Source organism: Coregonus clupeaformis, chromosome 23 (assembly GCF_020615455.1).
Source record: "Coregonus clupeaformis isolate EN_2021a chromosome 23, ASM2061545v1, whole genome shotgun sequence".
Lineage (NCBI taxonomy): Eukaryota > Metazoa > Chordata > Actinopteri > Salmoniformes > Salmonidae > Coregonus > Coregonus clupeaformis.
The window spans coordinates 24,005,685-24,077,773 of NC_059214.1; the positions used below are offsets into that span (position 1 = coordinate 24,005,685).

At 43.6% G+C, this 72,089-nt stretch overlaps 1 protein-coding gene across 3 annotated transcripts; it reads right to left on the reverse strand.

Moving 5' to 3' along the window:
* Window positions 1-22,775: 22,775 nt before the first annotated feature.
* On the reverse strand, window positions 22,776-53,985 carry LOC121536722 (glycophorin-C). 3 transcript variants are annotated; one of them, XM_041844181.2, is made up of 5 exons: window positions 53,702-53,790; window positions 47,528-47,603; window positions 27,661-27,696; window positions 25,297-25,338; window positions 22,776-24,351 (listed from the first exon to the last, which is right to left on the reverse strand). In XM_041844181.2, the coding sequence occupies exons 2-5, from the start codon at window positions 47,547-47,549 to the stop codon at window positions 24,155-24,157; spliced, it is 297 nt and encodes a 98-aa protein (XP_041700115.1). In that variant the 5' UTR covers window positions 47,550-47,603; window positions 53,702-53,790; the 3' UTR covers window positions 22,776-24,154. The 3 variants fall into 3 exon arrangements, with proteins under 3 accessions (XP_041700115.1, XP_041700113.1, XP_041700114.1); XM_041844179.2 differs by lacking the exon at window positions 47,528-47,603 and having other exon boundaries at window positions 53,702-53,985; XM_041844180.2 differs by lacking the exon at window positions 53,702-53,790 and having other exon boundaries at window positions 47,528-47,735.
* Between the last annotated feature and the right edge of the window lie 18,104 nt (window positions 53,986-72,089).

Sequence of the window (72,089 nt, forward strand, 5' to 3'; positions counted from 1 at the left end):
AGGAGAAATGCTCCCTAACAGGGATGTAAACCAATTTGTGCACAACATTTTAGAGACTTAAGCTTTTTGTGCGTATGGAAAATTTCTGGGATCTTTTATTTCAGCTCATGAAACATTGGACCAACACTTTACATGTTGTGTTTATATTGTTGTTCAGTATATTTTAACGCATGTTGATGTCACCATGGAAGGCCAAACAAAATTCCATCCCACCGGAAACAGGAGGAAATACCAGGTGGTCTTTTCAAACAGCTCTTACATTAAAAGGGCATTATCATCATTTTCACAATATTATTCTAACCTTAGTATGGAAATATACAGTGCCTTTACTACTATAGCCCAGAGAAACGCATTGAATAACACATTCATAAATGGAAAAAAAAGACAGCTAAAAAAATATATAATAGGAAATATGGTTTTGAAGTGTCTGTCCTATATCTAGGATATATAACAATGTTCAGGAAATATATGTATATTTTTTTACACATATTTAACCCCTTTTTTGGGTAGGCACAAAACTACCTTCACTGGTTACCTTCAGACGAGTCCCACCATCGTGTTCGTGAGAATCTCCCCTTTCCACAGTGGGGTCATATTAGTTTCTAAGTCAAACCGTTCGGACGCTACAGACGTTTTCGGGATGTCTCATGGTCTGACAAACACCACTCTAGCTCTGCCACCTTTCACTGCATATGCGGAAGTGCGACGTAGGCGGATGCGGTGGCTTGAGGCGCATCCAATGCAAAACAACAGATTGTCCTATCTCTAGCTTAAACTGACCAATTTTGATGGGGATTTTTTTATTATGTTACTTAGATTGATAAACCAGTGAGTCAATCGACTTTAGGGGGTTAATGGCTGTGATAGCAGAAAACTGAAGATGGATCAACAACATTGTAGTTACTCCACAATACTAACATTTACATTTACATTTACGTCATTTAGCAGACGCTCTTATCCAGAGCGACTTACAGTTAGTGAATACATATATATATATTTTTTTATACTGGCCCCCCGTGGGAATCGAACCCACAACCCTGGCGTTGCAAACGCCATGCTCTATCAACTGAGCTACATCCCTGCCGGCCATTCCCTCCCCTACCCTGGGCCAATTGTGCGCCGCCCATGAGTCTCCCGGTCGCGGCCGGCTGCGACAGAGCCTGGATTCGAACCAGGATCTAGTGGCACAGTTAGCACTGCGATGCAGCGCCTTAGACCACTGCGCCACTCAGGAGACTAACCTAATTGACAAAGTGAAAAGAAGGAAGCCTGTTTGCAACAAGGCACTAAAGTAATACTGCCAAACATTAGGCAAAGCAATGAACTTTTTGGCCTGAATACAAAGTGTTATGTTTGGGGCAAATCCAATACAACACATTATTGAGTACCAAGCTCCATTATCTTCAAGCATAGTGGTGGCTGCATCATGTTATGGGTATGCTTGTAATCGTTAAGGACTGGAGTTTCAGGATAAAAAATAAATTGAATGGAGCTAATCACAGGCAAAATCCTAGAGGAAAACCTGGTTCAGTCTCCTTTCCACTAGACAATGGGAGATGCACCTTTCAGCAGGACAATAACCTAAAACAAACCCAAAAAAAATCTAAAAACATGTTTTCATTTTGTCATTATGGGGTATTGTGTGTAGATGGGTGAGGGTAAAAAACGATTTAATACATTTTGAATTCAGGTTGTAACAACAAAATGTGGAATAAGTCAAGGGGTATGAATACTTTCTGAAGGTAGTATATAAAACAGGAAAATCACATTTTTTACTGCACTAAGCCTATACGTTTATTTTTGTCTTCCTGTCCTTATTACAGGAGCAGGTAGCAGGCAGTCTTGACACCTATCCACTGAGCCTGCAGGATATGATTTCACAGACATGAAGGATGTGAAAGTGCCTCTGTCCTTTTGTCAATTTCTTGTCTTTGGTTTCATGTCACCCATTTTTTATAGATAATGTTAAATAAAAGGCAATATGAGTACATGTTCTACTCAATTAAATGGCAGATACGTCCAGAATTCCTCAACATAACAATGTACTCTATCGACCCCATAGGTGGAGGGGCGTGTCTCGTGTGGCAGTGCAAAACCAAGAGTTAGACAAGACAATTCAGTTCTCAAATGGGGATTTAACTCATAAGACTTAACAGGTAGCTTGGGGAATCATGTCCCAAAATAAAGTACTCACTAAAGCATGGCAAACACTCCAAATCAAACACTGGCTCTTTAATGCAGCAACTAAAGTAAACTTAAATACTGGGGAAGATAATATTTTACCCCAGGGCAGAGAGAGCTTAATCCTTATGCATATTGGGGTTCTGTTCTGGGTGGTCCAATGCCCGCAACAGAGCTTTGACAGGTACTCCTCACAGCTCTCTCCTCTCTGTGAATGCTACTGCATGGCCTATGTGCTGCTGCTGTAGCCCTAATTGCAGCCAGGTGTGTAAGGTGTGCAGCTGCAGTCAATTAAGTCTCTGTGGAGCGCTGCCAAACCTTGTATCGAGTAATTTAGCCACCAAATGGGTCCAAAAGCAGGCCTTTCCCACCCCTACACCCCTCGGGTGCTTACAGTAAATCCTAATCTCAGTGTTATACTGGACCTATATCATAGTGTAGCGGGGATACTGCAAGCCTTGGGATGGCTCTCCGTTTTTAGCTCAGTTTTTCTTCAAACTCTAATACCCACTCTCTTTGAGGAAGGAGTCTGATTAGATTTAGCTTTGTCACCCTGTGTGTTTCACTGCCAGCTTTAGCAGAAAAATATCTCATTAATCTAGAATGCCAAATTGCGCCCGTAAAGATGTGTGTGGAAATGCATACACTCTCTCAGCCAGAGTGACGAGCAATTTCTCCAGTCCGTGAAAATATTCAGTCACATCCTTACCAGAGTGGCTTTAAAAAACATATTTGACAATAAATAGTGTTTGCCCATGAACGTTTTGGCAAAGGAGTCGTCTAGACAGCCCGTGAGTGGTGGACTCCACTGAGCCATGTGTGACTCTTCGAAGACATCTTTTGAAATGCAATCATGTCCAACACCATGTCATTTTCCACTTGAGATCTCATTTATTTACCCGTTTGTCTCTCATTTCCCCCTAGATACACACCTCTATTATCGCCCCCTTGAAAATGGCCTCATTTATAAAGAAAAACACAAAAATCCCTCCAAGGCAATGCGTGCCCAGTAAAAAGCCAGGTCATAGAGCCAGCGATTGAGTGATGAATAACTAAAGATGAATGTATAGCAGCCTAGGGTTAGACACCATGTTGGAGATGAAGGTTTAGTTGATTAAGCTTGAAATTGCATGTTGAACCCAAGAACCCATGTGAAAATAAAATATGAATACATTCACAGACAGTTAATTTCAGTGCAGACTGTAATATTCTATTGGAGCACAGTAGTAGGCTAGATTGAAAGATGTGCAGGCTTTCATTTCAGCCATTTCTGTAAACATAGACTCCCGAATCATCCTTGGTTATATGAACTTAACCAATTCAGCATCTATTTCTAGTGTGAAAAGGATTGTATTGGTAAAGGAGAGCTAAAGGTTATTTGACTGGGTCCCTGAAAGGGAGTAATTCTAGGAGGAAAAATAAGTGTGTAATATACATTGTTGTCCATAGTTATCTCTATGTTTGGTGTAAACATAGGCCTGCTAAGCATGGTCGAAACAGTGTTGAAAGGCCGATAAGCATTGATGATATCCAAAATGGCTTTTCACATCACACTACTAATGCACAATCCCTTTTCCTTGAGACATGATCAGTTTACAGCCTCTTCCTAACAGTCGGGATATTCCCCTAGGTCATGTAGCGATGGCTCAGGATGTTATCCACAATAACAAGTCTGCTTTCAACACCAGTGCCACTTGGCGGGAAGTGCATGCATGTGACTCAACAACTCATTGCCACAGAAACAGAACAAAGCTAAGCCAATGGCGACGAGACAGTGCAGGCTGCCAGTTTTAAAGCGGATCATTTTGTTCATAAAGTCAGTCTCGTCAAACCATATATACATTGTAGAAATGCATATACAAATATTGAAAGCATTTCATGAAAACCTAAAACGTGTGCGACATAAAAATATTGTCTCATTTACAGTCGTGGTCAAAGGTTTTGAGAATGACACAAATACTAATTTTCACAAAGTCTGCTGCCTCAGTTTTGATGATGGCAATTTGCATATACTCCAGAATGTCATGAAGAGTGATCAGATGAATTGCAATTAATTGCAAAGTCCCTCTTTGCCATGAAAATGAACTTAATCCCCCCAAAACATGTCCACTGCATTTCAGCCCTGCTACAAAAGGACCAGCTGCCATCATGTCAGTGATTATCTCGTTAACACTGGTGAGAGTGTTGACGAGGACAAGGCTGGAGATCACTCTGTCATGCTGATTGAGTTAGAATAACAGACTGGAAGCTTTAAAAGGAGAGTGGTGCTTGAAATCATTGTTCTTCCTCTGCTAACCATGGTTAACTGCAAGGAAACACGTGCCGTCATCATTGCTTTGCACAAAAAGGGCTTCACAGGCAAGGATATTGCTGCTAGTAAGATTGCACCTAAATCAACCATTTATCGGATCATCAAGAATTTCAAGGAGAGAGGTTCAATTGTTGTGAAGAAGGCGTCAGGGTGCCCAAGAAAGTCCAGCAAGCGCCAGGACCGTCTCCTAAAGTTGATTCAGCTGCGGGATCGGGGCACCACCAGTGCAGAGCTTGCTCAGGAATGGCAGCAGGCAGGTGTGAGTGCATATGCACGCACAGTGAGGCGAAGACTTTTGGAGGATGGCCTGGTGTCAAGAAGGGCAGCAAAGAAGCCACTTCTCTCCAGGAAAAACATCAGGGACAGACTGATATTCTGCAAAAGGTACAGGGATTGGACTGCTGAGGACTGGGGTAAAGTCATTTTCTCTGATGAATCCCCTTTCTGATTATTTGGGGCATCCGAAAAACACCTTGTCCGGAAAAGACAAGGTGAGCACTACCATCAGTCCTGTGTCATGCCAACAGAAAATCATCCTGAGACCATTCATGTGTGGGGTTGCTTCTCAGCCAAGGGAGTGGGCTCACTCACAATTTTGCCTAAGAACACAGCCATGAATAAAGAATGGTACCAACACATCCTCCGAGAGCAACTTCTCCCAACCATCTAAGAACAGTTTGGTGATGACCAATGCCTTTTCCAGCATGATGGAGCACCTTGCCATAAGGCAAAAGTGATAACTAAGTGGCTCAGGGAACAAAACATTGACATTTGTCACGATCGTTGACACATGATGAAGCGGACCAATGCGCAGCGTTGAGAAGGTGAACATATTATTTATTTAGAATGATCACACGATCAAAACAACAACGATAACGTGACGTCTACGGTATAACACAAACCAAATCAGAACAAGAAACCACAAACACAAAGTGAAAGACAGACAGTTAAATATGGCTCCCAATCAGAGACAACCAGCTGACACTCGTTGCCTCTGATTGGGAGTCACTCAGGCCAACATAGAAATACCAACATAGAATTACACACCCTGGCTCAACATAACAGTGTCCCCAGAGCCAGGGCGTGACAGTACCCCCTAAAGGCGCGGACTCCGACCGCGCCAACTAAATACCACAGGGGAGGGACCGGGTGGGCACTCCGCCTTGGCGGCGGATCCGGCTCCGGGCCTGATCCCCACTCCCTCTCCAACCCCCAAAGTACCCCTGGTCCGGTCTGGCCCCGCTGGCCGGAGCTGGACTGCACACTGATGGAGCGGATTGCTCTAGCTCCGCGTAACGCATCTGACCGGTGCCGGACCAGGCACCAGTGGAACAGGCACGGGCCGTGCCGGACCGACTGACGCACACCACTGGCTTGGTGTGGGGAACAGGCACGGGCCGTGCTGGACTGACGACGCACACCACTGGCTTGGTGTGGGGAGCAGGAGCGGACCGGACAGGGCTGACGAAACGCACCACTGACTTGGTGCGGGAGCAGGCCGGGCCGAAGCTGGTGACACGCACCGTAGACTTGGTGCGGGGAGCAGGAACGGGCCGAGCCGGTCTGACGAAACGCACCACAGACTTGGTGCGGGAGCAGGAATGGGCCGGACTGGGCTGGCGACGCGCACCACAGACTTGGTGCGGAGAGCAGGAACGGGCCGGACAGGGCTGACGAAACGCACCACAGACTTGGTGCGGGGAGCAGGAATGGGCCGGGCCGAGCTGGCGATGCGCACCGTAGACTTGGTGCGAGTGGCAGGAACAGGCCGAGCCGGGCTGACGAAACGCACCACAGACTTGGTGCGGGGAGCAGGAATGGGCCGGACTGGGCTGGCGACGCGCACCACAGACTTGGTGCGGAGAGCAGGATCGGGCCGGACAGGGCTGACGAAACGCACCACAGACTTGGTGCGGGGAGCAGGAATGGGCCGGGCCGAGCTGGCGATGCGCACCGTAGACTTGGTGCGAGTGGCAGGAACAGGCCGGACCGTACTGGGAACACACACCACTGGCCCTACGTGGGGATCAGGAACAGGCCGGACCGGACTGGCAACACACGCCAGTACCTCTCGCCGTGCCTCTACATCTTCCACCCCCTCTTCGACCAGTGGCCCCCGTAACCTGGCGGCCTCCTCTGCCAATCCGCTGGGCCGCTCTGCCGCGGTCTCCTGCTGGCCCGTCGTCCATGGCGTTAGCCCCCCCCTAAAAATGTTCTGGGCGTCTCCCCTACCCGTGGACCAGGTCTCCATGTCCCTCGCCAGCCTTTCGCCCTTCTGCCACAAGGTCAAGCCCTTCTCTTCCTCACTCGGCTTGACCCAGTCGAGGAGGCGAAGGAGATCTGTTAGGGATCTCCCTGGCGATGGCTCCTGGACACGCTGCTTGGTCACATCTTGGTGGTTTCTTCTGTCACGATCGTTGACACATGATGAAGCGGACCAAGGCGCAGCGTTGAAGGTGAACATATTATTTATTTAGAATGATCACACGATCAAAACAACAACGATAACGTGACGTCTACGGTATAACACAAACCAAATCAGAACAAGAAACCACAAACACAAAGTGAAAGACAGACAGTTAAATATGGCTCCCAATCAGAGACAACCAGCTGACACTCGTTGCCTCTGATTGGGAGTCACTCAGGCCAACATAGAAATACCAACATAGAATTACACACCCTGGCTCAACATAACAGTGTCCCCAGAGCCAGGGCGTGACAACATTTTGGGTCCATGGCCAGGAAACTCCCCAGACCTTAATCCCATTGAGAACTTGTGGTCGATCCTCAAGAGGCGGGTGGACAAACAAAAACCCACAAATTCTGACAAACTCCAAGCATTGATTATGCAAGAATGGGCTGCCATCAGTCAGGATGTGGCCCAGAAGTTAATTGACAGCATGCCAGGGCGGATTGCAGAGGTCTTGATAAAGAAGGGTCAACACTGCAAATATTGACTCTTTTGCATAAACTTAATGTAATTGTCAATAAAAGCCTCTGACACTTATGGAATGCTTGTAATTATACTTCAGTATACCATAGTAACATCTGACAAAAATATATCATAACACTGAAGCAGCGAACTTTGTGAAGACCAATACTTGTGTCGTTCTCAAAACTTTTGACCACGACTGTACAGTACCAGTCAAAGGTTTGGACACACCTACTCATTCAAGGGTTTTTCTTTATTTTTACTATTTTCTACATTGTAGAATAATAGTGAAGATATCAAAACTATGAAATAATACATATGGAATCATGTAGTAACCAAAAAAGTGTTAAACAAATCTTGGCATTCTCTCAACCAGCTTCACCTGGAATGCTTTTCCAACAGTCTTGAAGGAGTTTCCACATATGCTGAGCACTTGTTGGCTGCTTTTCCTTCACTCTGCCGTCCGACTCATCCCAAACCATCTCAATTGGGTTGAGGTCGGGGGATTGTGGAGGCCAGCTCATCTGATGCAGCACACCATCACTCTCCATCATGGTCAAATAGACCTTACACAGCCTGGAGGTGTGTTGGGTCATTGTCCTGTTGAAAAACAAATGATAGTCCCACTAAGCCCAAACCAGATGGGATGGCGTATTGCTGCAGAATGCTGTGGTAGCCATGCTGGTTAATTGTGCCTTGAATTCTAAATAAATCACAGACAGTGTCACCAGCAAAGCACCCCCACACCATAACACCTCCTCCTCCATGCTTTATGGTGGGAAATACACATGCAGAGATCAACCATTCACCCACACCGCGTCTCACAAAGACACAGCGGTTTGAACCAAAAATCTCAAATTTGGACTCAAGACCAAAGGACAAATTTCCACCGGTCTAATGTCCATTGCTCGTGTTTCTTGGCCCAAGCAGGTCTCTTCTTATTATTGGTGTCCTTTAGTAGTGGTTTCTTTGCAGCAATTCGACCATGAAGGCCTGATTCACATAGTCCCCTCTGAACAGTTGATGTTGAAATGTGTCTGTTACTTGAAGTCTGTGAAGCATTTATTTGGGCTGCAATTTCTGAGGCTGGTAACTCTAATGAACTTCTCCTCTGCAGCAGAGGTAACTCTGGGTCTTCCATTCCTGTGGCGGTCCTCATGAGAGCCAGTTTCATCATAGCGCTTGATGGTTTTTGCGACTGCACTTGAAGAAACTTTCAAAGTTCTTAAAATGTTCCGTATTTACTGACCTTCATGTCTTAAAGTAATGATGGACTGTCATTTCTCTTTGCTTATTTGAGCTGTTCTTGCCATAATATAGAGTTGGTCTTTTACCAAATAGGGCTATCTTCTGTATACCCCTATGTGTGGTTTATTGAATATCTTAAATGTATGCCTACATTCGGATATAGATATCTCTGTTCAATATCACCTACCCTTCCATTGCTTGACCAGTTGTCTGGGACAGGGATGTTGTTCCGATGTGCCAATTTGTAAGCAACTTCTCTGCATTTGAGGCTACTAAGCCCATGAAACTGTTTCGTGACATTCTTGATATGTTTAGCAAGCTCAGACTCCATGTCATAAGATAAGAACTTGTGTGCCTCTGCTATTCTATCATAGCCTCTCTTTCGCACAGGTACATGTTCATTTGTTTGTCTAATGGACTTCTTCTCTTCTCTCACTTCCTTGGCTGCTCTCTAAGAACCTCAAGGGGGCCTAGACCCCTGCTTGTTTCACATTTGTATACACGGGGCATGATGATGTCGGCTCTGTAACAATAAAAACGCATGACACATTGCAAAAATATGCATGACACATAAAACTGACAAAATGTAATCATCATTTGTGTTTGGTGGCCATTGGCTCAATTTCCTGTACTCCAAAGCAAAAATGTGGACTATATTAGCCCACACAGCTACAATGAAACACTTTCATGGTAGGTTTAATACCCCAAAGTGTAGCTTATAGAGACCCCAACTGATGTATAATACAGTCTTTAAACAATCTACTTTGGTTTAGATACAAGCATTATGAAACCTATAACACAATAAATGTATTTAACTTTGTGTAATTTATTGACGGTCCCTAACTAGCCCCGAAATGGGCTATCCAAGGTCAAACCAATTTTGCCACTGTCATACACCAGCCGGCTGAAGCTAATTGGCTAAATAATTTGGCTAACTCTTCCCACCTGTGAACACACGCAAGACACCCACATCAAACCACACCCCAAAAGCATTTCTTAATGAACCAAATCAGGAAGTGCAGTCGCCCTTCAACATCTTCCATTATTTACAAGGCCAGCCGAGTCCTCTGCCCTGGGATGCTTACATAACTTAAGACTTTTAACTCCTCCATTTATAGAGCTGGAGATACTCTGAGCCAATGCAGATTAAGGCGCTCACTCAAGGGTGTAAATTTGGCATCGCCTCAAAACATGATTTGAACCTCCCTCCTGGCCATAATATTAAATCCCAACAACTCCTACACCACCAAGAAAACAGAATTCTTCTGAGAATATACATTGATTTTTTTTAAATGAGCAAAACATGGCCTGGATTTGTTGGATAAGCAGTTGGAGCAAGTTTTAAATATAACTTTTATTCAGATTTCCATATGTACCACACATTGAGGAGGAAAAGCTGGGAGGGGAAAATACTTTAGGGAATCTCTTGAAATCCAGTTAATTTGCTCCCTGGCCAAAATTAAGCCTGCAGCTTTCAAAAATTACCATTTCATTAAGATTCAGAAGCAAAACAGATTTAACTATTCATGTATTCTCTGGCACTCTGGCCCCGTCTCTGATTAGATTTTAATTACATGACTTTGTCTTAAACAAATGAGGGGCGGCAGCATAAAGGCCTATTTGTCTTAGCTGATGATGAGTGCACCTGAAAGGTAGCTCTGCTGAAAGAAGGATATCCTTCATGAGCAGGAACAAAAAGCCCACTTCTGGCTCCTCACTCCTTCCTGTTATTTACCTTCCACAGAAATGAATGTAATGAAACCCGGCTCTCCATAACCGAGACCCAGAGGACACCATTTCACACTTAGTCACAGAGTGTCGGAACCTATCCTGCCTCTTTGTAGAGTCTCTCCTCACCTCTTATCTCCTCCCAGCTCTATGTCCCTGTTTCTTAAATGTCATTACTTTTCACAACCCTTCAGGAAGGCATATTCAACGGCTCATATTCAACACCTGGCTCGGGTGGAGAGCAACAGGAAGAGGTTAGGGTCAATTATTGTTCTTCTGTTGTGAGTAAGTTGGCGTGTTTGAATAAGTGTGTGTGCGTGTCTGCTCGTACATGTGTGCCGTGTGTGTGTGCGTGTGCTTGCAAATTTTTTTTATTTTTATTTTTTTATTTCACCTTTATTTAACCAGGTAAGCCAGTTGAGAACAAGTTCTCATTTACAACTGCGACCTGGCCAAGATAAAGCAAAACAGTGTGATAAAAACAACACAGAGTTACATATGGGGTAAAAAAACATAGTCAAAAATACAACAGAAAATATATATACAGTGGTGCAAATGTAGCAAGTTATGGAGGTAAAGCAATAAATAGGCTATAGTGCAAAATAATTACATTAGTATTAACACTGGAATGCTAGATGTGCAAGAGATTATGTGCAAATAGAGATACTGGGGTGCAAAAGAGCAAAATAAATAACAATATAGGGATGAGGTAGTTGGGTGGGCTAATTTCAGATGGGCTGTGTACAGGTGCAGTGATCGGTAAGGTGCTCTGACAACTGATGCTTAAAGTTAGCGAGGGAGATAAGAGTCTCCAGCTTCAGAGATTTTTGCAATTTGTTCCAGTCATTGGCAGCAGAGAACTGGAAGGAATGGCGGCCAAAGGAGGGTGTTGGCTTTGGGGATGACCAGTGAGATATACCTGCTGGAGCGCAGACTACGGGTGGGTGCTGCTATAATAATAATAATAATAATAATATGCCATTTAGCAGACGCTTTTATCCAAAGCGACTTACAGTCATGCATGCATACATTTTTTGTGTATGGGTGGTCCCGGGGATCGAACCCACTACCTTGGCGTTACAAGCGCCGTGCTCTACCAGCTGAGCTACAGAGGACCAATGAGCTAAGATAAGGCGGGGATTTGCCTAGCAGTGATTTATAGATGGCCTGGAGCCAGTGGGTTTGACGACGAACATGTAGTGAGGACCAGCCAACAAGAGCGTACAGGTCACAGTGGTGGGTAGTGTATGTGGCTTTGGAGACAAAACGGATGGCACTGTGATAGACTACATCCAGTTTGCTGAGTAGAGTGTTGGAGGCTATTTTGTAAATGACATCGCCGAAGTCAAGGATCGGTAGGATAGTCAGTTTTACGAGGGCATGCATGTGTGTGCATGCATGCATGTGCATGCATGTGTGTGCGCACCGTGCACGTGTGCATGTCTGTAGCAGAGGAGGCTGGTGGGAGGAGCTATAGGAGGACAGGCTCATTGAAATGGCTAGAATGGAATAAATGGAACAGTGTCAAACACATCAACATACAGTGGGGAAAAAAAGTATTTAGTCAGCCACCAATTGTGCAAGTTCTCCCACTTAAAAAGATGAGAGAGGCCTGTAATTTTGATCATAGGTACACGTCAACTATGACAGACAAAATGAGAAACAAAAATCCAGAAAATCACATTGTAGGATTTTTTATGAATTTATTTGCAAATTATGGTGGAAAATAAGTATTTGGTCAATAACAAAAGTTTCTCAATACTTTGTTATATACCCTTTGTTGGCAATGACACAGGTCAAACGTTTTCTGTAAGTCTTCACAAGGTTTTCACACACTGTTGTTGGTATTTTGGCCCATGCAGATCTCCTCTAGAGCAGTGATGTTTTGGGGCTGTCGCTGGGCAACACAAACTTTCAACTCCCTCCAAAGATTTTCTATGGGGTTGAGATCTGGAGACTGGCTAGGCCACTCCAGGACCTTGAAATGCTTCTTACGAAGCCACTCCTTCGTTGCCCGGGCGGTGTGTTTGGGATCATTGTCATGCTGAAAGACCCAGCCACGTTTCATCTTCAATGCCCTTGCTGATGGAAGGAGGTTTTCACTCAAAATCTCACGATACATGGCCCCATTCATTCTTTCCTTTACACGGATCAGTCGTCCTGGTCCCTTTGCAGAAAAACAGCCCCAAAGCATGATGTTTCCACCCCCATGCTTCACAGTAGGTATGGTGTTCTTTGGAGGCAACTCAGCATTCTTTGTCCTCCAAACACAACGAGTTGAGTTTTTACCAAAAAGTTATATTTTGGTTTCATCTGACATTCTCCCAATCCTCTTCTGGATCATCCAAATGCACTCTAGCAAACTTCAGACGGGCCTGGACATGTACTGGCTTAAGCAAGGGGACACGTCTTGCACTGCAGGATTTGAGTCCTTGGCGGCGTAGTGTGATACTGATGGTAGGCTTTGTTACTTTGGTCCCAGCTCTCTGCAGGTCATTCACTAGGTCCCCCCGTGTGGTTCTGGGATTTTTGCTCACCGTTCTTGTGATCATTTTGACCCCACGGGGTGAGATCTTGCGTGGAGCCCCAGATCGAGGGAGATTATCTGTGGTCTTGTATGTCTTCCATTTCCTAATAATTGCTCCCACAGTTGATTTCTTCAAACCAAGCTGCTTACCTATTGCAGATTCAGTCTTCCCAGCCTGGTGCAGGTCTACAATTTTGTTTCTGGTGTCCTTTGACAGCTCTTTGGTCTTGGCCATAGTGGAGTTTGGAGTGTGACTGTTTGAGGTTGTGGACAGGTGTCTTTTATACTGATAACAAGTTCAAACAGGTGCCATTAATACAGGTAACGAGTGGAGGACAGAGGAGCCTCTTAAAGAAGAAGTTACAGGTCTGTGAGAGCCAGAAATCTTGCTTGTTTGTAAGTGACCAAATACTTATTTTCCAGTATAATATGCAAATAAATTCATTACAAATCCTACAATTTGATTTTTTGGATATTTTTTTCTCAATTTGTCTGTCATAGTTGACGTGTACCTATGATGAAAATTACAGGCCTCTCTCATCTTTTTAAGTGGGAGAACCTGCACAATTGGTGACTGACTAAATACTTTTTTCCCCCACTGTATATGGAAACCACATGTTTGACTATGTTCCATTTATTCTATTCCAGCAGTTACAATGAGCCCATCCTCATATAGCTCCTCCCACCAGCCTCCTCTGGTATGTACTGTAGGTGTGTGCGATTTCTGTAGGTGTGTGTGAGTTTCACTGAGTGGCTACCATACAAGCTTAATGTTATGTAGTCAGATGCAGAACCTTTGCTTTAATTCCTTGGCATGCTTTTCACCAGCTTTCCAGCATTACTGTGTAAATGGTTTTACAATGCCCAGGAACACCTCTCCCACTTTGATACATTTGCTGACTTCCAGGTACAGACACCAGGATAACAAATACAAGGTATCTGAGGGATGGTGATTTCCCCCCCAGCCTAATAAGCTTCCATCTGCCATGTTCGTCTATGCCTGTAACAAGCCCCAGAATCCTATTCCAAAGGCACTGTAGAGGAAAGCAGCCTTGCCCTTATGGTATGGTTGGTAAAGGAATTTGAATAGGCCTCTGCTGTTTGTAAATTGTAAATTTAACCATGTTCTAGAAGTGTAGGTTCTCCTGTCATCTCCAGTCATGCGTTGTATTGTGTTCAAACTGACTACATAACAACACGTGCATCTAAATGAGTTCTCTACACGGCACTTCCTTATATTCACAGGCAGAAATGTATACATGCAATCTATATGAAATCCCATGTCAACCATCTGTGCAATGTTAGTATTCTACACATAGAAATAGAATGAATAGAATAAGCTTGGAACCTCTAACCCTGACCATTTGACTGGTAAACTCATGGGTACACTCGCAATGGCTGCCTGGTATTGTGATGCAATGATTTCCATGGTAATGTAGAGTGTTCACTCAAATGTTGCTAACTGATGTGGCTCATGCAATTAAATGTATTTTGTGTAATGTCAGTTGAAGTTATTCAACAAGTCACAGCACAGATTGATGGGTACACTTCCTGCTTTTACTTCCTGCTTTTACTTCCTGCTTTGCTCTTATTTGTCATGACTTGCCCTCATTGGCTGAGGATCAAAGATTCCTGCTAGGCAAAGGTTTGAACACCCCCTTTCCTGGGGGCCAGTTTTATGACCGGTCGTAAATTCCTTGCAGAGACTTTCTCTTCCTTGCCATGAAGTATTGGGAGAAAGGACCCCTTTGTTAACAAAGGAAGTCTTCCCGCCAAAACTCAAACATCCAAAAGTGGATAATGAAACAACATTCCTACTTAAAAGTCCGTGTTGCCCAGCGACAGCCCCGAAACCTGAAGGATCTGGAGAAGGTCTGTATGGAGGAGTGGGCCAAAATCCCTGCTGCAGTGTGTGCAAACCTGGTCAAGACCTACAGGAAATGTATGATCTCTGTAATTGCAGACAAAGGTTTCTGTACCAAATATTAAGTTCTGCTTTTCTGATGTATCAAATATTTAGGTCATGCAATAAAATGCAAATTAATTACTTGAAAATCATACAATGTAATTTTCTGGATTTTTGTTTTTGATTCCGTCTCTCACAGTTGAAGTGTACCTATGATAAAAATTACAGACCTCTACATGCTTTGTAAGTAGGAAAACCTGCAAAATCGGCAGTGTATCAAATACTTGTTCTCTCCACTGTATGTGTGTTTGTATTGTGTTATTATTTAGTTAGTAAATAAATAATTAAGCCAATTTGTGTATTGCTGATTCATCAATAAGGTTAGGGTTCTTGCAGGTTCAAGGATTATGCAACGTTCAGAATTAGACTGATAAGAGGTAATTATTTAATACGTGACTGTTATCGATTATATATAACATATATCTTCTAAGAGTTTAATTCGGGAGATGGTAACTCGTTAACAACAACTTGTTACATGATTAATTTAATCGAGTGACAATTAAACATAGTTAGGTGATTCGATAAATAACAGTCATACATTAAAGTAAGTCACGTCACGACATATGGGTACACTCAAAATGGCCGCCAGTCCACCCATTATGCCATTATTGACTTGAATGGGGACACCCATTCTATTTATTATATTTTTATGATTCTACATGCGTGGGTAGATTGTGCTAAAAATGGTGAATATGTCATCCTTTACTGGATAGTACCCATAGTCCTCCATAGTACCCTACTACATTATGAGATGTGTTGACTGAAGCTTGAAGACCTCACATTTATCCAGTCAGTGCTCTCTTATGTGAGGAGGGACATCACACATACCATCTCCCTATATGCCTGTGGGAAGGACAGTGTAATGATCCCTGATAATGATCACTGTAAAATCAGGAAGCCAGGCTTCCCCCTGTAAGCAGCATGTGGTCCCTTATGGCCCGGCCACACTAATTCATTTTGGCTAATGGCCACAGAGCTGGGCTCTTCCCTCCCTCTCGCTCTCCCTTCCTTTCCTCCTCTCTTTTACCTCCGTTCCTTCCACCAATTAGAGCCCAGCGATGAATGTTAATGAGACGAGGTGTTTGAAGTGGTTGTCTCAGCCTCAGACATGTCCGGGGCCCTGAGGTCTACATTACATGACTCATAAAGTCTGCCGACTCTATCTATCCGTTTTGTGAGAGTTCTATGGTTCTGTCATCCTTATTTCCGCTTTTCATCTTTATAGATCACTACTAGACTCACTGAATGTGAGTCAAAGGATTCTCAAAGGATTTTGAAATGCTGTGTAGGTGACCTTGTGTTGATGTTGATTGTGAGATCTGGATAATCTATTATGAATCATGATTACTTTCTGGGTTCATGTGTGTATTTTATGACTCTTGGCCTGTAGTGGTGAGGAGTGGACACTGCAGTGCTATATTGCCCTAAGGCAGAAAAGTCCATTTTGATGCACGCAGCTTGGTAGCTAGCTGTCCATTCACACCTCAAGGCTAACAACTGGCTAACAACTCAATGGTAATTGCCAGAGGCTTCACCTGGAGCGAAGCACACTGTTTTTACTGCTGTGGACAGATCTATGTATTCACTTACAAAGCAGTTAACCTTGTGAAGAATACACACTAACTGCAAGGGGAAGTTCCCCTTGGGAAGTTGGAGAATTTAGAGCCATAATCATTATGCCTAATTCTATGTAAAAAAATGTTTTATATTTTTCTGCATAGGTTATTTAAGCATACCTATTTACCTGTTCAATTGGCATTTTAATTAATGATGTACATAGATTTTTAAAGAACTTTTAGGCCTTAAGAGTTAAGTACAACTGCCACACTGGTAAATTCAGTAGGATCATAATGTCACGACTTCCTCCGAAGCTGCCACCTCTCCTTGTTTGGGCAGGCTTCGGCGTTCGTCGTCACCGGCCTTCTAGCCACTGCCGCTCCTCTTCTCATTATTCCATTTGTTTTGTCTTGTTTTTTACACACACCTGGTTCATATCCCCTCATCAGTCCCTGTATAAGTATTCCCTCTGCCCCCATGTCTTTGTGTATGATTGTTTCCATGTGGAGGTGTCGATAGCTCGTTGGAGCTTTATGTACCTTATCGCCGGGATATTCACCTGTGTGTTTTGTTTTCCCCAGTGCGCCACTAAGTCGCACTGTAGTTGTTTTACGCATTGCTGCGAACCACTGTATTGGCCGAATAAACCATTATTCTGTGATTTACACCTCCTGCGCCTGACTCCGTCCAAATCACCCGCTACACATAACCCTAAATATGCTTCTCTGCATCTCTGCTAAAATGTGGATAAAAGATTGAAAGGAATGCGAGTCTTATTCAGTAGGCCTACATTTAGTGCTTGCTTTTCTAAAGTCTACCAACCATGCCAGCCGGCATGCCAGCTAAGATAGTTAGACAAGCTACTCTAACTTGATTGATAGCCTGAAATGGTAGCTAGTTATGAGGTTGGGAGATTGATAACCTATCTAGCTGGCTAGCTAAAGCTAACTTCATAACATTGCTAGGTGGCTAGTATTACAGAGAAACAACAAATATTTTGTTTTATTTATTCATCAAGAAGGAATCAATAGGCTACATAGCTTGATCAAATTCATTTACAAACATACCTTCTGCGAGTCCTTCCCATCACCGGCAGCTAAAATCAAATCGAACACGGTGTGTGTCACTCTACACTCTCTCTCTTCTCCTCCACTGACGATACTGTCTGCACGACCACGAAGATCCATCTGCTAGCCCCGGCCCGCTAGCACGCGCAATCAACAGCCGTGCCTCCTGATCGCCTGTGCATTAGAAGCCTACGATCTGCTCCCAGACTTACTTAGTGCTGTTCACTGGACCTTATGATCACTCAGCTACACAGCTAATGCCTGCTGGACTGTTCCTTTACACGGTACCCCATCCTGTTTATCTGTTTAGCCTCAGCCCAAACTTTCGTCGCCATTACCAGTCTTAGCCCTCTCGAATAACACCTGTGATTGCGTTATGCCTCTCTCCCATGTCAATATGCCTAGCCTATTGCTGTTTGGGTTAGTTCTTATTATACAATTTCACTGTAGAGCCCCAAGTTCAGCTCAACCAGCCTCAGATAGCTCTTTTGTCCCACCCCCCATACACACGGAGACCGGCTCAATCGGTACCTCCAGTGATGCTATCTCTTTCATAGTTACCCAATGCTTAGGTGTACCTCCACTGTACTCATATCCTTCAATATCCTTGTCTGTACATAATGCCCTGAATCTATTCTACAACGCCCAGAAATCTGCCCCTTTTCTCTGTACCCAATGCACTAGAAGACCAGTTCTTAAAGCCTTTAGCCGTATCCTTATTCAATTCCTCCTCTGTTCCTCTGGTGATGTAGAGGTTAACCCAGGCCCTGTAGCCCCCAGTATCACTCCTACCCCCCAGGCGCTATCATTTGTTGACTTCTTTAACCGTAAAAGCCTTGGTTCCTTGCATGTTAACATCAGAAGTCTCCTCCCCAAGTTTGAGTTATTCACTGCGTTAGCACACTACCAACCCTGATGTTCTAGCAGTGTCTGAATCTTGGCTTAGGAAGGCCACCAAAAATTCAGAAATGTCCATTCCAAACTACAACATTTTCCATCTAGATAGAACTGCCAAAGGGGGCGGAGTTGCAATCTACTGTAGAGATAGCCCAAACAGTTTGAGCTTCTACTTCTAAAAATCCACCTTTCCAGAAATAAGTCTCTCACTGTTGCCGCTTGCTACAGACCCCCCTCAGCCCCCAGTTGTGCCCTGGACACCATATGTGAATTGCTTGCCCCCCATCTATCCTCATACAGTGGGGAAAAAAGTATTTAGGCAGCCACCAATTGTGCAAGTTCTCCCACTTAAAAAGATGAGAGAGGCCTGTAATTTTCATCATAGGTACACGTCAACTATGACAGACAAATTGAGAAAAAAAATCCAGAAAATCACATTGTAGGATTTTTAATGAATTTATTTGCAAATTATGGTGGAAAATAAGTATTTGGTCACCTACAAACAAGCAAGATTTCTGGCTCTCACAGACCTGTAACTTCTTCTTTAAGAGGCTCCTCTGTCCTCCACTCGTTACCTGTATTAATGGCACCTGTTTGAACTTGTTATCAGTATAAAAGACACCTGTCCACAACCTCAAACAGTCACACTCCAAACTCCACGATGGCCAAGACCAAAGAGCTGTCAAAGGACACCAGAAACAAAATTGTAGACCTGCACCAGGCTGGGAAGACTGAATCTGCAATAGGTAAGCAGCTTGGTTTGAAGAAATCAACTGTGGGAGCAATTATTAGGAAATGGAAGACATACAAGACCACTGATAATCTCCCTCGATCTCACCCCGCAAGATCTCACCCCGTGGGGTCAAAATGATCACAAGAACGGTGAGAAGAAATCCCAGAACCACACGGGGGGACCTAGTGAATGACCTGCAGAGAGCTGGGACCAAAGTAACAAAGCCTACCATCAGTAACACACTACGCCGCCAGGGACTCAAATCCTGCAGTGCCAGACGTGTCCCCCTGCTTAAGCCAGTACATGTCCAGGCCCGTCTGAAGTTTGCTAGAGTGCATTTGGATCATCCAGAAGAGGATTGGGAGAATGTCATATGGTCAGATGAAACCAAAATAGAACTTTTGGTAAAAACTCAACTCGTCGTGTTTGGAGGACAAAGAATGCTGAGTTGCATCCAAAGAACACCATACCTACTGTGAAGCATGGGGGTGGAAACATCATGCTTTGGGGCTGTTTTTCTGCAAAGGGACCAGGACGACTGATCCGTGTAAAGGAAATAATGAATGGGGCCATGTATCGTGAGATTTTGAGTGAAAACCTCTTTCCATCAGCAAGGGCATTGAAGATTAAACGTGGCTGGGTCTTTCAGCATGACAATGATCCCAAACACACCGCCCGGCAACGAAGGAGTGGCTTCGTAAGAAGCATTTCAAGGTCCTGGAGTGGCCTAGCCAGTCTCCAGATCTCAACCCCATAGAAAATCTTTGGAGGGAGTTGAAAGTCCGTGTTGCCCAGCGACAGCCCCAAAACATCACTGCTCTAGAGGAGATCTGCATGGAGGAATGGGCCAAAATACCAGCAACAGTGTGTGAAAACCTTGTGAAGACTTACAGAAAACGTTTGACCTGTGTCATTGCCAACAAAGGGTATATAACAAAGTATTGAGAAACTTTTGTTATTGACCAAATACTTATTTTCCACCATAATTTGCAAATAAATTCATAAAAAATCCTACAATGTGATTTTCTGGAATTTTTTTTCTCATTTTGTCTGTCATAGTTGACGTGTACCTATGATGAAAATTACAGGCCTCTCTCATCTTTTTAAGTGGGAGAACTTGCACAATTGGTGGCTGTCTAAATACTTTTTTTCCACACTGTATCTGTGTAGTTTGTGTAAATCCCAGCACAAAGATTAATACTTCTGGGACTTGTATTGGGGATGCATAGCTAAATTAACTGTCCTGGCTGCACATGTGGTGGTGTAGAACGACTCAGGCACTCTCATCTCTCTCTGTCTTCTTGGCTTTGGTTCCTGTTTGCTGAGGAGCTTCAAGCTACGGCCACAAATTTTGAAAGTGTGAAGCTTGAAATGAGCGGCAGTTTGAAAAGTGATCTGACAAGAAGTGTCCGACGGCCATGTCTGTTAGACCACACTGTGAATTATTTACGGTGATTCTCTTTTCCCGGAGAGGGGAGATCAATCGAGGCAAGTATCTGGGCCATAACTCCTGTCTGAGACCTGTCGGATCAAACCGGTCTTATTGTGTTTTTCCACTTGAGTGTCTGAGAGAGGGCTCGAATTTGGGGGGGATATAAACCAGGCGCCAAACACGGCTAAAGTATGTTACGGAAAGTACGGTAGCAGTAGGCCTACATATATATATATTTTTTTTTTCTTGTTTGAGTGTGAACGATTGTTACGGAGAGTATATGTGTCAAGATCGTCTAACAGAGTGGACCAATGCGCAGCGTTGAATGCAAACATATTTATTCTCACTGAAGGCAACACGAACAAAACAACGAACGATACGTGACAGTTCACGGTTACCATAAACAGACTCGAAACAAAAACCCACAAACACGAATGAAAACCCGACTGTTTAAATATGGCTCCCAATCAGAGACAACCAGCTGACACTCGTTGCCTCTGATTGGGAGTCACTCAGACCAACATAGAAATAAGTAACCTAGACCCACAACAAAAACATAGAAACTAACACCCTGGCTCAACATACGAGAGTCCCCCGAGCCAGGGCGTGACAATATGGTTGGAAAGAGAATGGATTATTTCAATGAAGCTGTTGCGAGACATTCATATGCTCTAGCCATTAAAAAAATAATAATAATTTATAGAGGCCTGAGGCTTGAGACTGAGTATTTAGTGACCGCAATGTAACCTGAACAGAAAAAATGATGAGGTTCTGTCAGTTTTATACTGTATGGCAGAAATATATTATTTCCCCTGGAATCATGTTGGAGTTTAGAGATTTCAAGAGAGTGGCTTACATGGAAGCAATACTCAGTTCATCGTTTCTCAGCTTGTTTACCGTTCATAACTAAATCTTCTCTGCAAGGACATGCTTGATAAGTTTCACAGCAGTCTTTTGACAGTGGGCTCATCAGAGTTCTTGACAAACAGACTAGCTCTGACTACACTCGGCTGTGTGTTGATCTGGAAGACCAGTCACGGCTCACGAGTCATGGAAAATACTTCTGAACCCGAGCAGCACTTTTCACTTAATAATACTTTTATATATGTCATTTTAGAAAACTTGGAAATAGTACGTTTGAATTGGAATGCCTTTTATTTGCTTTTAGTTGGATTTACCTCTTGGAAATAAATAAAACATTTGAGCTTCAAAATAATGCGTCAACATGAATATTTCAACAGTTAAGAAAACATTGAAGGTGAAGGGGACATAAAGAGTCAATTCCTGCCACTTGAATCAGATAATCCCGCAGTGCAAAAGAAACAGAGAGTTAAATTGTATTTCTTACTGCCGCTGAGGCTAGCTGGGATCTTTCCTCTCTGTTTCTCAATGTCAGTCGTCTCCTGTCAGTTAAGAATGAAAAAAAAATAATGAAATGGAGGGACAGAGAGCTCACAGTTTGAGAGCAGCTATTAATGTATGCAATACACTTATAGTGACAGTCAATGGCATGCACTATTGCAAAGACGGCAAAAAGCAAACAAATGATGGACAATTCTGGGATGAAGGTATCTTCTGTTCTGTAACAGCTTTTGTTATATGCTATGCCTTGGCATAGCCATGCATCCTCTTACTAGAAGTATTTTCATTTTTATCTTGTGTTAGGAAATTACAAGAATTTCATTATCTTCAGCAGAGATTAAATACATTTTGGTGTTAAGTGTCTCCACTTAACATGTGATCTAAAAGAAGTGTACGCCCTCAGGAGAGTGAATAATTATATCGCTGCGTATGTATCTTATACTTGTTTGCAGAGAGTTAATCATACCTGCATCAGCACTAGTTATCAAAGCAGAATTTGCAGAGGAGCCATTTAGCATTGTGCTCTCTAACAAACCTTCTGTTTGAACCAATAAAACTCTTGTTTCTTTTCTTGTAGAACTTGGCAATCATGGAGACAAAGAAAAGTTAGCATTAATCAAAGCCAGCAGAGAAGAGCAAAAGGGGTTGGGGAATTGAAATGAGATTTGGAGCTCGGGGGGCTTATTTTCAGTTGCCATTTCCACCACAATAAAATTAATTGACCCCCCCAAAAAAATCCTTGGTGTTCTCATTTTTGTTTAGTATCATCCTGGTGTAAAGTCACAAACAATATCCAATTATTGCAGTTGTCGGTTCACTGAGTCAGGGCAGTTATAGTTGAGAATGAGTTGTACTTTAATATTTTTCCTTAGCAAGGCAATTTAAAAAGCATCATTACAGTGTTCCAAGAAATAGTCCCACAAATAGTTCTACAAATAGGGTTACAGTCTTGACCAGATCACAACACTTATCCACCCTCAGACATTTATACAGGAACCTCTGGTGCTTACAAAGTCATCATTGAATTCTGCATCAATCCAAAACATGTCCAGTCTATAATGTTCATGCTAAACATTTTATGGACACAAACCGCACAATACTTTTATTAGTTAGTGTAATTTTTATGCCCAAATCAAGATGGAAAGACCACAATATGTTTGGTTTTCTGTGGCTATCCAAATAGCATGTCAATATACTTGGAATTGACTTTAGTCAGTGGACAGGGTGCTAGGGAAAAAATGTCATTAGGAACCTGTTTGAACCCTGGTCCTCCCTGTCCAGGACAGAGCATCACTTTGGTATTCACAACTAACCTCATCAGGCAAGGTCTTCCTGCAGTTTTAGCTTGTTTAGCTCTCTCTTTATCTCTTTGGATCTGTAATTAACTAGTTATTAATCAATGCTAAAGGCATTCCCTTGAACACTCACAAATTGACATTCACAATCCAAACAAAAGTTATTCAAAAGTAGTTCCGGGAGCAACCAGCCATATTCAGGATTTTGGTAAGGGCCCATTGGTGATTCAGTTCGTACAGTAAAAGTTGCTTCCTTCAACATCATTTGTTCCATGTTTTCCTCCGTAGCATTGCACTTGAGAGCAGAGGCACACTTTGAGCTTGCTGACAGATCTGACAATTTGTTGAGAGGTTTCTTCATTCCAAAATGTATTTTGCTTTAGTTTCAATACCATTAGTAAATACAGTTAGTTTTGTGAGCTTGCAGAGAAATTCTGCATCAATTCACTTCCTTGACTTTCATCATAGACATCTTTGAGAAGGGTCTATTAATATTTGTGAATTCCAATTCTGTGTTGCAGGAATACTCTTGCTTTTTCCACAGAAGGCATTGGTGTCTATGGGTGCCTTAGATCCTCATAAGATGCTTTTTTCCTGACAGTTCCCCATGGGAAGATGCTCTGCATGACAAATATAGCCTCCTAAAAGCAAAGTCAGTGTTTTGAAAAGTATATATGCTTGGTGATATGCCAAATATATTGGAGAGAAAAACAGGTAGGGGGGAAGAATACTGAATTGATATTATCGTAAGATTCATCTGATGTTTCTTTGGTAGATTGTCTGATCAGTCACTCTGAGCCTCAATATGGCGAGGGCATTTTCACCCCCTCTCCAAGCTTTCTATCCTCCAACCCCAAAAGACACTTCTTTTGGGAGACTAAAGTGAATTGTAAACAGCAGAGGTTGCCCCTCCTGAGATCAGATGAAGTACTCCTTCTTGCTCTCGTCCATGGCATCCTGCAGAGCCGGGTCGCCTCGAAGTGCCGCATCCTCTGTTTCGGCAAACTCAGTGCCCTTGGCCTCGTTGGTGTGGTAGGTGCCCTTGTGCCGGTACATGTAGCGAATCACTACCACTGCCAAGCAAAGAAGCACCAGGACCACAGCAGCAATGACAGCTGCAAATGGAGATAGATTAGGGTGTTACAGCAAGGACTTTGGTCTCACAATGACAATTCACTATCACAATGACAATGGCAAAATACAATGGGGGATGCTTTTCACAATAGCCCGCGATTCTGCACAGGCAGGACTTCGACATTGAAGTGTCATTGATCTTTGAATGGGCAAAGTCATTGGAATGTACAGTATGTGGATCAGAAAGACGACTGTTCCTTGATGTTTGGTAAACGCCAACCCAAAACCAAAAGGGATATGCATCTCCAAATACTGATCAATCTTAAATCTGCCAACAGAGTGCAGTACAAAACAAGACTTTGTTCAATAATGTAGTGTTCAGAGACAAGTACAGGCCTAAACAGCTGTTTCTCTGTTATTTTCAAATGAGAATAGTTCAATCAAAGTTCATTGTGATGGTTTGCCAACAGTGAATGGTAGCGGTAATGTGGTAGGAGAGACACATTGTCCTACAGTGACCTGTTAAGTTTGAAAAAACTGGCTTGGGCCAAAAATCACAACTTGTGAAGATGTTTTGCAACTTAATTGTCTCTTGATAATAAAAAGTCAGTTTCACACTAGATTCTAATTTGAACACATTAATGGCAGAAGAAGGACAAAGTGTATTTTTAAATGCATATTGTGTGGTCTGTTACAGCTGTTTCCATAAAAATAGCAGTGACATTACATGTAAAATTTGTCCCGTTGGTTGGCTGACTCCAGAAATTAGCTTTAAATAGCTCTGTTCTGGAACATTTAGCAGACCGCTGCTTTGAAAGAAAGGGAAAGAGATATCTTTGTGTTGCATCGTTAAACTAAGGAGGATGTCTGCCTCCAGCATCAAATCCATCAGCCATATCGACTTGGATGAGGTTTGCAGAGGGAAGCAAAGCTGATGGACACCCTTTGAATGTTCTGGGAATGAGAATAACTATATTATAACTCACCTCCTAGTATGGCATCAAAGTATCCATCATTCACGTCATAATCTAAGGAGGCAAAAAGAAAGGGATTTCAGATGTGCTCATATAGGTTTACATAAGTTACATAGATAGCTACAGTACAGTGTGTAGTTATAACGCTGTAAGTACAATTATTTTACCTTCAATTTATCCCATGTATCTTGAACCACATTAATATTTAGTTTCCCCAGACTTTTACTTTGTTATTTTAACAAATGTAAATGTTTTATGAAGGTTTGTTTTTATAGACAGCTGTCTCCCTGGTGTGTGTGCAGAGAGGTACTTTGTATCCGTCACCGGGAGAAAAAACCCTCATTAAAGAAAGTGATTAAAGGTAATCATGAATTATTGCGCAGGCAACATCTGACTGTCTTGAGTTGACTTTCTCTGAAGGACAGAGTCACAGAGTCAGTCAGTCAAAGCCGAAACCGTGTCATTTATAAAAACACAACGTTAAATCCAAAATGGAGATCGATCCCTGCAAGCATGAGAAAGCGCTATAGCTAATGAAGGAAGGAAGAAAGGAAGAACAAAATGGTGCTTAGTTAATGGAGACCCCAAAGTGCACAATTAAAAGGCAGCCTCATTAATGCCTAATCAACCGAAACACATCTAGGTGTTCGCTCAGTCATTAGATCCTCATCACGATGCATTGTTTACGATGTGGACACATTCTCAGCAATTAAAAGGCCTAACAGAACCTGCTCATTTGGGATGGAGGGAGAGCAATTAAACAACATATCCTCAGTGTGTAGTTGTGGGAACAGAGTGTGAAGTGCAGTGAAGCAGCTGTGATGGGACAGGGTCCAGGCTGTGTGGGTCATTCAGTTACTGTGTACTAAATCAATATTTGAATTTCAAAATGTCTTTGACGAATGCTTGCCTGTTCTGGAGGCCTCAATATAATTCAATCTTGATCCAAATATGATCGGCTATTTTAGATGCAGACTCTCTTCTCCCTCAGTTAGACCTGACCAAAGCAACACATACTCCGTTATGAGACTGTTTCTGTTTAGGATTTATGGCTAAATCAACAGGCGTGAGAGTGTGGGTGTTTCTCAAAATGTATACTTCCGTGCTCCAAGCATGCAAATTGGAGCACGGGAGGATCGGCATATGAGTCCAAATCAAAGTATGCGAAACGGAGCACGGAGGGCGTACTCCGTTTGTACATATTTTGAAGCATGCATCGATGCAAGCTTTAACGGAAAGTATGAAAAGAAATATGACGCAACCCTGTAAAAAATACATAACATTTATTGAAATCAATGGCGGCAATTATTTGCGCTGAAGCGAGAGAAAATACACTCCGACTTCGGAATGAAATGTTACCTATTCACATCTCATATATTGCCTGACTACAATATTTTATCTTGATAGGTTAATAAATACATGCTGTGTTAATTTTGGCATGCTTACCTGCCTACGTACCGTAGATCGCAAGCCCATACTAAGTCAATAGGGCTGACTGGCTAGCTACTACTGTTAGCTAGCCAGAAAGTCACAAAGAATTGTTAGCTAGCTACCCACGAAGAATTTACATCTACCTTGCATAACATTAATTTTAGGTCATTTTTACCTGTTAAACTAGCTGGTTAGCTACATTATTACGATTCACATATAGCTAATTGATAGTTATGAAGTAAAATGTTTGCTTTGTGTATATCTTGTTTCGTCTCTATTGCCATTGTCCTGGTAGGAAGAAGGTTCAGTGAATGGGTAACTCCTTAGTAAGTCAATAGGGCTAACTGGCTAGCAAGCTAGCCATGAAGAATGTACATCTACCTTGCATAACATTAGTTTTAGGTCATTTTTGCCTGTTTAACTAGCTGGCTGACTAGATTACTACGATTCACATATATCTAGCTGATAATTATGAAGTTTGCTTTGTGTATATCTTGTTTCGCCTCTGTTGTTGCCATTGTCCTGGTTGGAATAAGGTTCAGTGAATGGGGAGATGCAGTGTGAGGTAATACAGTAGGGGGAGTGCGAGTGCTTCTCAAATATAATGTTTTATGCGTTCTCCACACTCTCGTCCTCACAAGAACATGCTCAAGAGAACATCCTCTGAGAATGCACTCGGAGCATGAGAGTGTGGAGCACGTTAGTATGCATATTGAGAAACACCCTGTGTCTGCTGCCGAGCTGCATGTATTTTGTCTTATCTAAATAAATACCTGACCAATATAACCATTCTTTAGTGTGGTGTATTATCTCTGTTTATCAGATAGAAAACGGGATACCTCAGTGCAATCTCATTCCCTTGTAAAAATCTAGATTGGATTTTGGAATGCCTAACATTATTCAGAACGCAAAAACTTAAGACACTTTATCAAAAAATGAACTCACCAACAGCGGTTATCGTGTCTGCTGCTTCACTCAGACCTGTGAATATACAGAGAAAGCAAGCAGTGCTTGGTTGTAGAATACAGTGCAAGAGTCAGAAGACAATATCACTTTCACTCCAGAAACAAATAATCATAATACATTTTTCTACTCAGTCTTAATATATATGAATAGTCGCTGAAACAATATTTTTACATAATTACACAACAGCTATTATAACGTGTAGGTAGACAATGTTACTCAATATTTTGTTACCGAACTGCACTCTTTTAAGTGCATGCATAATTTCAAATACTTACAAGCAAACCCTGCTGGAAAAAATAGCAACTTTGCTTAAGGCAAGATTCATCATCACAGATGAGGCAGCAAGCAGGTCAATAGTTTAAGCTGCTACTAAGATGCATGGTGAAATTCAGAGGGAGGCAGCCTATCCTATCCAATTTTAAAGCAAAAATATATCCATCCATAATTCAGGGTAGGGGAACGGGTTAAGTTTAATTTCTTTATATGGTCTACACTTAATCAGGCCAGCCAATATCTGAGAGCTGAGGAGAGAGCTCAAATCCCTGATAAATTTGCCAAGCAAACACGGGGGGCCTGTCTTGCCCGGAGGTGTCTCCTCGTTAGCCTCGTTAGCAAGATCCGCTCACTGCCGCGACATGGAGAGTGGGACATCTGCACCGCCCCCGATGGGGACCACTAAGCCTCATCCAAGAGCAGATTTCTCTTCTCGTCACCAGAAGCCAAATTGGCCGACAGGCAGGCAAAGGCGTGAGGAGGGTTGGTGGAGGGTGGTGAGTATTGGATGCCACAGAGCATTAGCCATCATGCATCACCTCCATCTTTCGCTTCTTTCGCCGACACATCCGCCGAAGAGTTTCCCCCGGGAACGAGACACTGCTTTCATCGCATTCCCAGAAGTGGCGTTAATCTTGCCCAAAGCTGGCTGTGAAGCAGGCCTGGTAAATGTCTCCCTATAGGAAGGAAGGGGGAACTGGAAGCCAAATTAATTCCACCCTGCAGATCTGTGGCTGACACTGTGCTGATATGATATTCTCAGGAAATAAATATATGCTAAAGCCTGGTCGCATCTAGCTCTAGTGGCTCTTGGTCCCTAAATGGCGGTTCAATTTAGTGGCCATTGTAAGGAAAAGTAAATAATATCCATTTAAATGTTAGATAGGCTGGCATCTTGCTTCTCACACTATCAAACTGCATGGACCAATCTTAATGAAAATGGTATCACGTAGTGCAGAGTTGGTGCTCTAAAGTAGTTTTCAGTATAGGTGTATTGCAGTTGGACAGTCAATTTCCTGGTTCCCTCTCTGGGCTAGCTGGCACAGGGGATGTCATTAATGGAGTTGTGATAAGTCTTGGGAGGTGAATGCAGCTGCCAGCGACCATGACAATAACACTCTTGTTTTTTTGGCAGCAATCACTTGAGGCCATCCGTGCTGTCACAACACAATGATGTTTCAAATCAAATCAACAGCTGTGGTGTTGTTACTAACTTGTACTTGTTGGGGAGTTGCTGTTCATTTTGTAATCCCACAAATATTTGGGATCATTTAGCTTGTTGGACCAATGCTGCTGCAATTATGAAGTTGCAGAAGGGGATTGAGAATAATCGCCAGCTCAGTCTGAGAAGTAGGGCCTATCAAACAACATGAGAGATTGGGAGACTACCATAAAAATTCAGTGTCAAACATGCAGACGATAGATTTGAATTTTGATAACACGCAAACTCTTCAATACAGTCTTCAAATTTCAAGGATGGAACAGACAGTGTTCAAAGCACAGTTTCACCTCGTCTCGGTGGATTTCAAACGTTTTATTATTGACGGGCTGCAACGGTGGTTTCTCAACTTAATTTCCCACCTGTCATTGTCTGGTGGATATGGCTGACTCCTGATTTCCGTCAGCAAACAGCTCAGCTGTGGCCCGCTGCCTGTGCCTAACTGAGGGTGAAAACATCCACTAAATGCCTGGATAAATACCTCTCTCTTCCCCCATCTCTCTCTCTGCTCTTCTTCTTTCGGTAATGTTCCACAGAGATGGATGCTCGTCTTTGTATTATTTAACATGCTGTGGGCTGCTCATGCAGCTGTCTGAAAAATCTAAATACTGAGTGTCCTTTCAAATGAAATGCACATCTTTGGAGTTCTGGCAGGTGTCTGGTGGAGCAGTTGGAGAGGTTGTGGCTTGGTTAAACGTGATAATATTGCAGTTCCCTTTATTTATTTTCCCCTTATTATACTGTGTACTGTTGAGAAAATGATACACAAGCCTACTGCATGTTCAATATAAAGCATTTGTGTTTGTGGATGAGCTAAGCACCAACCATTAGCAACACTATTATCTATTATTAGGTATATGTTATGTAAGCAACCATGAGAAATCATAACCAATCACTTCAAAAACCTACTCATCTGGTCTTGAGACTGCAAGGTCTCCATAAATGAACAATGAACTTTCTCCCAACGTCAGGGTCTTAGAACGCATTAAGATAACGCTCCTGAGTAAAATGTCAAATATTTCAATTTGCCGGCCAAGGGAACTTCATCCTTGCAGAATAGTTTTAATATGCAGGGTTCGTCTCTTGTCTCTTTCATTCGCCTCAAACTCCCTGCCTGGGCTCCAAACATATTTGACTTCATGACTTTAAAAAAATGTTGGTCTATAATTCATATACATGTGTTCTGAACCCTGCCTCTCCCACACACTGCAGGTACTAAAAAAATCACTTTGGCTTTCTCAATCATTTTCCTCGTCACATCACATAGAGGAGAAAACATATTTCTTATTTATCCCCTTCAGTAAGAGCACTGTCAGAGTAAGACTGGTATGGTGCTGTACAACAAAAATAATATCTAAATGGACTATTCAATGAATGGGCAATAAATGGCTGACTGAAGAATTGCTTTGATTTCGTCACCAGAGTCAGCAGCTCATAGCCATTCTGAGGAACTGAAAGCCTGAGCTTAGTGCTTCCATTAAGTCCAAGAGCGCAACTCCCCGATTAGACTATACAAAAGACAGAATGTACGGGTATGTATGGGTATGTACAATGGACTGCATACCAGTCGTACCCCATTTTCTTGGCTACATGTACATATAGGTCTGAATAAATAATCGTGCTTCGCTAATCAAAATGGCTACTATGTTTGAGCTGGCCAAAGCATAGTTTTCTCTGGCATGTTCCAGACTAATATTTCCTCTCACATACTGTACTCTACTCATGCACTGACCTCCAAGTCATGTCGTGATAAGGATACGGAGGAAAGGATTGGGTAGCGGTGGGAGGCTGGGGAGGGAAGCATCTTATCAGCTCTGAAACCATGCAGACATGCCGTTTTACATTATTCATCTGAGAGGTTTGAGCAGGCACTATGAGTTCATTAGCTAAATACAGATCTCTAATGTGAACCGCCATTTCATATTTTATTTATACTGCCAATTAACACAGTGAATGCTAGTGACTCTGCTCTAGGATAAACACTGACAGCAGACGGTATCTTTACTGATGAACTGTACGTTCAGTATTAGCAGAAAGCATGCCCTTGTGTGTTTAAAGATCTCCTGCAAAACACAGTTCAAGTTGCATGGCAGGCACCAAACTACTCAGCGTTGTTCTATCTAGTGCATTCTGTAGCAGTGATGCAGGTTGATCATCATCTCCAGCGATGGTAATGAAAGTAAATGACCGCCTGAGGGACGACGCAACAGAACGACATCACATTTGAATAAAGTTATCTCTCTGCAAACGGCCTGCCAGGCATAACTAATCAACACATTCTAATGAGTTTCTTTCTTCTGCTACTTTAGACTGTGTTGATTGGGAGGGCAATACTGCAATCTCTTCAACAGCAGTAGAAGCTTTGATGACATGCAAGCAATGCCAGTGCAATCTGCCAATATGGGAACATCAGTAATGAACTTGCAATGAAGTCTTTACAAACAAACACACAGCAAAGTCATCATCAGAATAGTTCTGTCTATATGGGCAGAGAGAGAGAGAGTGTGGTAGTAAAAAAAATGCCTTCAAAGTTTCATTTAATGAAATCTGGCTGGGTATCTCAATCAATACAGACTACACAAAACAAAACTCAATCCATCTCGTAGATACAGAATGCAATTTTCTAAATGTGTGAACAAAACAGTCAGCTTTTATCTTCTCCAAAGGGTCCACTGAATAAACACAATTATCAGTACACTTCATCTAGGCCTACTGAGAAAGTAGATAATACACAGTCTGTGTTTAAGGTAAAATGGGATGTCGTCTGAGGTCTTGTAATTGTGCCAAGGATACTACGTAAAGCAAATTTGTGTAGTGAAATGCTGTGTACAGCAGAAGGCCTGTAGGTAGCCTTGAGTGGAGTGGTGTAAAAGCCCAATATATCATATATATGAGTTGGAGTTTTAAGCTTGTCAGACACCATTTTGTGTTAAACTTGGACAGGCTTTACAAACCTGTATTTTCAGTGTTAAACACTTTTTATTATCAGGCCTCCCATCAAAAGTGGACAGCATATTTCTTCTGGCTGTAGGCATGATTGTACAAGAGATCCTATCAGAAAATTGGTCCTTGAGGGAGCGCTTCTTGGGACCTGAGGTTGTTTATCAAATGTTATGTGTTGTAACAAGTTAAATATGTGGAGCGTTGGTTCTCGGAGACCTACCCATGTGCCATGATCATCCCTCTCCCCTTTCCTTCCACGGCTATTCTGTGCTCGTTGCTCTGACAACCCTTATCCATTTTCTGACAGAGGTTCTAACCGGGACCAGAATTCTCAATGAAAACATTTCAATCACAGCTCTGGAAGCTAGCAAGTGAGAGAGTAGGCCAACAACTTGCAGAAAGCAGGTGTGTGAAGGGTGTGGCGTGCGGGAAAGCAACAGGGACAAAAAAAGAAGAAGATTAAGACAGAGAGAAAAAGCCTGGAATTATATACAAAGACAGGGAGAGGAAGAGGGAAAGGAGAAGAGTGAATAGAGGGGAGAGGATTCTAGACTGAGGCTACAGGGCAGCCACACCTCAGCAGAACCTATTGTTTGTCATCCAGTGGGCAGTACTGTAATAAAACATGTTTTGCCCCTCCAATCCTTTCCACCCACGCCCGGAGTGCCAAGTCTAGGTCCAAAAGACTTCTCAACAGCTTCTACCCCCAAGCCATAAGACTCCTGAACAGCTAATCATGGCTACCCGGACTATTTGCACTGCCCCCCCACCCCATCCTTTTTACGCTGCTGCTACTCTGTTAAGTATTTATGCATAGTCACTTTAACTCTACCCACATGTACATATTACCTCAACTACCTCAACTAGCCGGTGCCCCCGCACATTGACTCTGCAACGGTACCCCCCTGTATATATAGCCTCCCTACTGTCACTTTATTTTACTGTATATATAGCCTCCCTACTGTCACTTTATTTTACTTCTGCTCTTTTTTTCTCAACACTTTTTTTGTTGTTGTTTTATTCTTACTTTTTTTGTTTAAAATAAATGCACTGTTGGTTAAGGGCTGTAAGTAAGCATTTCACTGTAATGTCTGCACCTGTTGTATTCGGCGCATGTGACCAATAAAATTTGATTTGATTTGATTTGATTACACTGAACCATTACACTGTGTCTCAAGTATTTGGCACAACTCTCCATTTTCCCTTATCTTTCCTTGCCTCTCCCCCACATTCTTTCTCTGCTTTCCTCTGGCTGTATCTGGCTGTGTTCAGGCTTTTCTCTCGCTATCTCCCCCACTCAGCCTCTCAGACTCCCTAGTCTCTGTCTGCAAGTTCTGTTGCAAAATCAAAGTTCTCCTACTAGAATGATCGATGACAAAGTTATCATCGGACTGCCATGGAATACTCTAAAAGTAATTAACCTGTTGAGGAAGCCTCTAGATTGGCATCTTACAATTTACCATGCCACCATGAGGACGCTCTCAATAAAACATTGGATCCAATATCGCAGCTCTGATTAAGAAGACAAAATAAATTATCTTTCTCCCCCACTTGCAGTGTCACTTATTTGTCGGGCCCAGAGCTGTCAGAACGATCGATTAGGGTGCGCCCCAGATCCCCTCTCAGAGACTTGTTACCAGGAGCCTTACAACCTATCGAATAACCTTATATTTTAGGTCAAACCTCCAGGGAAGCACAATGGCAACTTCATATCGTTGTGAGAAGGATACAAAAATGTATTGTGATGTCACGAGAGGCTGTGTCCTGGAGGGACGTTACATCCCCCTGAGGTGGCTGCAAACCCAGACAGCTATGGCTCCATCTGCTGGTAATGGTCGGGAACTCCAACCTCTGTGGCCAATCTTCCCATTCGCAGCTGAAACCAATCAGGGGCTGATGGGCTGGAGTTGTTTGGAAGGGAAGAGACACGGTCTGGAGGGGTGGGCTCTGGGAAGAAGAGAATTGTGTTATAATTTCGTTAGTTGCCGAAGACGGTTAATAAAATCCTTGTTTTGGTTGAACCTGGTCTCCCTGCACTACTTGGGCAATCCCGCTGGAAGCTGTGTAGCCTCTCGTGACATCACAGATGGTGGAGAATACGGGCATGCTCAAGCGTTAATAGTGCATGTCAGAGGAGGATACCGAAGGTTTGATCACCCAGTTTTCCAAGTTGGCCGTAGGCTCCCCGCCCGACTGAAATGGAGGACATATTGAAAGCCCTTGTTGCTGGCCAGCAAGCCCAGATGCAAGCAAACGTGGCTCTCTTGGAGGAGCAAAAGAAAGCCAACCTTCTGAAGGCAGAGGAATTGCAGTTGCAGAGACAGAGGGTTGTCCAAAATACCCGCCCAATAAAGGCAAGTGACTTTATATCTAAGATGGGAGCTACCGATGACATTGAGGCATACCTGCATGCATTTGAGGCCACGGCCACTAGGGAAGCCTGGCCCAAGCAACAGTGGGTTGGTCTGTTAGCCCCTTTTCTAACCGGGGAATCGCTGAATGCTGTCCGGGACCTGGGCCCTGACCAGGTTACTGACTATGATGCCCTGAAGTCTGAGATCCTCAGCAGATATGGACTCACAAAATTTGGTATGGCCCAGCGCTTTCACAGTTGGACCTTCCAACCAGACCAACCCTCCTCGGGCGCAGATGCATGAACTTGTCCGAATCGCAAGGAAATGGCTGGATCCGCAGAGGAATACAGCAGCGGCGGTGGTGGAGGCCGTTGTGGTGGATCGTTACCTACGCGCCCCTGCCTTATGAGGCAAAACGGTTCATCAGTCAACAGGCCTTGACCACGGCTGATCTGACCGTGGAAGCTGTGGAAAAGTACCAGGCCACAGCGGAGATGCTGAATGCTTCCCGAAAAGACCCCAGGAGTGCGGCCCCACCACAAATGGGAAGGACCCGTCCAAAGGACCCCAAGGTCTCGAACCCAGCCACGTCAGGACTTATCCCGGCTCCAGGGGGAGCCAGAAACCAGGCGGGTCCAACATGAGATCCGCACCATGCCTGGCCGAACGGTAAACCAGCGCCCGTACCGCGTGCCAGAGGCTCGTAAAGTGGTTATACAGAAGGAGGTAAGGGAAGATGCGGGAGTTGGGAGTAATCGAAGAGTCCCACAGTGCCTGGGCAAGTCCCATAGTACTAGTTCCCAAGCCAGACGGTTCAGTACGATTTTGTAATGACTATCGAAAGTTGAATGAAGTGTCTGAATTTGATGCATACCCAATGCCTCGTGTCGATGATTTAATAGACTCCTTGGGGCATGCTCGTTTCATAACCACTCTTGATCTCACAAAAGGCTACTGGCAGGTGCCCTTGACCCCGGCGTCTAAGGAGAAGACAGCCTTTGCCACCCCGGAGGGGCTCTACCAGTATACCCGACTTCCGTTTGGTCTCCACGGGGCACCTGCCACGTTCCAACGCCTGATGGATCGAGTCCTTGCGCCCCCCACAAGAGGTAATGCGCAGCGGCTTATTTGGATGATGTGGTTATACAAAGTCAGGATTGGGCCAGCCACCTACCCCGGGTACAAGCGGTGCTGGATTCGCTCAGGAAGCAGGGCTCACGGCAAACCCGAAGAAGTGCAAGGTGGCCTTCAGTGAGACAAACTACCTGGGGTACACCATTGGGCGGGGGTTGGTCAAACCCTCAGGAAGCCAAACTGCGGGCCATACAGGACTGGCCGCAGCCCATCAACAAGAAGCAAGTAAGGTCATTTTTTGGGCCTCGCTGGCTACTATAGACGCTTTATTGCAGATTTTGCTACCATAGCGGCACCATTGACGGAGCTGACGACCAAACGCCACTCACGAATGGTGAAGTGGAACCCTGCGGCGGAGGCGGCTTTCCGCAACCTGAAGCGAGCACTCTGCTCCAGTCCGATCCTGGTGGCACCAGACTTCAAGAAGGAATTCATGGTCCAAGCGGATGCTTCGGAGGTGGGTCTGGGTGCTGTCCTCACCCAGGCACATGACGGGAAGAACATCCCATTCTCTACCTAAGCAGGAAGTTACTTCCAAGAGAGAAGAACTATTCAACGGTGGAGAAGGAATGTCTGGCTGTAGTCTGGGCCCTGGAGTCCCTTCGGGTTCTATCTCCTGGGCCGACGTTTCATGGTGGTATCTGATCACGCCCCCTCTGCAGTGGATGGCCAAGAACAAGGAATCAAACAGTAGAGTAACCAGATGGTTTTTGAGCTTGCAACCGTTTAACTTTTCGGTTGTCCACAGGGCTGGCAAGCACCACGGAAATGCGGACGCCCTCTCCCGGCGTGATGCCTTCTTCACTGCCTTTACCCAGACGAGGACGTCGGTCCCGAGGAGGGGATGTGTGATGTCACGAGAGGCTGTGTCCTGGAGGGACGTTACATCCCCCTGAGGTGGCTGCAAACCCAGACAGCTATGGCTCCATCTGCTGGTATGGTCGGGAACTCCAACCCTCTGTGGCCAATCTTCCCACGCAGCTGAAACCAATCAGGGGCTGATGGGCTGGAGTTGTTTGGAAGGGAAGAGACACGGTCTGGAGGGTGGGCTCTGGGAAGAAGAGAATTGTGTTATAATTTCGTTAGTTGCCGAAGACGGTTAATAAAATCCTTGTTTTGGTTGAACCTGGTCTCCCTGCACTACTTGGGCAATCCCGCTGGAAGCTGTGTAGCCTCTCGTGACATCACAGTATACTTTCATGGGAATTATATCCTATAGTATTCCAAATTAATAAATAAAAGGTGTTATGATAGTGTAATATATTCTCCTTGTCCGACAATGACTTGTCATAATTCATGGATGTGTAACACTGCATCGGGGCTTTGAGTGTTTGGTTTCGAGCACTGGTTGTCAGGACAAACCAATTATAATCTGTGGCCTGTGTCACGGTACACTTGTGGATGTGGTGGTGAAGTCAGGCGCAGGACACAGCTGATAAGTCAAAACGACTTTACTGAGACTCAATGAACAAATACAAAAATAAATGGCCTCGTAAACACAGGAGCCGAAAGACTACGCGCAACGCGTAAAATACACTCATGCACAAAATATACCGAACCTAGACAAACGACAGGCAGACAATAACACACAACTGCAAACAAAACCAAAGGGTAACTTATAGGTGACATAATCAATACAGAAGACGAAACAGGTGCACCAACTAGACAAGACCAAACAAACATCGAGAACATCAAGCGGTAGCAGCTAGTACTCCGGGGACGACGACCGCCGAAGCCTGCCCGAGCAAGGAGGAGGAGCAGCCTCGGTGGTATTCGTGACAGTACCCCCTTGACGCGCGGCTCCAGCCGTGTGCCGACCCCGGCCTCGGGGGCGGCCAGAAGGACGCGGAGCAGGGCGCGTGGGATGACTACGGTGGAACTCCGTCAGGAGGGAGGGATCTAAAATGTCCCTCCTGGGCACCCAGCACCGTTCCTCCGGACCGTACCCCTCCCACTCCACGAGATATTGTAGACCCCCCATCCGACGTCTCGAATCCACGATGGACCGGACTGAGTACGCCGGAGCCCCCTCGATGTCCAGTGGGGGGATCGGAGGAGTCTCTCTTATCTCACTGTCCTGGAGTGGACCAGCTACTACCGGCCTGAGGAGAGACACATGGAACGAGGGGTTAATGTGATAATCATTAGGCAGTTGTAACTTGTAGCATACCTCGTTCAATCTCCTCAGGACTTTAAATGGCCTCGTAAACACAGGAGGCGAAAGACTACGCGCAACGCGTAAAATACACTCATGCACAAAATATTCCGAACCTAGACAAACGACAGGCGGACAATAACACACAACTGCAAACAAAACCAAAGGGTAACTTATAGGTGACATAATCAATACAGAAGACGAAACAGGTGCACCAACTAGACAAGACCAAACAAACATCGAGAACATCAAGCGGTAGCAGCTAGCACTCCGGGGACGACGACCGCCGAAGCCTGCCCGAGCAAGGAGGAGGAGCAGCCTCGGTGGTATTCGTGACAGTACCCCCTTGAGGGTAAAGCGGCGGGGGAGCGTCTGTTCCACCTTCGACAGGGGAAGAGGAGCGCACAGGAGTTCGCCCTGGACTTCCGGACTCTAGCGGCGGATGCGGGGTGGAATAAGAGGGCCCTCATCGATCACTATCGGTGCAGCCTGCGTGAGGACGTTCGGCGAGAGTTGTCCTGCAGGGACACCAATCTAACCTTCGACCAGTTGGTGGACATGTCAATCCGTCTGAATACCCTGCTGGCCACCCGCGGACGTCCAGAGTTGGGGCCGTCCATTCCATCCCCCAGCACCTCCGAGCCGAGCCCTATGGAGCTCGGGGGTGCTGGCGCTAGAGAGAGGAGGAGAGAGAGCCCGAGGGGGGCCGTCCCCTGCACCAACTGTGGCCATGGAGGACACACTGCGGCTAGGTGCTGGGGAGGGTCTCCAGGGATTCGAGGCAACAGGTCGCGCACTGGGGAGTCATTCCAGGTGAGTAGGCGCCCAACTCACCCAGAGCTCTCTGTTGTTCACTTGTGTATACCTGTAGTATTTCCTCCGGTTGCATCTCATTCCCAGCATAAGGCGCTAGTCGATTCAGGCGCAGCTGGGAATTTCATTGATCGTAAATTTTGTGTTAAGTTAGGGATCCCCCTCCTGCCCGTTGAGGCACCCTTCCCTGTCCATGCCCTAGATAGCCGTCCGTTGGGATCTGGGTTGATTAGGGAGGTCACTGCGCCACTAAAGATGAAGACGCAGGGGGGTCATGAGGAGATCATTCAATTGTACCTGATCGACTCTCCTGCGTATCCCGTGGTGCTGGGGCTTCCTTGGTTAATCGCCCATGACCCCACCATTTCGTGGCAACAGAGGGCTCTCAAGGAATGGTCTGTCCAGTGTGTCGGGCGATGTTTAGGTGTTTCCGTCCGGGCGACCACGGTGGATTGTCCGAACCAAGTGCCCGCAATGCACATTCCCCCCGAGTATGAGGATTTGGCACTCGTGTTCAGCAAGACTAGGGCGACGCGATTGCCACCTCATAGACGGGGAGATTGTGCGATAAACCTCCAGGCAGGTGCGGCTCTTCCACGGAGCCATGTGTATCCTCTGTCTCAAGAGGAGACGGCGGCTATGGAGACATACATAGCCGAGTCCCTGAGACAAGGATACATACGGTCCTCCACTTCCCCTGCGTCCTCGAGTTTCTTTTTTGTGAAGAAGAAGGATGGAAGGTTGCGCCAGTGTATTGATTACCGTAGTCTCAATCAGATCACTGTCAAATACAGTTATCCTCTTCCTCTGATTGCGAGTATGACTGAATCATTACGCGGAGCACGTTTCTTCACAAAACTGGATCTCAGGAGCGCCTACAACTTGGTGCGCATTAGGGAGGGAGATGAATGGAAGACAGCATTTAGTACCACCTCGGGTCATTATGAGTATCTCGTCATGCCATACGGGTTAATGACAAGATCTTCCGAGACCTGCATGGGCAAGGTGTGGTAGTGTACATTGACGACATCCTAGTGTACTCTTCTACACGAGCCGAGCATGTAGCCCTGGTGCGCCGAGTGTTGGGTAGGCTGTTGGAACATGACTTGTATGTCAAGGCAGAGAAATGTCTGTTTTTCCAGGAGTCCATCTCCTTCTTGGGTCATCGGTTGTCCGCGTCAGGGGTGAAGATGGAGATTGACCATGTGTCGGCCGTGCGTAATTGGCAGACTCCAACCAGGTGTGTTATTCTGTCACGGTACACTTGTGGATGTGGTGGTGAAGTCAGGCGCAGGACACAGCGGATAAGTCAAAACGACTTTACTGAGACTCAATGAACAAATACAAAAATAAATGGCCTCGTAAACACAGGAGGCGAAAGACTACGCGCAACGCGTAAAATACACTCATGCACAAAATATACCGAACCTAGACAAACGACAGGCGGACAATAACACACAACTGCAAACAAAACCAAAGGGTAACTTATAGGTGACATAATCAATACAGAAGACGAAACAGGTGCACCAACTAGACAAGACCAAACAAACATCGAGAACATCAAGCGGTAGCAGCTAGTACTACGGGGACGACGACCGCCGAAGCCTGCCCGAGCAAGGAGGAGGAGCAGCCTCGGTGGTATTCGTGACAGCCTGAGTGACAAGTTAAAGATTTATATCAAACATTGAGGACACGTTTCCTGAGTCACTGGGTGAAGCAGGGCTGGCCCTCCGCACATCCTGTTTGATGACACTGTCCGATCTCACTTCAAAACAAAAAGTGAAAAATGATAACAAATTCAACTGGAGTCGATGGCTCAGAAAAATCAATGAGGAATTTAGCAGATATAGTGTTAACCAAGCACAAGGTCAGTTTACAATTGCATGAAGGAAATGTTTTCATCTTTCAGAGCCAAAAATGGATTCTGAATTACTGAGAGAGTTGACATGTATGAGATTGTGAATGACCCATTGGTCACCAGGTCACATATATAGTTATTTAGTGACTGGGAAATAATATTATGTTTCAGGGAGATCATATTGGAAAATTAAGCTTGAAGGGAAGCACTGTTTGTCTGTTAACCCTGTGAGACCTCCAAGTGCAAAAATGCAACAGGTCGTAAACTCATGTCAAACACTACTCTGTTCACCGCCTTAGACCCAGATGTATCTCTTAGTAGCATGTGTTGTGTGTCCTCCTGTCTTCTCTATGATCTAGTGATTATGTAGAAAAAAATCAATAGAGAAACAAACATTCTTAGCCAGAGCTAGAGGTATTTGTGTTGCAAAAACACATTTGCAGAAACGCTTGCGTCTCACAGGGTTAAGATGGCTGGTTGACTGGACATAGCCCAAGGGTCTAGGGCCAAATTGTGAAAAACTGTTTGAGGACATAGGACCTACCTAGTGAAGGTTTGGGAAATAAACTGGAAATATTGTGTTGGACACATATAGTAGCAGCATCACTCTCCCTGTTCTTTCCCTTTCTCCTTCACTTTATTACAACATGAAATGAGGAATACAGACAGAATAGATTCAGAAAGTCACACAACTTTAGAGAAAGAGAAAGAGGTGGTGCCCTGAATGTGTGTCAATCATCAAAATCAAACAAATAGACACCCCAATAAACATGATTTCATCTCGCAGACCAGATCACTACTCCACCAACAGCATGTTGCGAAATCCTTACTTGACCTGACTGACCAAAGTTAACCAGTCCACCACAATTGTCATCTTAACTTTAGGCTACTAATACTTAAAACTTAACACATGCCCCCTGGCTGAAACAGTTATTAGCCCTAATCAGACACTGTCAGCTGGAGACTGCCTCAGGGATTGTTATTTGAGAAATGAAATCACTTCCCCTCAGATCCTTTCAATTACCTCAGTGCTCCCCTGTACAGATTCAATAGCAGAACCACACTTCATCAGTACAAAATCACACAGAGGGAAAATAATTGGAGGCAAAAGGTTACTGGCAGCATGAAGAAATATCTTTCCCCCCTGTGAATTATGGGAATGTAATTTTATTTGTGTAATGTTTAGAGTCGGAGTGGCTTATGAACAATAATCAGTATCAGTTTTATTTTGGAGAACAACCAATGGTTGCATTGTACTTTAGAATCAATTCTTAGGCAAATATAAACAATAAAGAAAAGTTAGGGTTCATTAACTTGTTTGAGACCATTGCGGCACATAATGGTATGTAAACCTGTCTTTCATTAAGTAGTCTATCCTTCTGAATTGTTATGGTCTGGGAACTGTTTTTAATAAAAGCTGAACAATGGTATTAGTGTTACATTGACTTCCTCTCAACAGGGGGATATCCTCAAGAGAGTTACAGTCAACCTGAGTCCACTTCCAACCCCACTTCACTTCACAACACAAACACATTCACACAACAGGCTGAAGGAGATGACACACACATGCACACACACACCCTTTCCCGTGCCTTCTCCTCATTGTTCTTGGAAATACACTGGTAGGCAGCAAGCTAATCCCTCTCTCTTACTGGCAGCCTGGACTCATAGACTAGATGTAACATAGTAAACAAAATACTAATTTGAGTGTCCCAGATTTACGTTTACTATGTTAAGACTACTCCTGAGTCCAGGTTGGCCTTGGGGGTCATATCTGGCTGGGAATATAGCTTGGAGACCCTATCTCTTCCAACCATATGGCACTGGCAACTGTAGAACACTACTTTCCATTTCCCTACTTCTTCCTTTCTTTCCTTGTAGTGTAAAAGGTACAGCAGTTGTCCCATTGCTGACCGGGTAAAGGGGGAATGGGAAGAGTCTGGGCCAGGTTGTTAATGGCTATGAAATCTTATGACAGGATCAGATGACTTGCTTCAGGCATGGTTGAGGCTGATTGGGGACAGATGGTGCCTTGTCCTGTGCTCCCCGTTGCCTTGCCGCCTATGGGGATGTACAAAGAGGTCTGTTCTCTGCCGGGCTAACTACTGTAGACACACACAGAGAAACCAGTGAATCAGGAAGAAACAGATAAACAGAACCGTCCAGACAGTGGCAGATAGGTTCAGCGGCTCACGAAGGCTTTTGCGCTTTCGTAGAAAAGCCGTGAAAGTTTGTTGCCATGGTTTTGGCCTACTTAACTGCTTCTCAACTCTGCACCCTGCACCCGAATACTTGTCATTTGATTCATTGCAAATGCTTTTTATTTTTTACAAAATCGGAACCAACTGTTAGATATTACTCATAACATTTCTGTGGTTACTAACAACAGAGGATTTTAGAGCCTGAAACTTTGTTGGAGCTACCGTACCATTTTCTCCTGCTTTTCTCTCAGTTTAGATAGCCATGTGTGTAACACTCCTGCACTGGGATTTACACTGTATGAGAGTGCTATAAACTTCTCTGAGTTCTCACCCTTTACCCTGGGTGGAATCAATTAAGCACCTCTGCTGTCTCCAGAAACTGAAAGACGGCTGCTCCAAGGGAATTGGAAAACTTACTGGACAGCTGTCCTCCAGGACCAGCATCTAGCCTCCCTGCCAGGCACCTGATTGGCTCTCCCTGGTGTGAAGCTATAGCACCAGCATGAGGGAGAGAGGGAGAGTGAGAGGTAGTTGGTGCTGCTGCTGTGGCAGCACATCTGCCCTGTTATCTCTGGAGCATGGAGCTGAGGGATGGAGTGGATAGGGGAGGAGACTCTGGGGGGACTAAGATAAACACACTACAGAGACGCCAGTCTGAGATTGTTATTGGGTCTCTCCGCTCTCTCCACACTGGTTTAGAAACACATCCTCCCCCTCTTCTCCCTCATCTCTTCTCAACTCTTGGAGAAATACCTCCAACCCCTGCGGTTCTAAATACAACACATCCTGCTCCAAGAAAACAGGAAGGGTTATTTCCTGTTCCCATCTCGTGTTTAATTTTACTCCAGTTCTCCCTTTATTTTCTTATCGATTTCTCCAACTACTCCATCCATCCCAGCCTCAATCTATCTCTGTAGCACTTTCTCTCAGCCTGCCACTTACTGTTCCCCTCTGTCACTCTCTGCTTCTCTGTCTTTGTCTGCCTCATCCTCTCTCAAGCATGCTCTCTTTCTCTCTCCCTCTTTACTCTTTCTCTCCCTCTCTCTAGCCATCTTTCTACCTGTCTGCAAACCCTGCAAACCCTGACAGTGAGAGCAGAGGAAGGGGAAATCTCCTTCTCTGCCTCCTCAGAAGCACAGCCTCTCCCGAATGCACAGCTCCAGCAGCTCCAGCAGCTCCAGCAGCTCCAGCAGCCCAGATAAGTTAAGGTCAGCTCTACTGTCATCTCCTTTCAGCTCCTCTGACACATATGCTTTCATGCTAAAAATGGAGAATCTCCATTATTCTGTGTCCTTTCCTGACTCTGTGTCTAAGATGATACATGCTTGTCTCTGTGAACTAAGATAGGGACTCTGGGGGTTAGTGTGTGTGGGAAAATAATAGCTCTATTTCCATGTCTGATTATTCATAGGTTGCAGTTATATGCTGCAGAAAGTTAGCATGGTAGCTAGCACAGTGCATAGTTGATAACACAGAGAGAAGGGCCTCTTTTCGATAGCAGGCTAATGAGAACATGCTGAGTGACAGCCACCAGACCAGCTTATACAAACAAACATCAGGTCGCTGCCTCACAGTGTTTTTGAACAGCTACTGCCAGCTGGTTGCAAAACAGATCATTATTCTTCAACACCTATTTAATGCACCTATTCAATGTGTGCTGGCCCACAATTGGTGCTTGATGAGCAAATGGATGTTAACAGATCTGTATACATACGGTCAAATGTACATACTCCTTAGTGTGTGGTTAAATTAATATTGTATTCATGGCTGTGTGTGACGTCATGTAGTTATAAACTCAAAGCCTTACATACATAAACCCTAGAATCACTCACACTCTGCTAGATGTTTATTTATCCTCAGCACACCAACAAAATGTCACCTACACAACACAAAGCTTACTACAGTCATATTGCAGTTGTACGGTGAAGGATATAGACACCTGAATGAGCCCAGGTGTATACCCATCTATGGTCCCACCATATGACAATATGAGGATGATCCCAAAGCACTCCTATGACAGTGCCACATTGTCAAATCAAATCACATTTTATTGGTCACATACACATATTTAGCAGATGTTATTGCAGGTGTAGCGAAATGCTGGACTTTGTGGCTCCCATTGTGTTATTGCCTTGTGCTATAGGCAGGGAAGGATTCAACCTGTAGGCATGGTGGCAGGTAATTGTCAATTAACATTAAAATCACATTTCCCTCCTAGCACTTCAGGGTTATCAGCAGCCAAGCATGATGGCAAATTTTATGCTCGCTTAATCATTCATATCTCATAAAGCAGTTATTGGAGCTTATCCTCATCAAAAAGTGACAAGTCAGTCTAAAATTGGGTCTTTATCACCTATTTTGAGATTAATTGGAACTCGAGGTGATCACCTCTTTTTTGCTTCAACCTAATTCCTGTCAGTAGTTACTGCACAATATCGAATTAAATCTAAAACCCTCTAATATTATCTTACGGGTTTCAGGCTTTCAGGTGTGCACAGTGAAAGGAATGTCACGCTAACAAGGAGAAAGAATACATTCACAGACTTGTGCAGAGGAAAATGTTACCCTCTCTTCCTAAAGCTTATATGCATGGGTTGGAGAACTAACCATTTGCTGAAGTAGCCAAATAGAATGATGTTTGCTGCTGCCTCTCCTCTGTTATGAAGATCACCGGAAAATAGGAGAAGGAACAATCAGGCTCTGAAAGACTGCTTTATAATGTCTGCAGGCGCTTGCCTGCCTCTTTCTTTGGCACACAACTGCCTCTCTCATAGTAGCCTACAGATATATTGAGTGATAAGACTTGCTATTATGTTATTAACTTAAATGCTCCAGATGGTACAGATGTATGGAGATGAAATTTGATCTACGCTGACTAGACAGACACTGACTAAACCTGTGGCCAATGTGGTGGTGTTCTCCATACAGCCTCACTGTGTTGTCCCGTAATTTTATCCTGAAAACCACAACGATTAATATATATATTCTGCAATTTGCTTTGCTTCTAATATCCAGCCAGATGCGCTGTTTGTCACTGCATCACTAATGAGGGTATGTTTTTTCTCATGATAAGATTGCACCTTGTTAAACCCAACAACCCTGTTAAAGTGGTTGGTTGTGAGAGCTGACTGTTTTTATCCTGTGGATGACTAGCTGCCACCTTGCAACACATTCCCTGCTGTCAGGCCCAGGTCCCGGGGATTGAGGAGATCTATACTCACACCTGTCATATCGCCTGCCTGCTCTCACTCAGTGACACCGTTGCAGACAACACTAGCACGCACAATGGACAGCATAGCTGTAGTCGCCCTGACTTTGAAAAGTGAAGGCATTTCTAACAGACAAGAATCTACCATATTTCCCCCCCCCATACTTGTATGCCTTATTTTTTGTATTCATGACCAAGCACTTCCAGCATGTATTTTTGACTTATAGCAGGTGGCAACATAAAACAACACATTTGACTCTACATATTCGGTGTATATGACAATATATGTATATTTTTACCTGTCTGTCAATACAATGATGAACTCTCAAAGACTGAGAATTTGTGTTTTTCTTCACACCACATGAAATCATATTGTATATCAAAGCTTGCTCAAAAATAGGCTTTTCTTTGTTGTTGCTCAAATCATATTAAGATTTTAAAAAATGTGTATTTTGTTTGAATTATGAACTTTGATTGATCTGATAAAAATATAAACCCTCAGATATTGCTCATTTATTGATTTGGATATTTCAAAATGTAAAGTATTCTATAGATTAATATAATTTGCATTTCTTGATTCTAACATTTAATTTATTTATTTTTCCTTTCATTCAGTACATTTGTGGATATGTAAGAGCTATTTTGTGTATATGTAACTGTCGTCATGCTACTTGCTTAGCGAGTACCGCTTCCTCCTGATTCAGCTCACACTGAGACTCAAACCCAAGTGATCTGCCTTTATAGAACACATGACTTCCCTCCTGAAGCGTCTTTCCAGTCGGCGCCATTGAAAAGCTAGCAATTTTTCAGAACAAGTGGCGACACTTCAGGCTGAGGAGTGAGTTTCATACATCACCATACTCCATACAGCAAATAGAATGTATTGCTAATATATAGAATTACAGTACATATAAATGCTTATTAATGTATGGAAACTGGATGGAAAGGATTTTACTTGTCTGATATCTACTTTATTGAAGAAAAATGTACTTACTATGACTGAGACGTGGTTGTCTCACCTAGCTAACAGTCGCTCTGGATAAGAGAGTCTGCTAAATGACAAAAATTTAAAACATTTAAATGTCAAAGCTTTGAAACAACTTCTAACAACTGTAACAATCTTCTTCCTGCTCTGTCAATGTTTGGCCACTTTAGGCAGCGCTTGACAGGATACACACAGGTGGAGTCTAATAAAAAAATACTAAAACTGTGAAATTCAACTGAACAATGCAAGATCACAAGGAGTGAAATAAAACAGCTGCTTGATGTCGTTCATTTTGTTTTGCTTTCTTGATTGGAACACTCCTGGCCCAAACCCAGTAATACAAGCAGTACTCAACATGCCTCTCAGACTGCCAGGTGTTCGATACATGTTGTGCTTCTTCCAGTTTTTTTTCTCTCTCAGGAGTAGACAAGGTCAGGTGTTGTGTGCTTTACAACAGTGTGGAGTATAGGGGGTCTAAATGAGTTACAGTACAGTTAGAGTTAATCTGTTTTAGTACTTTCACCCTGACTCCACCCCGCATGCTCCAAACCCTTGTCCCTTCCTGTAAAATACTGTAGTGGAGCAGAAGGTGACACTGCAATCTGTTTCTGTTCTGCAAGGCACAGCCCAGGCTGCTCAGACAGGCAGAGAGAGTTGTGTGGTGGTTCAACGGTACCAGACTGGACAGTTGGAGAATACTTACTGGTTGGCATGGGTTGTGTCATGGCTTCTGGTTTCGCCTGGTCAGGGGTCAAGTTAAAGGCCACAGCCGTGGAGTTCTCCATGCCGGGCAGAGCGGGTGTTAGGCAGGATGTCCAGAGAGAGGGATTGATGGGTCAGGAAAGGAGAAAGAAAAAGAAAGAGAGAGAGAGAGAGAGAGAGAGAGAGAGAGAGAGAGAGAGAGAGAGAGAGAGAGAGAGAGAGAGAGAGAGAGAGAGAGAGAGAGAGAGAGAGAGAGAGAGAGAGAGAGAGAGAGAGAGAGAGAGAGAGAGAGAGAGAGAGAGACATTTCAGTGTAAAGGTGTATCCTGATATGGGAGTGTGGGTGTGTTACTTGGCTCTCTGGTATCAAATCTTTATGGGAAAGGAAGTGAGAGGAGATTGTACGTAAATATCCTTATCCATCTTAGCCTGTTTAGTATAGGTGCAAAGAAACGTATACTGTAAACACACACACAAACACAAACGCATGCACACATGTACAAAGACAAACCCACACACCTGTTGCGCTGTTGCATTCACTAGGTCTTACTGTTCTGTTCTTTAGATCACACCTTTCATTGCTACACAGATACTATCTAAGAACACATTCCTGTTGAGTATCTCACTCCAAACTGTCAAAACACAGTGGGTCACCAAGAATATGAGGCCGATTCATTCTTTAGTCATATCCCAGTTTACCCATTTACTTATGGCCCTGCCTAGACAGAACAACTTGTTTTTTAAATTATATGAGCAAAAAATATTCCACTTTATTTGGAATGGCAAGCCAGACAAAATTAAACGGGCCTATTTATATAATGAATATGAATTCGGAAGGCTGAAATTATTAAATATTAAGAAATAATACAGTTTGCAAAATAGTTGGGAAGAGATTTTCGATGTGCCAATTCCATGGCACATGGTTTATCCTGATACACAAAACAACACCGGATTCAAAACTGAGAGTATTTCTATTTAAATTATTATACAAAATTATTGCAACCAATAGCACGTTATGTATATGGGGATACAACCATCCCAGCTCAGCAGATTTTGCTGCGAAGTGACAGAATCATTAGATCACTTGTTTTGGTACTGCCCATATGTAGCTCGTTTTTGGTCACATGTTCAGGAATGGCTGAAGAATTGCAACATTTACCTGGAGCTAACTCTGCAAATAGCACTGCTGGTTGACTTGAAAAGCCATAGTCTATTGATCAATAATACAGTTGAAGTCGGAAGTTTACATACACTTAGGTTGGAGTCATTAAAACTTGTTTTTCAACCACTCCACAAATGTCTTGTTAACAAACTATAGTTTTGGCAAGTCGGTTAGGACATCTACTTTGTGCATGACACAAGTAATTTTTCCAACAATTGTTTACAGACAGATTATTTCACTTATAATTAATTGTATCACAATTCAAGTGGGTCCTAAGTTTAACAGCAAAGGACCTTGTGACGATGCTGGAGGAAACAGCTACAAAAGTATCTATATCCACAGTAAAACAAGTCCTATATCGACATAACCTGAAAGGCCGCTCAGCAAGGAAGAAGCCACTGCTCCAAAACCGCCATAAAAAAAGCCAGACTACGGTTTGCAACTGCACATGGGGACAAAGATCGTACTTTTTGGAGAAATGTCCTCTGGTCTGATGAAACAAAAATAGAACTGTTTGGCCGTAATGACCATCGTTATGTTTGGAGGAAAAAGGGGGTTGCTTGCAAGCCGAAGAACACCATCCCAACCGTGAAGCACGAGGGTGGCAGCATCATGCTGTGGGGGTGCTTTGCTGCAGGAGGGACTGGTGCACTTCACAAAATAGATGGCATCATGAGGAAGGAAAATTATGTGGATATATTGAAGCAACATCTCAAGACATCAGTCAGGAATTTAAAGCTTGGTCGCAAATGTGTCTTCCAAATGGACAATGACCCCAAGCATACTTCCAAAGTTGTGGCAAAATGGCTTAAGGACAACAAAGTCAAGGTATTGGAGTGGCCATCACAAAGCCCTGACCTCAATCCTATAGAACATTTGTGGGCAGAACTGAAAAAGCGTGTGTGAGCAAGGAGGCCTACAAACCTGACTCAGTTACACCAGCTCTGTCAGGAGGAATGGGCCAATATTCACCCAACTTATTGTGGGAAGCTTGTGGAAGGCTACCCGAAATGTTTATCCCAAGTTAAACAATTTAAAGGCAATGCTATCAAATACTAATTGAGTGTATGTAAACTTCTGACCCACTGGGAATGTGATGAAAGAAATAAAAGCTGAAATAAATAATTCTCTCTACTATTATTCTGACATTTCACATTCTTAAAATAATGTGGTGATCCTAACTGACCTAAAACAGGGAATTTTTACTAGGATTAAAGGTCAGGAATTGTGAAAAACTGAGTTTAAATGTATTTGGCTAATGTGTATGTAAACTTCCGACTTCAACTGTATATACTGATCAAAAATATAAACGCAACATGCTACAATTTCAAAGATTTTACTGAGTTACAGTTCATATAAGGAAATCAGTCAATTTAAATGAATTCGTCAGGCCCTAATCTATGGATTTCACATGACTGGGCAGGGGTGCAGCCATGGGTGGGCCTGGGAGGGCATAGGCCTACCCACTTGGGAGCCAGGCCCATCCACTGGGGAGCTAGGCCCAGCCAATCAGAATGAGTTTTTCCCCACAAAAGGCCTTTAATACAAATATAAATACTCCTCAGTTTCATCAATTGTCCGGGTGGCTGGTCTCAGATGATCCCGCAGGTGAAGAAGCCAGATGTGGAGGTCATGGGCTGGCGTTGTTACACGTGGTCTGCTGTTGTGAGGCCGGTTGGATGTACTGCCAAATTCTCTAAAACGATGTTGGAGGCAGCTTATGGTAGAGAAATTAACATTCAATTCTCTGGCCACGGCTCTGGTGGACATTCCTGCAGTCAGCATGCCAATTGCACGCTCTTTCAAAACTTCAGACATCTGTGGCATTGTGTTGTGTGACAAAATAGCACACTTTAGAGTGGCCTTTTATTGTCCCCAGCACAAGGTGCAACTGTGTAATGATCATGCTGTTTAATCAGTTTTTTGATATGCCTCACCTGTTAGGTGGATGGACAATGTTGGCAAAGGAGAAATGCTTACTAACAGGGATGTAAACAAATTTGTGCACAAAATTTGAGAGCTTTTTGTGCGTATGGAAAATGTCTGTGCTCTTTTATTTCAGCTCATGAAATATGGGACCAACACTTTACATATTGCTTTTATATTTTTGTTCAGTATAATAATACTCTTAGTAAAAATTGTCATCTTTAATTTACAAGCTGGAGAAACTATGAGAATAGAAAGGTTCAGAACTGTTGTGAAACATTACAGCACAGTTGAAAAATATATGGCAATTATAAATCAAAACTGGATGGTTTTCAGTGATAGATGGGAGGGGTTGAGGGTAGCTGAAGGGTGGGACTAAAAACAAGTAAAAACAATTTAAAAAAGAAAACTAATGTAAAATATACATACGGTGTCTGTAAAATGTATATAGTATGTATAAGCTGGAAGTAGAAGCCTAAGTGTTGTTGTCAATTAGTTTTCTCCAATAAGGGGAGGGGTTAGGGGAAAATAATAAATAAGGACAAAATATATGGGGGATTGGAAATGATGCAGACAATTACATTGATAGAACCCACAATCTATCTGCAATATTAAAGCAGATTTACCCCCTAAAACAATAAAACAAAATATAAAATAAAATAAAATCTGAGGCTGCCTATACTATCCCATTCCCTTGGACATGGTCCATAAGCCCTCCTCCCTCTGCTTCCCTGTATCTGCAGCATGCTGCTGACCCAACAGCTTTCTAACAAACAGAGGAAGTGCTGCTGTGAGGAAGCATGGCGTACAGCCTTATCACAGTCAAACAGTCAGATATACAGTTTAGTCTAGAGAGTTGAATAACTCTCCTCACCCCCCTCTTCTGCCCTCCTCACACCAACCTTGTCCTGCCCTGCCTGCCCTGCTCTTCCATTGGTACTCAGTCAGCCAATCTTCTGTCACAATAGATTATCTTCTGTGTTATCAAGCTTCTTCTGTTCAAAGGAATAGTAAATGTGTCTAACAGTTGGCAAAATTGCCTATTTTCTGGCCTTTGTACTTTGTGCCTTTGTGTTATATTCTGAAAGTTAGAGAGTATGTGATCTCAGAACTTTAGATTCAGCACACACTGCAGGTGTGATGCTCTGACATCACCATGGTTACACAGAGAATGATGCTACCGGTAATTCACTTGAATTGGACCAAATGTGCTGGACATTCACATGAAAACACATCAACATGGACTATAACATAGTTACAGGAAGGGGTGTCAGAGTGACTCTGACATATTGGGGGGGGGGGGGTTGAATGCTCAGGTTTTGAATGCTCATTACTAGTGACTTTTTGAGAAAACTTACAGGCTTACAAGGCTAAGGGGGGCCTTGCAGAGGGGCAGAGGGGCACTTAGTCTGGTACAGTCCAATCAATCTTAGGGCCATGGCCATTCATACTGTGCTGAATACCAGTATGACTGTTAATGTGGATATATTCAATTAAACAACCATTTTGTACTCTTTCTCTGCTACTGTATGAATAATGTCCTAGTATTTTTCTCACTTCCCCTATGTCAGGTTGTTACTACTTCTGTTCTAAATTCTGTATGGTTTTTGACGTAATATTTTATACTTATAATACAGTTGTTATACTGTAATAATAACCAGCAACATACACAGTTAAAAACTGTTTTAATAAAGAAAAGATAGGCATGAACGGTCTAACTGAAATTAATCAATCTCCAATTATCAAAAATAAAATATCATCATGGCTTCCTCTCTCATCCATGAAGTTAACTGGAGAGACACTTCTCGCTGTCTTACCTGTTTGTTTGTGGTCTCTCTCTCTCTCTCTCTCTCTCTCTCTCTCTCTCTCTCTCTCTCTCTCTCTCTCTCTCTCTCTCTCTCTCTCTCTCTCTCTCTCTCTCTCCCTCTATCCATGTCTGTCTCTCCATGGGTATCATCATGGCTGCCTCTCTCCTGCATGAAGATAACACATGCAATACACCCTCTAGACCAGGGATAGACAACTTTGATGGGGGTGGGGGCCACTTAAAAATCTGAGCTCATCATGAGGGGCCACAGTGGCTCTCGGTTCTGCGTACCCACATCCATTCCCACACATGCAGTCAGAGCCGGCCCTAGCCTTTTGGGGGCCCTAAGTGAAATGTTGTACTGACATGGGATAATTTAGTGACTGTGACTGACATAACAAGAGAAAAACTGCTGATGCACAACCAAATTTAGAAATAATCTCCTGTAACCAGGGGCGTAGGAGCCGGGGGGAGGGGGGTGGGCTTGCACGTTGTGTATTCTACTTTTCTAACTCTCAACAGTAAAGTTAGAAAAGTTTCCCCCAAAAAAGGAAATAATTCGGGGTCGCAACTTACTGTTGAGAGTTAGAAAAGCAAAATACACAACGTGCAAGCCCACCCCCCTCCCCCCGGCTCCTACGCCCCTGGTTACAGGAGATTATTTTGTCTCAGAACTTCCCTTCTGTGTCTTGGAGAGTCTTGCATTACCCAACCAATGTCAAGTCAACAACCATAACGTTTTGACTCAAGGGCCTCAAGTAGAATCCAAGCATTGATCCTGAACTTCATGTACCACAGAAGTAATTTGGAACAAAGTTTTCCGTGTTTGGTGTCTAATGGCTTACTAGGTGCCACGATGAGGGCCAGATGTCATTCACAGCTGCACCGTCACATAAGCTGAAAGGGCAGTTTGTGTTTAGTTTTCATAAAATGCAGACTACTGCATTATAGATGTATAAAACTATGTAGGCTACATACAACTGTCTGCCTCAATTATAACTTTACAGAAGTTCTTATGTGAGGAGACACAGGAACACTTTCACCAACATTGAGGTGGGAAAATAGCCTTCTGGTTATAACAAGCCTCAAAATGTCAGTTGCAGGATGCTTGTGTAAGTAAACAACTAATCAACCAGTTGCTTCATAATTTCCTGCTTCGCTAATAGCTACGATGCCACTGTATAGTATATATAACTCTGCCCAGGGTGCAATATAAAATTCTACCCTAACTGCATTAAAAGCATGCAGTCAAAAAGGACCTTAAAAGGAGCATGCACTCACCAGCTGCACAGCAACAGGTTTCCAAGAACTCCTTCCTGCACTCTCTAACTCCTCTCTCCAAGAAGAAACCCTTATTCAGAACAGGGCAGCAGAACATTTAAAGGCAGTCAGTCCTCCCTCTTGACAAATCTTTCACCTTACGACATTCACCCTAACACTGTCTGTAACCAAAACAGTTTCTCGCCCTAAGAACTGACTTTGCTGTGCAGCACATGGACAGTTTTTTTTCTCGTGCCTGTAAACCTATTCCCCTAACTAATTATCTCTTCCACTACACCAATGGACCGGGAGGCCCCTCCCAGCACCATGCAAATGATCCCCAGCTGTTGTGGGGCTGAGTTTCACAAGCTAGTCGGAACTAGGAAACTCTGAAATGTCCTACTTGCTGACTGGTTGTAGTCAGAGCCAGTGCCGTCAGAAAAAATAAAAAATATAGAAAAATAACAAATGGAAAGCAGACTGAACCAGGTTTTCCTCTAGGATTTTGAGATCCATTCCGTTTCTTTATTTTTCCTGAAAAAGTCACCAGTCAAAATCAAATCAAATCCATTTTTTTTGTCACATGCGCCGAATACAACAGGTGTAGACCTTACAGTGAAATGCTTACTTACAAGCCCCTAACCAACAATGCAGCTTTAAGAAAAATAAGTGTTAAGTAAAAAATTGATAAGTAAAAATAAAAAAAGAAGAAAAATATAAAAATTACAAATAATTAAAGAGCAGCAGTAAAACAACAGTAGTGAGGCTATATACAGGGGGTACCGGTACAGAGTCAATGTGCGGGGGCACAGGTTAGTCGAGGTAATTGAGGTAATATGTACATGTAGGTAGAGGTGAATTGACTATGCATAGATAATAAACAGACAGTAGTAGCAGCGCAAAAAGAGGGGGGAATGCAAATAGTCCGGGTAGCCATTTGATTAGCTCTTCAGGAGTCTTATGGCTTATGGCTAGCCACCACTATCACTATGCTTGAAAATATGGAGAGTGGTACTCAGTAATGTGTTATATTGGATTTGGCCCAAACATAACAGTTTGTATTCATGACAAAAAGTTAATTGCTTTGCCACATTTTGAAAATATATGGCAAGACTTGAGAATGGCTGTCTAGCAATGATCAACAACTTGACAGAGCTTGAATAATTATTTTGAGAATAATGGGCAAATATTGTACAATCCAGGTGTGAAACCCTTTTAGAGACTTACCCAGAAAGACTTACAGCTGTAATCGCTGCCAAGGGTGTTTCTAACATGTATTGACTCAAAGGGTTGAATACTTGTCTAATGAAGATACAGTATATTGGGTTTTATGTTCCTTTAAAAAAATATTTTTTAAATATATTTCATTTTCCACTTTGACATGACAGAGTATTTTGGGTAGATCGTTTACAAAAAAATGACAATTAAATCCATTTAAATCTCACTTTGTAACACAACAAAATTTGGAAAAAGTCAAGGGGTATGAATAATTTCTGTATATAGACTTTGGCCAGGTTTTAGAACAGCAACCATGTTAATGGCTTTATTCTTGAAATGTTGCTGATGTAACAATAGGAGATCGACTCTGACAATTCCCTATGAAATGACCAGCTGTAAACAAGCACAACAGAGCAGCAAATTTAACAGACGTTTATATTTATTAGCATTCGGGATAATGTGTATCCAAGTCTGTACTCTGTAGCAGTGTCAACAAATTGCATATCTGCTTTCACTGGACATAGGTTTGAAAAACTATCAGAAATAAACAGCACAAAGCAGAAGAGTCAACTATCGCTTAGTGATGGCTATGGAGGAGGAAGTGGCACACTTGGAAGTAGGTATACAGGAAGGGGACAGGAAGAGGGAGGAGGAGGGGAAGGTGTAGGATATTGCCCTCTAGCCAAAATGTAATCTGTGAAGGACTGCCGTTGACTGTAGTTGTAAAGGGTGTGGACTGAGCGAAAACATCTTCAACATGGGAGTTATGTAGTCCAAAACCCTGACATCGATTTAGACAAGGTTTTCCTGAAAACTGACTTAACAGAGAGGAATTTTTGAGCCTATGGGGAATTCATGGCTCTAGAGTTTCAGTTGCGTGGAACGAGTGATGAGAGTACGACTGGAATTTGAACAGCTGCACAATGTTTAGGGAATGTTTATACAGAAGCCATGTCCAGTTGCAACACACACTACATGAAGCCAGAGTAGTCTAAACCTTGTCTGCCTCAATTAGTACATTTTGTTAAAGATTCTAGAGAATTCTGGAGGTATTCTAAGAATAACTAAATAAAATGAAATGAAATATTAATGAGCAAGGATATTAATATGCAACCAAATTATTACAATTGAAGTAATTTTGCCTGATTTAAACATAATATTTCTATACAGTACATTGTTTTATTCAGTGTAACAATAATTTTAAATTCTATTCATGTTAGTTCCAGCTCGAAGCCATATCCTTTTTAATGGGTTTGCTTATTATGCACTGTCAACATTGACCTCAACAAGACTCAATAGAGTGGTGAGGAGGTGGAGGAGCTTCATTGTACTCATTCACTCTGTAGAGTTGCTATTTTCTCGAGTTTTCTTGTGTCAATTAACTTGTGACATTCCTGGATTACTCATTATATTAATAAAGTCAAATGTAATCAATAAATACGATAGCCAGTTTTTTTAAAGGTTAAGGGTACAAGATTTTGTGCATATCTGGCTGTGTTGGCAAAATCACCACATATCCCATCGAGCCAAGCGGGGCAGGCTGCCCGTTGTCACAGTTCCAAGACCAGTCAGAAACGTCCAGCTAACCCTACACCAATGACGCCGGTGGATCTCAAAACTGAACTTGGATCCGCGTTAAGTAGCAATGATATCCTTCGCCACCGTCGTCTTACGACAGATATCTTAAACCAGTCATGACTATTTAACAAAACAATAAAACAATATTGAAATAATGTTTATTTCCAGCGAATGTCTTAGTTACATGATTGTATAACTAGCAAAGGAGTGTCATGACTGTCCACGAGAGTCCAAATAGGTCAGATCAGGTTTGAAATTAATAACTTAAATCAGACCCCCTTTCACCCGCAGAGGGGGGAGGGAAGGACTAGTGGTGATTAACAGCTCACGCCCTGATGTAAATCAAAGGAGAACATTCAGGCTGCGCCCTCAAGATTAACCAAAGGAATGTTCTTTGTTTCAACAGACTTTTTCCCGCTGAAACTTTAACACGTTCAAAAGTGAATACTTGAATAATATTCCTAACGTAGAACGTGGGGAATGGTCAGAGGCGATGTATAGAACACTAATGTCATATTGTTTGTTACTTTGTGATATCATGAAAAATGTTATAAATGTTATAAAGGAAATACTGTAACTTGGAAAGTATACCCACTACATATTTGACGTTGTATACTATGTGTTTACATTACATTTACATTTACGTCATTTAGCAGACGCTCTTATCCAGAGCGACTTACAAATTGGTGCATTCACCTTATAGCCAGTGGCATAACCACTTTACAATTGTTTATTTTATTTTTTTATGGGGGGTAGAAGGATTACTTTATCCTATCCCAGGTATTCCATAAAGAGGTGGGGTTTCAAATGTCTCCGGAAGGTGGTGAGTGACTCCGCTGTCCTGGCGTCGTGAGGGAGCTTGTTCCACCATTGGGGTGCCAGAGCAGCGAACAGTTTTGACTGGGCTGAGCGGGAACTATGCTTCCGCAGAGGAAGGGGAGCCAGCAGGCCAGAGGTGGATGAACGCAATGCCCTCGTTTGGGTGTAGGGACTGATCAGAGCCTGAAGGTACAGTGGTGCCGTTCCCCTCACAGCTCCATAGGCAAGCACCATGGTCTTGTAACAGATGCGAGCTTCAACTGGAAGCCAGTGGAGTGTGCGGAGGAGCGGGGTGACGTGAGAGAACTTGGGAAGGTTGAACACCAGACGGGCTGCGGCATTCTGGATGAGTTGTAGGGGTTTAATGGCAAAGGCAGGGAGCCCAGCCAACAGCGAGTTGCAGTAATCCAGACGGGAGATGACAAGTGCCTGGATTAGGACCTGTGCCGCTTCCTGTGTAAGGCAGGGTCGTACTCTCCGAATGTTGTAGAGCATGAACCTACAGGATCGGGTCACCGCCTTGATGTTAGCGGAGAACGACAGGGTGTTGTCCAGGGTCACGCCAAGGCTCTTCGCACTCTGGGAGGAGGACACAACGGAGTTGTCAACCGTGATGGCGAGATCATGGAACGGGCAGTCCTTCCCCGGGAGGAAGAGCAGCTCCGTCTTGCCAAGGTTCAGCTTGAGGTGGTGATCCGTCATCCATACTGATATGTCTGCCAGACATGCAGAGATGCGATTCGCCACCTGGTTATCAGAAGGGGGAAAGGAGAAGATTAGTTGTGTATCGTAGGCGTAGCAATGATAGGAGAGGCCATGTGAGGATATGACAGAGCCAAGTCACTTGGTGTATAGCGAGAATAGGAGAGGGCCTAGAACTGAGCCCTGGGGGACACCAGTGGTGAGAGCACGTGGTGCGGAGACAGCTTCTCGCCACGCCACTTGGTAGGAGCGACCGGTCAGGTAGGACGCAATCCAAGAGTGATCCGCGCCGGAGATGCCCAGCTCGGAGAGGGTGGAGAGGAGGATCTGATGGTTCACAGTATCAAAGGCAGCAGACAGGTCTAGAAGGACAAGAGCAGAGGAGAGAGAGTTAGCTTTAGCAGTGCGGAGAGCCTCCGTGACACAGAGAAGAGCAGTCTCAGTTGAATGACCAGTCTTGAAACCTGACTGGTTTGGATCAAGAAGGTCATTCTGAGAGAGATAGCAAGAGAGTTGGCTAAAGACTGCACGCTCAATAGTTTTGGAAAGAAAAGAAAGAAGGGATACTGGTCTGTAGTTGTTGACATCAGAGTGATCGAGTGTTGGTTTTTTGAGAAGGGGTGCAACTCTCGCTCTCTTGAAGACGGAAGGGACATAGCCAGCGGTCAAGGATGAGTTGATCAGCGAGGTGAGGTAGGGGAGAAGGTCACCGGAGATGGTCTGGAGAAGAGAGGAGGGGATAGGGTCAAGCGGGCAGGTTGTTGGGCGGCCTGCAGTCACAAGTCGCAAGATTTTATCTGGAGAGAGAGGGAGAAAGAAGTCAAAGCATAGGGTAGGGCAGTGTGAGCAGGACCAGCAGTGTCATTTGTCTTAACAAACGAGGATCGGATGTCGTCAACCTTCTTTTCAAAGTGGTTGACGAAGTCATCCACAGAGAGGAGGAGGGGGGGAGATTCAGCAGGGAGGATAATGTGGCAAAGAGCTTCCTAGGGTTAGAGGCAGATGCTTGGAATTTAGAGTGGTAGAAAGTGGCCTTAGCAGCAGAAACAGATGAAGAAAATGTAGAGAGGAGGGAGTGAAAAGATGCCAGGTCCGCAGGGAGTCTAGTTTTCTTCCATTTCCGCTCAGCTGCCGGAGCTCTGTTCTGTGAGCTCGCAATGAGTCATCAAGCCACGGAGCTGGAGGGGAGGACCGAGCCGGCCGGGAGGATAGGGGACATAGAGAGTCAAAGGATGCAGAAAGGGAGGAGAGGAGGGTTGAGGAGGCAGAATCAGGAGATTGGAGGGAGAAGGATTGAGCAGAGGGAAGAGACGATAGGATGGAAGAGGAGAGAGTAGCGGGAGAGAGAGAGCGAAGGTTGCGGCGGCGCATTACCATCTGTGTAGGGGCAGAGTGAGTAGTGTTGGAGGAGAGCGAGAGAGAAAAGGATACAAAGTAGTGGTCGGAGACATGGAGGGGAGTTGCAGTGAGATTAGTAGAAGAACAGCATCTAGTAAAGATGAGGTCAAGCGTATTGCCTGCCTTGTGAGTAGGGGGGACGGTGAGAGGGTGAGGTCAAAAGAGGAGAGGAGTGGAAAGAAGGAGGCAGAGAGAAATGAGTCAAATGTAGACGTAGGGAGGTTGAAATCCCCCAGAACTGTGAGGGGTGAGCCATCCTCAGGAAAGGAACTTATCAAGGCGTCAAGCTCATTGATGAACTCTCCAAGGGAACCTGGAGGGCGATAGATGACAAGGATATTAAGCTTAAATGGGCTAGTGACTGTGACAGCATGGAATTCAAATGAGGAGATAGACAGATGGGTTAGGGGAAAAATTGAGAATGTCCACTTGGGAGAGATGAGGATTCCTGTGCCACCACCCCGCTGACCAGATGCTCTCGGGGTATGCGAGAACACATGGTCAGACGAGGAGAGAGCAGTAGGAGTAGCAGTGTTTTCAGTGGTAATCCATGTTTCCGTCAGCGCCAAGAAGTCGAGGGGCTGGAGGGTAGCATAGGCTGGGATGAAGTCTGCCTTGTTGGCAGCAGAACGGCAGTTCCAGAGGCTGCCTGAGACCTGGAACTCCAGGTGGGTGGTGCGTGCAGGGACAACCAGGTTAGAGAGGCAGCAGCCACGCGATGTGAGGCGTTTGTGTAGCCTGTGCGGAGAGGAGAGAACAGGGATAGGCAGAGGCATAGTTGACAGGCTGCAGCAAATGGCTACAATAATGCAGAGGAGATCGGAATGAAATGAACTAATCATCTGGGAAAGGAGAGAGCGGGGCCTCCCTCACCACAACTCCCAAATATAACTCTCCCAACTTCCACCTCAGCAACTATAATTGTTTCACTGAAACACCCGAATAAAACTCTCCCAACTTCCACTTTAGAAATTATAATTGTTGTAAACTACAGCGGTTCAATGTTTCTAGGAATAGACTCTAACTTACTTTATTCAGCTAGCTAACTTGGTACAGTATTCTTCCATGAAAAACCGCCCAGGGCACCGTATCCTATGACGCCATAGCTAACTAGCATGCTAGCATCCAATAACACACGGTTTAGCACCAATACTTGGTTACAACAAACTACCAATAGTGTGTTAACACACTAAACAGATCATTCGTGTCCGTGTCTAGTTCCTTTCATAACGCAGCAATAATTAAACGTTGGCTAGCTAGCACAAAGTCAGTCATGCTAGCTACACAAGTGGACTACACATCTCGAATGTTCAGAAAGGGAAGCTTTATGTTGCAAAATTCTCATTGACTAAAATTATATTGTATTTAGCTGCTACAGTACTGCTAGCTGGTAGTGTTGGCTAGCTAGCAATGGCTGTGGTGTTGACTTTGTTTGAAAAACGGCGTCGCTGCGAACGAATGTAGCTGGCTAAAATGATATTGTATTTAGTTGCTACAGTACTGCTAGCTGGTAGTGTTGGCTAGATAGCAATGGCTGCTGTGTTGACTTTGTTTGAAAAACGGCGTCGCTGCGAACGAATGTAGCTGGCTAAAATTATATTGTATTTAGTTGCTACAGTACTGCTAGCTGGTAGCGTTGGCTAGCTAGCAATGACTGCGGTGTTGACTTTGTTTGAAAAACGGCGTCGCTGCGAACGAATGTAGCTGGCTAAAAGGATATTGTATTTAGTTGCTACAGTACTGCTAGCTGGTAGTGTTGGCTAGCTAGCAATGGCTGCGGTGTTGACTTTGTTTGAAAAACGGCGTCGCTGCGAACGAATGTAGCTGGCTAGCTAACCTCGATAGTTTCTCTATACTACACCTTTATCTTTGATACAAATACAACTATGTAGCTAGCTAACATTACACTAATCAAATTGTTCCATTGTAATGTAATGTGTCATATTACCTGCGGAGCGAAGTACAGCATGACTACTCACCTCGCCTCACCTGTCCAGCTACTGTATGATGCTATGACCTACTGGGTGTGAGAGATTTTACTGCATAAGAGTTGCAAGATGTTTTGAATGATAGTGTCCCGTCCTCCCAGGCTGCTGGCCTGGAGTAGATCAGATAAGGCCAAAGTAGTGGAATAGTGGTGAGGTTTTATGGACACGGGAAGATGTTTTGGGTTGAGGTGCTGTCGGCGGTAATATGAAAAGATGGGGATGTGATTTGAGAAGCTCTAAGAGATCATTGTTTTTCATTACTTTGCACAGTTGCTAGTCACCGCCCAAAGTGAGGTCAGAGAGTGTGTCAGCCTGACGGAACTGCCCCTATTGTCCAAAGTGTATAAATTATTACTTATGAATTAACACATTAGACCAGAAAGACGTGAAGCGGCCGCTACACGTTTGAAATGGTTGGAACTTTGAATCTCAACACGAGGTGGAGAGAATAAACTCACCTCCCAGACAATCACTGGTACGGCTCATTAGCTGTCCTAAGTAAAGTATCTTCGAAAGCTAATTTAAGTAGGCCCATCCTATTACTCTGCTCAAGCCATCCTGTTACGCTATGCCCATCACCCCACTGGGAATAATCGATACGACGAGCTAGCCTATCTTCAAAGAAGCATCTTCAAGAGCGAATGGAAGGAAAATCAACTCAGTAGTTCTGTTCAGGACTACACGACAAGTCATCAGAGACCGGACAACTACGAAGAAGAGAACAACAATAGAAGACTTGTTGGAACCTTTTTGGACAATCAGAGCCTTACAAGCGTGCCACGAGAAGGCCTTTCTAGGGCGGTCCTGCCCCCCCGAGAGAGATACACAGCGAACCAGGCATTTACATAAATACATTCATGATTCCTTACTCAAAGAGGGTGGTGGTTCGTGTGCCAAGTATGTAATCACTGTAGGTGAGAGTAGTTTCTGAATGTATCAAGGTTAAGTGTCTCTGTCTGTTACGCGGAGTGGAACAGGGGAACCCAAGAGCAGACTCAGATGAGGAGACTGGGATGAAGTAACCAAGGTATTTATTGAAACACAGGGGGAAGATGGAGTGCAGGTCAGGGGAAACTACTGGAAACCAGATGCGGAGGCTGAGGCTGGAGTGAGGGGGGTTGTGACAGGGTGAGCTGGTCCAGAGGGGAATCCAAGGGAGTAGAAGAGTGGGGAATCCAGGACAGAGTAGCAGGATGACAAGGCGTGGGACTGGAGACAGCGACCAGAGTCGGAGCAGCAGAACTGTAACGGAGAGGAAAACAGCATCAGGCAAGGAAAACAGGCACAACAGGATAATAGGATTTGAATAGTTACAAACGGCTAGAACCGTAGACTGACTGAGCAGAGATTACGATCTGGCAGTGTGGAAGTAGCAGGACTGAGTATTTGTAGAGGTCTTGATTATGAAACGGATTGCAGCTGGTAGGGATCTGCTCTGACTCCAGCACACCTGTCTACGCCCACACAATCACACACACAGAAGTCAGAAGTCACGCAGCGTAGGGCAGTCTCCATCTCTTGGTTGGCCCATTCGGTCTGGCCGTTGTTCTGGGGGTGATATCCAGAAAAAAGACAGACATTGATCCCAAGAGCTGGACAGAAGGATCTCCATACCTGGGAGGTAAACTGGGGTCCTCTGTCAGAAACGATGTCAGTGGGGATGCCATGCAGACGAAACACATGGGATACTAATAGGTCCGCAGTCTCCCTGGAGGACGGGAGCTTGGAGAGGGGAATGAAGTGAGCCATTTTGGAAAACCTGTCAATAATGATGAGGATGACAGAGTTACCGTTAGATGGGGGAAGGCCAGTGACGAAGTCCAGAGCTATGTGTGACCTGGGGCGACTGGGTATGGGAAGAGGGCGGAGCAGACCGGAAGTGGGTTTAGTGGAGGTTTTGTTCCGGGCACAAACCTAACAGGCTGATACAAACTCCCGGACATCTCTCTCCATGGTGGCCCACCAAAAGTGCTGACGCAGGAAGGTTGTTAGAATTGCCCCACTGAAGAACATCAGATCGAACACAATCTGGAACAAACAGAGCATTACTAGGACCGTTACCCGGATCAGGATGGTTCTGCTGAGCCTGGCAGATACGGGACTCGATCTCCCAGGTGACGGCGGCAACGATGCAGGTGGATGGCACAATGGCTTCTGGCTCGGTACCCGTGTTGTCGGTGGTGTACTGGCTGGAGAAGGCATCAGGCTTGGTATTCTTCGTACAGGGGCGATAAGTGAGTGTGAAATTGAATCTACCAAAGAACAAGGCCCACCTGGCTTGCTGGAAGTTCAGACTTTTGGCGGTCTGGCGTTTTTCCTATTTTGTTGCATTACAACCTGTAATTTAAATTGATTTTTATTTGGATTTCATGTTATGGACATACACCAAATAGTCCAAATTGGTGAAGTGGAATGGAAAAAATAACTTGTTTCAAACAATTCTAAAAAACAAATAACGGAAAAGTGGTGCGTGCATATGTATTCACCCCCTTTGCTATGAAGCCCCTAAATAAGATCTGGTGCAACCAATTACCTTCAGAAGTCACATAATTAGTTCAATAAAGTCCACCTATGTGCAATCTATGTGTCACATGATCTGTCACATGATCTCAGTATATATACACCTGTTCTGAAAGGCCCCAGATTCTGCAACACCACTAAGCAAGGGGCACCACCAAGTAAGCGGCACTATGAAGACCAAGGAGCTATCCAAACAAGTCAGGGACAAAATTGTGGAGAAGTACAGATCAGGATTGGGTTATCAAAACATTTCTGAAACGTTGAACATCCCACGGAGCACCATTAAATCCATTGCAAAAAAAATTGAATGAATATGGCACCACAACAAACCTGACAAGAGAGGGTCGCCCACCAAAACTCACGGACCAGGCAAGGAGGGCATTAATCAGAGAGGCAACAAAGAGACCAAAGATGACCCTGAAGGAGCTGCAAAGCTCCACAGCGGAGATTGAAGTATCTGTCCATAGGAACACTTTAAGCCGTACACTCAACAGAGCTGCCATTGCTTAAAGAAAAAAATAAGCAAACACGTTTGGTGTTTGCCAAAAGGCATGTGGGAGACTCCCCAAACATATGGAAGAAGGTACTCTGGTCAGATGAGAATAAAATTGAGCTTTCTGGCCATCAAGGAATATGCTATGTCTGGTGCAAACCCAACACCTCTCATCACCCCGAGAACACCATCCCCACAGTGAAGCATGGTGGTGGCAGCATCATGCTGTGGGGATGTTTTCCATCGGCAGGGACTGGGAAACTGGTCAGAATTGAAGGAATGATGGATGAAACTAAATACAGGGAAATCCTTGAGGGAAACCTGTTTCAGTCTTCCAGAGATTTGAGACTGGGACGGAGGTTCACCTTCCAGCAGGACACTGACCCTAAACATACTGCTAAAGCAACACTTGAGTGGTTTAAGGGGAAACGTTTAAATGTCTTGGAATGGCCTAGTCAAAGCACAGACCTCAATCCAATTGAGAATCTGTGGTATGACTTAAAGATTGCTGTACACCAGCGGAACCCATCCAACTTGAAGGAGCTGGAGCAGTTTCGCCTTGAAGAATGGGCAAAAATCCCAGTGGCTAGATGTGCCAAGTTTATAGAGACATACCACAAGAGACTTGCAGCTTTAATTGCTGCAAAAGTTGGCTCTACAAAGTGTTGACTTTGGGGGTGTGAATAGTTATGCACGCTCAAGTTTTCTGTTTTATTTGTCTTATTTCTTGTTTTTTTCAAGAACTTTGCATCTTCAAAATGGTAGGCATGTTGTGTAAATCAAATGATACAAACCCCCCAAAAATCCATTTTAATTCCAGGTTGTAAGGCAACAAAATAGGAAAAATGCCAAGGGGGGTGAATACTTTCGCAAGCCAGTCTATATTCATTTTGACACATACTGTACTGTACATAGAGTGGGATTGCTCATCATCTGGCCATTTATCTAAGATATCTTCACTTGTCTCACTCTATAAAATACATCTCTATAGCTCTACTTTCACACCCACACACACAATTTGACTACACCTCTTCTGTCAAAGTCTTAAATCATGACCCAAGCCTCCTATCTAGATTTTGCTCCACTGCCTCTGGATTGCCTCAACACAACTGCACCTCTGCCTTGCTGAAGCATTGTCATCAACCCACCCTGAGAAAGTTGTTATTTATTTACATGCATTTTAATGAACTTTTGTTTTCTCAGGTAAGTTGACTGAGAATCCATTCTCATTTGCAACAACAACCTGGGGAAAAGTTGCAGGGGAGAGGAGAGGGGTGAAATGAGCTAATTGGAAACTATGGATGGAATGAGCTAGAACTTGATGCATTACCCGTAATACATTTAATGGACAGTTTCTAATTAGATTAAAACGCTTAGGAAACACAATGGAAAACAACTGTGAAGCAAAAATCAGTAACTAACAGAGAAGGAAAGATACAAAAATGTTTTGAGTCAATTACCATTGGGGTTGTTTCATCTCAAAAATGTTTTGCTCTATGACACTCACAAGAAACACAAGTGTAGTTAGAAGGTAAGGAGTTCTTCTACATAGAAGATGACAGGAAATCCCAGGACATAGTGTCTATAATGCTGTAAGGGTTTCTTCTACATAGAAGATGATAGGAAATCCCAGGACATAGTGTATATAATACTGTAATAAGCTCACATAGTTGCTGTCACAAACTCCAAACTCCTCACAGTTGTCACTGACTAGTTGAATGTTCATTTCCCACTGAGCAAACAATTTCTGTACTTACAGCATTCTTATAAATTCACTTTTATCAGTTTTTTTGGTTGGCGGACCTTACTTTTTATTGACATTTGAATGCAACTCTTTATGCCAAACTGTTTTGTGTTCTACTTGTAGCCTTGGTTGTCTTAAAACGAAAATGGTAAAACACTTCATTGTGAGGCTAAATATAATTGCTGGACAGAAATGAAAGTAGTGAAAAAAGCGAAGATTTTTGCTCGGGTCCTCTGGCCTGACACAAGCCTACCAGACGAGCTAAATCACTTCTATGCTCGCTTCGAGGCAAGCAACACTGAAACATGCATGAGACCATCAGCTGTTCCGGATGACTATGTGATCATGCTCTCCGTAGCCGATGTGAGTAAGACTTTTAAGCAGGTCAACATTCACAAGGCCGCAGGGCCAGACGGATTACCAGGACGTGTACTCCGAGCATGCGCTGACCAACTGGCAAGTGTCTTCACTGACATTTTCAACATGTCCCTGACTGAGTCTGTAATACCAACATGTGGCCCCTACTCAGAAGGTAGAGCATGGCGCTTGCAACGCCAGGGTTGTGGGATTTCAGAACAATCTGAGATGGTGGGTGTCATGGCTTGCTGAAATGACATGGAACGACCCATTGAATAACAGTTTTATTTCCTCTGTTGCTGAGGAATTGTATTTAAGAAACAAGCTACTTACTCATCTATAGACAGCAAATATCTAATAATATGAATGAAACCTAGTCATAAAAAACTGAATAATAATAATTAACAGAAATACAAACCACATTTACCATTTATTTTGAAATACAACTGAGTGAATCAAGCCTGTTTAGAGATAAATGTGAGTTATAGTGTTGTTACACTCTTATTTCAAATACACATCACCCACTGAGCGGAGAGCGCTGCAGGGTTCCTCGACACACTGATGGACTGAAATGTAAATAAAGCTTGGCTAGCCAGAACTGAATAGCTTTTTAATTGCCGCCATTTTCTTTTAAAAACGGGGGTGACTGGTGGCTGTCAGCAACTACAGATGCCAGGCAAACAGTTTTCATACCCATCTCGCTGGTGCTAGGATTTTTGCATATCATTCTAGCTATTACATTAATTACCTAGAAAACAAATTGTCTCGCTAATTTACTGAAGTGGGTGATACTAAACATTGACATAAGAGCTCATTCATTTACATCACCAACTCTCATGAATTTACACAGTCATAGAGTATGGTGTTGTGGTAACAATAACAAATGTCAGTCATGTCATATAAAGCAATAAAGTGTTTGCATACTGTAGGTTCCTGTAGTAGCCTGATAAAAACCTAACCCCCATATAACACCCCATCAACCCTAGAGGTGTATATAAATAGACCCATGTGAGCTTAATGGTATTTTTTTAATTATTCAAGATCAGCATTCTATAAATATTCTCCTCCAATGACGTGCGGTGTGGTCGGTGGCTGGGTAGGCCCTAGCTATTATCAAAGCCAGATTTACTCACAAATAAACCTTGATGAAGTCCAGGTTCATCATACAACAGATACGCTATTAACCAAAATGGAGAAAAACATTCACCAAATGTAAATAACAATGCAGCGAAGTTACTTAAGCGATAGCCTCTGATGGCGGCATATTTGATATCATTTGACAAAATGACACACTGCTCAACTCAGCTCAGCCATAGACCAATATAGCATCCACACTTACAACTTATAGGTGGCATTAAACGACCAATATATGAACACATTTCATCTCAATAATTTGCAACGCAGACTACACATGAATCACAATAATTCTCAATGCAACCTCCACAGCCTTTCACAATGGACTTACAATTCTTCCAATGCACATCGCGAGACACACACACACACACACACACACACAATAATATTACAGAGTGGCTGCGGTTCCGGATTTTCTGGAACCCGACTTGCCATGGCTATTGATACAGAGATTTCTGTGCATGTGCAGATGTATTTATTTTATGTGAATGCTGCCTACTCTGCTGCCTGTGTAGCTTCTACACAGTGCTTCCACTGCTCCGCTGCCGCTTCCCCCTCCTTGACATGGATGGGAAAACTTCATGTTGTACACTAAAGATATGGTCAATATATTCGAACTATGTATTCCATTGCTTCAAGTGCTACATTTACATTTTAGTAATTTAGCAGACGCTCTTATCCAGAGCAACTTACAGTTAGTGCATACATTTTTCATACTGGCCCCCCGTGGGAATCGAACCCACAACCCTGGCGTTGCAAGCGCCATGCTCTAACAACTGAGCTACAGGAGGCCGGGTGGAATTATAGCGCGCCGGGCGATGCAAAATTAACTCGCCCATTGTCAGACTCTGGTTACCGGTCCAGATACACATGCTTGGCTGCCTACAAAGTTTGGCTGCCCAGAGGTGGAACAGTTAGGTAGCCTCCTTGTGCGGTACTTGCATGATCGTTGAGAAGCAAAATAGCAGTTAGTAGGGCCTGTGTGTGGTAAAAATGCAGATAGTTTTTTGCCCCAATGTAAAACTCAAGAGGGGAGTTACATGTAGCTTTCCAGGTAGTATATCAAACACAATCAAGACACAGACACGCAGTCTAATTAGCGATTTAAACTCTGCATTCGCAGCCACTGCCATAATATTATTATGTCAAATATTATTACACACTGTTACATTCCCCAATTGCTCAACATAAAAAGGGAACTACCAAATGAGTCACGGACAACCAAAACGAAACCAGGTGGGGTTTTAAAATGGGTTCTGAATGTTGCTGGCCAAGCAAATTCGAGTAGGGTCTTAACACACACCCACCATGGACGCCTACTCATTTAGATTTGCCTGATTACAGACAAACTAAAAGAAAAGAAAACCAACATCAACTTAGGTTAGGGAGTTAAAATACACATGGAGCAAACCAAACAGGGAGACACAAAATAAAAGGCTTTCTATTCACAAACTTAAACAGGACGAGCTAAACGGCCGTGTAGCTCTTCCAACATCTCTCATGCCAAGTAGAACATTGGCTCTGCAGCTCTTGAATATCACCTGAGCAGAACCAACCTTTAAATCGAAATCAAAACAAAAAAACAAAGCCTGTAACACACACATACAGTGCCTTCAGAAAGTATTCACACCCCTTGACTTTTTCAACATTAAGTTGTGTTACAGACGGATTACATTGAGATTTTGTGTCACTGGCTGACACACAATACCCCATAATGTCAACAGTTTTAACAAATGAATGAAAAATGTTAATATTTTATGGCAAGCCTAAATAAATTCAGGAGTAAAAATGTGCTTAACAAGTCACATAATAAGTTCTATGGACTCACTCTGTGTGCAATAATAGTGTTTAACATTATTTTTGAATGATTACCTCATCTCTGTACCTCACACATACAATTATCTGTAAGGTCCTGCAGTCGAGCAGTGAATTTCAAACACAGATTCAACTACAAACCAATGCCTCACACCTATTGGTAGATTGGTAAAAAATATGAAAGCAGACATTGAGCAAGGTGAAGTTATGAATTACACTTTGGATGGTGTATCAATACACCCAGTCACTACAAAGATACAGGCGTCCTTCCTAACTCAGTTGCTGGAGAGGAAGGAAACCCTTAGGGATTTCACCATGATGCCAATAGCGACTTTAAAACAGTTAAAGAGTTTAATGGCTGTGATAGGAGAAAACTGAGGATGATTCCACAATATTGTAGTTACTCCACAATACTAACATCATTGACAGAGTGAAAATAAGGAAGCTTGTACAGAATAAAAATATTCAAAAACATGCATCCTGTTTGCAATAAGGCACTAAAGTAAAACTGTTAAAATTTTTGAAAAATAAATGATTTTTATGTCCTGAATACAAAGCAAATCCAACACAACACATCGCTGAGTACCACTCTTCATATTTTCAAGCATGGTGGTGGCTGCATCATGTTATGGGTATGCTTGTTATCGGCAAGGACTAGGCAGTTTTTATTTTTATAAAATGAAAAGGAATAGAGCTAAGCACAGGCAAAATCCTAGAGGAAAACTTGGTTCAGTCTGCTTTCCAACAGACACTGGGATTCAAATTCACCTTTCATCATGACAATAACCTAAAACACAAGGCCAAATATACACTGGAGTTGCTTACCAAGACGACATTGAATGTTCCTGAGTGGCCTAGTTACAGTTTTGACTTAAATTGGCTTGAAAATCTATGGCAAGACTTAAAAATGGCTGTCTTGCAATGATAAAAAAACAACTTGACAGAGCTTGAAGAATTTTTAAAAGAATATTGTACAATCCAGGTGTGCAAAGCTCTTAGAGACTTAACCAGGAAGACAAACAGCTTTCATCACTGGCAAAGGTGATTTTAATATATATTGAATCGGGGTGTTGAATACTTATGTAATCAAGATATATAAGTGGGTTTATCTTTATTATATATTTTTTTACAAATGTTTGAATTTTTCTTCCACTTTGACATTACAGAGTATTTTGTGTAGATCATTGACAAAAAAAATACAGTTAAATCCCACCTTGCAACTCAACAAAATGTGGAAAAAGTCAAGTGGTGTGAATACTTTCTGAAGGCGCTGGATAATAAGGTTCTAACGAAATGTCCATATTAACAATCGAAATGACTGAGAAATGCAGTTCAAACGTCAAAGTGTCTCATCAAAACGAAATTCGAGCTTGATATATCAAATGCATCACAGGCATGTTGTCCGTAAATCCAAACCATAAACAGCTAGACCACTTTAGGAAATTAAATACAAATTAAAATCATTATAGACAATTGTGAAAATGATGAAGGAGACTGCTAAGGGACATCTTTAATAAAGGTATCTGAGGCCACGGCCAGGATTCAGCACTGCTGAATGGACATCGCCTCAGGGGCCACTTATGATAGACTATAGGTTAACTCCGTGGTGCTGAATGGACAGCAACACTATTCTCATGTTCATTCAACAGTAGCTCCATTCCTGACAGATTAAATTTCAGCCTCAGAGGCTGATAAGTCAGGATTCTGCTTTGTAGGCTGTTTCCTAGGTAAAGCTCCTTGCAGGCAGATTAGCAGTCATTATATGTATGATCAAGAGTGGGTGCGCTCTATTCCTGGAAAGCTGATCAGATTCAATAGCAGCCTCAGATACTAATAAGTCTGGATTCTGCCTGTTTGCTAGCTAGCTAACAAGATTAGCTCACAAGACTAGTCAAGTTATCTGCGTTGTTTCTTGCATGCGATTGGCTGTGGTCTTGGGGGCAGCACGCAGCCTGGGAGACAGGGCTGCCTGTAAGGCAACGTTCAGGAATTAAATGCCCCATGAGCGCATTGCGATTATTGCAACCACTGGGCTCTTTGGTGGTTATTGTGCGTCTGAACAAATGCGTGGTACTTTTGTTTATCTCGTGATCTCGACAAAACAACTTTTGTTATGTCGGGATCACGTGAAAATTATCTCATGATCTCAACAAAACAACTTTTGTTATGTAGTGATCATGAGATAAATGAGTGGCGATCTCGAATATAATGAGGGAATATTTTTTTTATTCATATGTCCTCTGGACTTCCATAGGTATTGGAAGTGCAATGTCGACTTTTCATGTTTGTTGAGGGCATTGGTCTGGTTGTGGTCCGTGTGGTTTAGTTGGTAGAGCATGGCGTTTGCAACGCCAGGGTTGAAAGTTTGATTCCCACGGGGGACCAATATGAAATAAAGTATGAATAATGTATGCACTCTGGGTAAGTGCGTCTGCTTAAATGTAAAGTTTTGTTGCAGTAGCTGCCTTCTACCCAAACTTTGTCCCCGGATGATAAGAGCAGGCAGGGGAAACAGGACAGGCAACTACTGTTAGCACAGCCATTATTTTTGTTCATACCAGTCCTGTTTAATAAATTATTTTCTGTCCCTTCCTCTGTTGAAGGTCAGTAAGCGCAGGTGTTGGTCTCCCTCTCTGAATTATA

Coding starts and splice junctions, on each gene's coding strand:
- LOC121536722 (XM_041844179.2), bottom strand. CDS start 53,798: ATGTTCTGCTGCCCTGTTCTGAATAAGGGTTTCTTCTTGGAGAGAGGA. Junction 27,697..53,701: donor AACCTGTTGCTGTGCAGCTG/GTGAGTGCATGC, acceptor GTATATTCACAG/GTCTGAGTGAAGCAGCAGAC. Junction 25,339..27,660: donor AGACACGATAACCGCTGTTG/GTGAGTTCATTT, acceptor TTGCCTCCTTAG/ATTATGACGTGAATGATGGA.